The sequence below is a fragment of the Thunnus thynnus genome, chromosome 16, assembly GCF_963924715.1.
Source record: "Thunnus thynnus chromosome 16, fThuThy2.1, whole genome shotgun sequence".
In the NCBI taxonomy this organism is placed as follows: Eukaryota; Metazoa; Chordata; class Actinopteri; order Scombriformes; family Scombridae; genus Thunnus; species Thunnus thynnus.
Window position 1 is genome coordinate 13,410,915 of NC_089532.1, and position 60,948 is coordinate 13,471,862.

General features: G+C 38.5%; 1 protein-coding gene and 1 long non-coding RNA gene across 2 annotated transcripts; both read right to left on the reverse strand.

The window, feature by feature from the left end:
- Nucleotides 1-4,814: 4,814 nt before the first annotated feature.
- LOC137199580 (uncharacterized) lies at nt 4,815-7,208 on the reverse strand. The gene is made up of 3 exons (XR_010931808.1): nt 7,037-7,208; nt 6,659-6,819; nt 4,815-5,844 (listed from the first exon to the last, which is right to left on the reverse strand). It is a non-coding gene; the product is annotated as an uncharacterized lncRNA (long non-coding RNA).
- A 13,035-nt stretch (nt 7,209-20,243) lies between these two features.
- On the reverse strand, nt 20,244-52,707 carry LOC137200005 (uncharacterized protein C14orf132). Its single transcript, XM_067614668.1, has 2 exons — nt 51,998-52,707; nt 20,244-26,676 (listed from the first exon to the last, which is right to left on the reverse strand). Exons 1-2 carry the CDS (start codon nt 52,022-52,024, stop codon nt 26,440-26,442), a joined length of 264 nt encoding a protein of 87 aa, XP_067470769.1. The 5' UTR covers nt 52,025-52,707; the 3' UTR covers nt 20,244-26,439.
- Nucleotides 52,708-60,948: the final 8,241 nt, after the last annotated feature.

The window sequence follows — 60,948 nt, forward strand, 5'->3', positions numbered from 1 at the left end:
ATATTAATAACAACAATAACCACAGTCATAAATTAAATCCAAAGCAGTTTTCTTTAAAAAGTGCAAAATTGTATACACAGCAAGATGTTTTATATTGGACACAACCACAACCCATTAGTTCCTACCCTGAGAAAATTTCAGTACAGGGTCCCAAATCTTACTGTTCACACTCCCTCTGTCATCATTATAAAATCTCAGTCTGACTCTTAGCTTTTGTGAGATCACATAGCTATCCAATCTCAATTCCAATCTCTGTGCAGTGTTTTGCCAATTGATATGTCTTTTAACTCACTGATATGTCACGTGCCTTTGTGGATCATATTTCATTGTCTCACTAGTACCTCCACACAAAATACCCCCAATCAGACATGCATATTTTTAATGCAATGCTGTTTTCGTCCCTTTGCGTTGCAAGTTTGATGTGAAGATGTTCTTTTTTGTCCCTCATGAGTGTGTTTTTTTTCCTACAAGTATCTCTATCAACCATGCTACAGTATGTGACTGGTGATGGTAGCTGTTGTGACTAGTAGGCCTCTTCTGGCTTTGGCAAGACATTATTTTATGGGTAGGAAGGGTGAATGGGAAAGTTCTTAATTGGTTCACCGTCCATAGAAACAAAACAAACAATTCACCCTTTCGGCATCGTCTTGGGGTGGCATTCTCGACATCCATTATTGCTTTCCTGAAGTCCTGTTACTAATATAATAAGTTAGACCCTTCCACCAGAACCTGCAATTCCACCAGGTCCTGCAATGAATTTGCCTCCTTCTTCACTGACAAAATTCAGAAAATTAGACAAGCAGTAGTGCCTCCATATAACTTAGAGGACATTATATGACATCTGTAATCCTCCTCCTGCTGTCTTGATATTCTGCCAACAACCTTATTCAAAAATGTTTCAAATTGTATGGCCTCAGATCCTCTACAAATTGTCAACATGTCTCTTCTCTCAGGTGTCTTCCCACAGGCCCTGAAAACTGCCAACATCAAGCCACTCTTAAAAAAAAACAACTTAGACACCTCACTGATGAACAATTATAGGCGTATATCAAACGTCCTATTTTTAAGTAAAATCGTTGAAAAAGGGCTGAACAACTTGTTGGCCCTAAATAACTGTTTTGATGTCTTCCAATCAGGACTTTGACCACACCACAGCACTGAAACAGCTTTTGTTAAGGTCTTCAATGTCATTCACTTAAACACAGACAGTAGCAGAATTTCAGTCTTAGTTTTACTGGATCAGTGCTGCATTCGACATGGTTGACCACAACATATTACTAGACCAACTGGAAAACTGGGTGGGACTCTCTGGCACAGTACTAAATTGGTTTGAATCCTACTTAAAGGACAGGGACTACTTTGTGTGTATATGTAATTGCACATCTGAGCGGACAAAAATGACATGCGGAGTTCCCCATGCTCCATTCTAGGGCCAACATCTACATGCTCCCACTGGCTCAGATCATGGAAAACAACAAAATATGTTACCATAATTATGCAGACGACACACAAAATTACATAACCATATTACCAGGGGAGTATGGTCCAATACAAGCACTGAGTGAGTGCATTGAACAAATTAACAACTGGATGTGCCATAATTTTCTTCAATTAAACAAAGATAAAAGTAATTGTCTTTGGAGCCAAGGAAGAACAATTTAAAGTCAGCACTCAGCTTCAATCGATAATGTTAAAAACCACAAAACCAAGCCCGAAATCTTGGTGTTGTCATGGACACAGACTGGAAGTTCAACAGCCATGTTAGGACAATTACAAAGTCAGCCTACTATCAATTTAAGATTATATCAAGGATTAAAGGATTTATGTCTCAATGGGATATGAAAAAAGCAATTATCTTCAGTTGACTCGACTACTGTAACAATCTCTTTACAGGCCTCCCTAAGAAACTGATCAGAGAGCTGCAGTTGATTCAAAATGCTGCTGCTCAAGTCCTCACTAAGACCAAAAAAGTGGATCATATCACTCCAGTTCTCAGATCTTTACACTGGCTTCCTGTCTGTCAAATAACTGATTTTAAAATACTGCTGTTGGCTAATAAAGCACTGAATGGTTTAAGGCCAAAAATTTCTGATCTTCTGCTATGTTATGTCTGTCCCCAGAGTTTCTGGGGACAGAAAGCAGACTTGTAACACTAAACATGGAGAAGCAACTTTCAGTTTTTATGCACCACATATCTGGAATGAACTCCCAGAAAACTGCAGGACTGCTGCAACTCTCAGTTTTAAATCAAGGCTGAAGACTTTTCTGTTTGCCACTGCCTTTTCTTAAACCAAATTTGGGGCTTTGATTCATTTCTAACAATGCACTCTAACATTTATTCTTGTATTTTATCTTATTTAATTTTAGCTTGTTTTTATTTTCTGTTCTCTTAAAGGTCCAGTGTGTAGTCTTTAGTAACATCTAAAAGAACAGACTTGGTAAAAATTGAATAGATTATTTATAAGTACATCTTAATTAGTGTCTAATCAGCTGAAAATAATAATTGTTGTATTTTCATTATCAACATTATCATATAACAGCCCTTTATATCTACATGGGAGCAGGTCCCATGTATAAAGAGAACTGGATACAGCGTCGGAGGCGGGGCCCCGTTCATTCTTATGAAAGTTGCTCAGTGGCGCATGAAGCCAAAAAAAATCGACTTCCTGGTATGAAAGTACCCGGATCTTCCGCATTGTGCTGCCCATACAGCATGCACACCAGTGACTTTCGCTGGCCGAGTCAGCTACTTCCAGTTTAGCCCTCCGGCTAACTTGAATGGGGATAAAACAATTCAATCATGCGGCTCTTCTAGGCTTTTGAAATGTGATCAGACCAAATGGATTTAATTCTGATAGTGAGACAAGTCATTTCGCGGGGGTTGTGACGCTCAGAAAAATGTATCCGCCGATTTACAGACGTCTCTTTCACAATTTAAGTCTATGGGAAAAAGTCTTTTTGGGCCAGTGTGCATCACGTGACGTTGTAATCACACGGTTTGGCCGCTATGTTAAATTGGCTTCAAAGCCTGGCACTCTTCCTGTATCCAGTTCTCTTTATACATCCATGGCAGGTCCCCCTCCACGGTGGCCACCATGTTGCATCGCCATGTTTCTACAGTAACGCAGAACGGACAAACCTAACACTGGCTCCAGTGAGGGCCTTTCGTGTTTTAGATTCAGTGGGCGACTACCGGAAATGCACCGGTTTTAAAATGAAGAAGAACGGTCCAAACATTTTGTATTGTGAGAAGTTTTTGAAACCAAAATCTGATAAATGAAGGATCATAATTATTTAGAAAATCACAGGAGCGTGAATTGTCGTCGTCAAAGAAACGAAAACACATTGATTGATAACTAAGATATTTAGTGCTGGTGATGTGCTAGAGACAGTAAGTCAGAGTAATGAGTTAGTGTGAAAGATGAACTGAGGAAAAGTCTGCTCATCACCGAGTCAATACAGCCTGTGAATATATATTTACATTTTTCACAGTGCTCCATGATTTCATTGTTTGCTCCTAATTTGTCATTTAGGAGCACATGTACACATTGGGGGCAAAGTTAGCTTATAGTTCAACACAAGTAACGTTTTCCCCGTTTCAATGTTGAAAAACATGTAATTGCTACCAGAGTTTTAATTTTACATTTATCAGTCAGAAGTGGATTTTTTCTGTTATTTATTTTGGTATGTTTATCCAGGCCAGCCGAGGTTCCCAGCATCTTAGGATGTAACATAATGTATTACAAGGGTTTGTGACTTATTTTCTTAATGTTGCTGTTGTTTCTCCAGCTATGAGAGAGGTCCTGTAGCATCGATGCATGGTATAGCCTTTATCTTCATCCTAAAGTGACTGTGTAATAGGTCAGGGGTATTTCACCATGTGCCATTGATGGCTGGGAGTATGTTGGTTTTCATTACAACCAAAGACAACAAAAGTTGATTTTACTGAATAGCTACTTGTCTCTGACTGAAAGTGTGTTAATCAATTAAATAATCTGATCTAGTCTGTTGTTGGGATGAAAATCTGCATGGAATAAGGTTGAACAGTTTCTGGTGAGCACATTTGATAAATAGATAGATAGATAGATAGATAGATAGATAGATAGATAGATAGATAGATGATTTATAATAGTAAGTTCATTCATTTGTGCTGTTTTATTTTTCTCAGGCACCATGGGTTGGCATTATTCACCATGTCTGTGACATTCACACCCGCCATATCAGAAGTATTGCAGACCAGGAGAGGTCTAGGTAAGTGATACACATTTGTTTGCCTATGTAGCATATTAACTTACCCTGTAAGTCCTAGTCTTGGTTAAATAGCACTATTTTCACATGTACAACTGTATAAAATGTATGAAATAGTAAATTATCTCTATGTGTAATGGTACTGTCTTCCACAGAAGCAATTTTCCATGCAGCTGCTGCTCTACAGACAACTCCTGGAGCAGATGAGGAACAACAGTGCCAGTGAATCATGGGTGTTGTTCCTGCCATGAGAGCATCTTCATCCAGAGCAGTAAATTGAATACCTTTGGTGTGGTATCGGTCTGACCCTTGTCAGCTATTATATGTGCAGCAATTTGACTGCTGGAAGGTGATCGGATAAGTTTAATCACACTGCTTTTAGTGTTCAAACAGGCTAATGATTTGATAGATTATTCTGTCTTTATCAGAATCAACTCTGAAGAACACAGAATAAGCTGTCAATATGTTTGTGTTTGAACAGTAAAAGCTGCATGTTTATGTTATCCTTTTATTGTCCAGATTGAAAAGGATGTCCAAAAATGTTTCTGTTATTCTTAGTGTTGTTTTTATATTTTTATTTTGTGGTTCAAACTAGTGAATTACAGTTAACATAACCTGAAGTGGCAATGTAAATTAATCCATAACATGTACTACATTGCCCTGTTCTGAGGATCAGTGGTATTCCAACTTCACTACTGTTTTATGTTGCTTTCCAAATATAAATAATGACAATATAAATTAATGGTGGAAGTGGTAATGACAATATACTGACTGCAGGGAAATACTGTCAATGTATAAGTATATATTAATATGTTTATCATTGCAATTATCACAGCACATCTGATGAATATCTTTTATTTGGTAAACTTGCAAATTTAAGTTGAACAAATATGAATATATATAAAAAAAGTTTAATAATTATCCAGAAAATATATAAATATAGAAAATGTATAGAACAAGTATAAAATAAATAAAATATCAGAAATGTAACAAATAAATATGAGATGATTTGATGCCTTGATGATGAACAGGCAGGTGTGTGAGTACCTGAGACACTGTGTGGACGTTCCAGAGGACCTGGAGGGAAACTCAGAGGCCAGGTGTGAAACCAGCGTGATGTCTTTGGAAGACCAGGGAACTTGTCCCTGATCCTCCAAACACAGCAACTGGGGATGACAAGTCGGTTTCCCTGGCCTAAAGAGCCATGCTGTCAATAGATGAAATGTCTATAGGCAGCATAACGGTACTCCCGGTTGTCATCCCCAGGCTTCCTGGTTTGGCCAAATACCAAAATGTCCTCCCAGTACCGCCTGTGAATGCATAAAAAGCATTTTCAAGACAGAACTGGGAGAAGTGCGGTATCATTATCACACAATCTGCAGGGTACTGGCCACAGCATTTCCTCTCTTGGTCCGTAGGCATGTCTGTACAGTTACTACAAGTACACCATGGTACCCCTGGCACTCCAGCAAATGGTGGGACACCATGCCTGCACTGATGCATCATGAAGGCATCAAAAATGAACCCTGGCTGCCTCTGAAGCAGTTCACTGGTGAGCTGCCTGTGCTCCTCCAAGGTCATCTCCTCAAGAAGTTTCTGAAAAAATAAAACAGGAAAAACACAGATAAGGCTTTATAGGTTATAAGTTTCATAATATTTTGGAAATATGGTAATGGTGTGCGGAATATGGATTGTAGGCTGTCCGGTGTTCCCAAACATGTCTACAACAATAACATGATTTTTTAAAAAAGTCAAAATATTGCTGCTTGATACTGTTCCTATATAGTATTTATATAATCATTCAGTAGTGTTGCTGATGTTTTAAGTAGCCTCTTTTATACAGAGAACCCGCATTATAGCCATAAAGAGGATCCAAGGGGAGGACATTTCTCTTCATTTGATAACGTAAAAAGTAAAGTTAGACTTTTCTGTTGGCTTCCGACTCATTTTAAAAAGACGAGAGAAAGAGAGAGAGAGAGCAGCTGTGGTCAAGTGAGCTAGAGGGTGAATGAAGAGAGGGAGCGCTAGTAACGTTAGTGGGGAAGCTGGTGAACCAGATCGATAAACGTTATTTTCTGATTGTTTCACAGCAGCCAGTTTCTAAAGCACAAACACACTCACACACCTCTTCAACCCTGCAGCTGTGCGCTGCACTGCTTGATTTGGTCTGAATACGGGCTAAACAGAACAGCAAGGCGGATTACAGACGCAGTATTCCCGCCTTGAAAGGGCTGTGTAAAAGGGGCTACTGACTCACATTACACTGATAACACATCAAACTATACAGACTACAGTAATGTAAAGCACAGAGCTGCTATGTAAATACCACTTTGTGTTGTATTGGCATTTTTAATATCGTGCAGAATGGGTAGGAATATGATAAAATAATTGTATAAATAACCTCACAAACCTCAGTCGCTTCAGTCCCTTTGGAGGGTTTCCAGCCTCTTGCCCTGCTTCTGCGGTGCCGGTGTTTGCTCTCCTCCCTCGCCTGGCCCTGCCTGCAGCAGAACCGCTAACTCGCCCTCTTTCTCGCCCTCTTCCTCCTCCTCTAACCTCCAGTACTTGACTCTGCAAACGGATAATAAAATATGTAACGTTATCCTGCCAATGCTATCTCACTATCAATAATGCCTAACGTTAGAATAAAATAACATAAGTTTTGTTTAGCACGACATTGCTAATGTTAGCTTGTATTACCAAAACAATAAAACACTCGTAACTGCTATCTTACTTGTGAGCTATAACTTATAGTATTATAGACTAAATAATTAAATAACATCTTCACCTCATCGCTTGACTTGTTAGAAATGCTCGAAGTTGTTGTGGAAGATGACATCTTCAGCAAATAGCTTCTTGTCCTTGAAGGCCACTGTAGCTTCTGGAATCTCTCCAAAGTCTTAGGGAGGCGAGGGGTTAGCGGCGGAGTGCTTCAATCTAGAACCTCACCATTAGAGGCCGCTAAATACCACACATATTACACACTGGACCTTTAACGCTAACTATTTTTATTTGTATTAAAATGTCCTTTTATAATGTGTTTCTTTCGCACTTTATCTTAATGCTTTTAACGTTTTATGTAAAGCACTTTGAACTGCCTTGTTGTTGAAATGTGCTGTACAAATAAACTTGCCCTGACTTGCCCTGTTTGATGTCAATACTGACCCTCCAATCTCTTCCAACAATTCACCCTAATCTACCAAACTAAAATCTATTTTCATTTATCTCAGAGACAGCATTTGGATGAACACCGTGGCAGTTTGAGAGACATTAAGATCTCACAGTACAGCTAAATTGGGTGAGTGTACTCTAAACCAAAGGCCATTTTCAAGTTAGCATTGATTGGAATAGACAAAAGGCTTAAGGGCAGTCAATAATGTGTGAAAACCGATCTGGTGTGTCACATTCACATGATTAATGTGCAATAAATGCATCACAACGAGGAAGTCAGTGACCAGAATGGCACACTATAATAAGATTGTTGACTTCCTTGAAATAATGTTGCAATGATGCATTTCCCCACTTCCTGTTTGTCCTACATGCTCAGAGACATTCGAGAACCACTTCAAGATATTCTGTAAAGGATACATTAGAATTGTAACTGTTAATACACATGAATCATTCACTAAATATTCAAGAAAATCTTAGTAATAGTCTGAATGGCAGCCGTTGACCTCAGAGTGACCTCCAGCAGGTGGGAGCCAATCAGCATTCAGTCAGAATGTGCTGGCGCCGTTCTCTCACCCACCATTCATTTCCCATGAAATGGTATAGCAGGTTGTTTGTCATACAATCTAATAACATCCACGTAATGAAACTTCCTCATGTTGCAATGGATAGATTGTTTCTTCCTTTTCTCATCCACCCTCCCCTTGTTTCTTGAGATAAGAATCAAAAGCAGATGTCTTATCTGATGGATGTTTTTATTCATTTGTATGATTGAATGGTCTGTGTACCTCTGTTTAGTGCATTGTATTGACTCTGCTGTTAAAAAAAAACAAACTTGTGAAACCTTTCCATGACATTTTCTTAGAACCAAATGTATAGCAAGGGAAACGGGATACCAAACAATAGAACAAAAGTAGTTATGTAACACCAGCTTTTTTTATAAATAGCAGCAGTCTTCTAATAGCCAGGGCTGATCAAAATATTATTTTAAATATCAACATCATGCATTTTTCAGGTTTTGGATTGATATTGATTCAATGATAATCCTCCTGTTGCTCCTACATATTCAACTACAGTATGCTTGTTCTTATAGGTTTGTTTCTACCATTTGATAAAGTATTTGGTCTTCTGCCAACCTCTTACCAGACCTGTATGCATCTCTGGTCTGCTCTCTTACCATTAAGCATTGGTTTGCTCATCAGTTTCTTTCTTTTTATGTGTTTGTTTGTTTTCTTTTCTTTGCAGACCTACTGACTCTGTGTATTTTGACAAGACTTATTGTAACTTGAACGTAATGGCATGAACAACAGTTTTTATTTGTGGGTAGGGACTATTCTTGATGTCAACTGTAGCATATATCACTTTTAGGGACAGGAATAAATGTTTTTATGGGCCCTTCATTTCCAATTTCAAGAGCAATTGATCCATAATCTATATCACACATTTCTATAAACCCTAATCAATTAAGTATCTCACAACCACAAATTAACATGGAAAGCTTAATTGGTATTTTATGTAATCAAATATTGATTTTTGGTAGCGCTTTAAAAAAAATGACTGGAAGCATCATCAATGCAAGAAAACTACTATTTTCTTGCAGAATTTCTTCAGTCATTCTAACAGGCTTGATAAAAAGGCAAGACAGAATGAGGCAAAACGGGGAAAAAAGAAATGAAAAAGAACAACTGATCACTTAAAAGTACAAATACTGCACTTATCATAGCACCATGAAATTAATTGCACAAACTGTTTAATTAAAGATATGCACTCTCTCTTTGTAAGAAATGCCCCTCTGGTTTTATTTACTACTTTGTTTTTACAGAGTAATCTGCACTGTTGCTGCTCACAAATAACCCATGCTTTTAGTACATGCTCTCAACAGTTCTTGCCAACATTTCAGTAACAATAGTAAACTACTGCCAATTCAAACAGTGACTGTGCTGTAAAAACTTTTACTGTTTGTCATCTAACGTTGTGTGCATGTTCCACTTCCTGCTGCAGTGAATTATACTGTGCAAAACTAAATTTAAAATAAAATGGGACAGCTTGTCTCTGTTGTCTTGTGGACAGTTATGAAACAACTTTCTACAAAAGGTAAAAAGAAAAGAAAAAGTATGTTGACAGTAATAGGTTGACGGTAAGGTCTGTGGTTCATGTTAATAACCAAGACATTGTTTTTGGGAAGACAAGCAGCAGTTAGTTTTTCCAAATGTGATTTTCCAATAATCTGAGCACCACAAACAATTCTATTCACCTCTATGCGGTGGCGACAGAAGTCTAATCGGTGGTTATCTCAAAACCTCAGTAAATAAAATCTTAATTGTCAGCATGGCTATGGTATGAGGGAGAAAATATGTTGCGTTTTTTAGAGGGAATATGGCTGTTCAAAGTACTATGCCTTTGTCCAAACATAACATTTTCTAGACAGACTAACAGTGTTGTCACTTCAGGCTAATATAGGTGATTTAAACTCCTACCCTGGTCCAATCATTCATGTGTTTATAGATACACAATCTTTAAATCTATGATTCCTTGACATTACATAAACTGACTTTATAGTAATTTATTATAGCAAACTGAGAGATCCTTGAGTAATCATGAAAGCAGACTACAGCTCTGTCTGTTCCTGTTAGTTATTTCTCAGTGGTGTGTAATGGGGTATGTAACAAATGTCTGGACGAGGGGGCGGCAAGGCTCATGCTTCTCTTTGAAAATACTCAGCTCATTTCCTGTCTCCTCCTGCCCGTCCCTTAACGTTCTTTTCCAGGCTGCAAGCTTCATTACCCGGTGCTGATCCCACCCCCGTGCCTTCTTTCATAACTCACAGATTTGAGACAATGAGGCACGGCTCCTTGTTTAGTTTATATATTGCTTTCATAGCTGTCTGGTAGAATCAGGCCATCAAAGGGAGAGTGAGTGAGACCTCATAAGAGACGGAATCAAACAAACTCCAGGATTTGACACTGGGAGTAGCCACAGGCCTTGGCTCTTGCCTGAAACCACTAATGCAGCTTTGACGAGCACTGTGTGATACCACTAATGCAGCCAGCCATGGAACACAAATCCATTTCTTCAAAGTAACATTCAAGCCCTCCTTTTGATGCTGTGCGTCTTTCTTCACAAATGTTCCAGGCAGAAAACACACAGACCACCAAATAATGCTGTTTTTACTGTTATAGAAACAAGGGCTGTAATATGAGCTGTTTCTATACAACATGGTGATGCAGGTTTTGGAAAGGGATCTGTGTCTTCTGTTATATTTTCCTCTCTAATTTTCATGTATCATTTTCATCTTGCTTTCAAAGTTAGTCAACAGAAAATTAGCCAAACAGATGTGAAGCAATAAAAATAGGATTAGATTTAACATCCTTTTTTCATAAATATACCAGCAATCACAAGACACTATGCAATACTTTGAGTCAGCAAACAGTGGGCGGCTGCCATCCACGTGTCTGTTTAAATTTTAGCTTGTTTTCACTCTTTTTACACTTTACTTTGAACGTCAGAACGGAAAAATAATAATACTAGGTGCGTCAGGATATTTGCCATTTATGGTGAAATAAATGTGTTTATGTCTGCAGACCAGGCAGAAATGTTGCTTCCGTGGCTGTGGGTGTTTATAGTTTATAGTAGTATGTGAGATGTAAACTATGTGGGAGAAATCCACTAGATTGGGAATGAATATTTGATCTGCCGCTTGCAGAGTGTGTACGTAGGTGGTTATAACTCCAAATGATTTAACTGGACTATTTCTACATCAAATGATGGTCCACTTCTGTCAACATCTGCAAAATGCTATAAAGCAATAATATAATTTTATCAACTGTGGTTTGCATCAGACCACGTATGGTAAGTTTTTATATGCTGTAAAAACATCATGCAGCCTTTTAAGCAGTTCCTCTTTTTGAAAAACATCTGTAATTAAGTCCACATTGTATGACACAATGACACAGTGGAAAGTTTCTTATTCTGACTTTATGACATTTTCACAATAGAGATTTTACACTGTAAGGGAATCTATGATGGATGAAAATTAAAATGAAAACACACAGATATCAGGTCTTATCTTAGACAGTTGAGCCTTCTGCCTTTTTCACTCTGATGCAGACTGACAGACAACATGGCCAGTGTTAGCCTCAGAGGGACAAAAAGAGATGACTGCTTGTTTTACTGAATGACTTTTGACAACATGGTGATACGTACAGAGAGGATTGCTACTGTATATCTTTACTCTGCCTCCTGTATTTCACTGAACACAGAAACATCTCTTCTAACTGAAAAGGCCAAATCTTAACCTAATACCAAACAAAAAACAATGTGAATGTGACTGTTTTTCAAGGCTTTCACTCTTTTAACGTTCATATGAGAAATTAAGTTGCTTCTTATCCATGTAATGTAAATATTACTCACAATGATTAAACTATTAAGCAAATACAGTAAATCTTGTTGTCTTGGTACTGTGTGTAAATATATTTAGAACTACTGAAAACTGAAATCAAATTCCTTGTATGGTTAAATACATTTTGCCAGTAATGCCGATTCCAATTCTGAGTCTACAATATACAGTAATGCATCTACTTTATCTTCAATATCTTGGAACATCAATATAAAAATAATAAATACATATATACATATGTAGCCCTCTACTGGACATAAGATAAAGTGTTCTGTGTTGTGTTGGAAAATAAAAAGACAAAACACTAAAAGTGAGAGGACAGACACCCCTCTACTTTTGAAAATTGACATTGTACATTAGATCATGTATAGAAATACATTTAAACCTATTTTGTCCATATAGCTTTCATCAGATGATATTTATCTGAGGCTACAAAAAATATTGATTTGAGTATGTCCACATTGAGCATGTGAATTTAAGAATTTCTGACTAAAACAGAGTCTCATTTGACCTGTCTAAAATTTGATAATTCTGATAGACAAATCTACTGTAATTTGCCTTAAAGCCTCCAAGAAATACACTCAAGTGCTTTACCTGAGTATTTCCATTTTCTGCTATACTTAATAATAATAGTAGATAATATATTGTAATTTTTACTCCACTAAATTATTTGACAGCTATGGTAACTATAATTACTTTACAAATTTACATATAAAACATGTGATCACTTTATAAAATATAGTGCATTTCCACTCTGACATAGTTAAAATGAACTCCACTGCGACCAGCAACAACATTAAGATGCTGCTTATAACAAATCAATAATAATAATAATTTTAACATTAACAGGGGATAAAATACTTCCATACTTTTACTTAAGTGATATTTTGAACCCGAGATTTTTACTTTACTTTACATACCAACACTGCCTTTGACCTTACAGGTGTTGTCATCAATAACATGGTAGATATAAGAATAGCCACAAACAGAAAACAATCTCTCTGCTCCTTGACAAACTTGCCAATGTTTCTGAGTGAGCGAGAGATGACAAAGATCAGAATCGATCAGTCTCTGCTCTGCTCTGAGAGAACACCTGTCAACCATTCATCACAACCCAGACGAAAAGACAGAGGCTTCCACTGTTAATCCTGATCTTTCTCCTCCCCATTCTCCTGCATTTTTACTCTTCTCAGTCATCCTGTCATTTTCTGTCAGCCTGTGCATCCGTCTATCTGTCTCTCTACTTATCTTGCTCTCTGTTCAGTGTCTCCCCCATTAGCCCCCAGAGTGGTTTCCACTTTAATTTTGGCCAGCAACTGTGTGAGTGAGACTTAACTGTGTCTGCCAATGGACGTGTCAGGCAAATGGTGGTAGACTGCATGTTCTGCATGCTGATATCCAATCATATTCTGTGTAGTGACAGAACGGTGGCAGTGGTCCGCTGAGGGATTTGCATCTTATTCCCAGGACTCCTCCAGTACTTTCTGAGACTTCCATTCAATAGCACATCTGCTGAACTATATTCTATGATGAGGTTTCTGCGTCTTGGTCAAATGTCATATCTGCTCTGCGATTAATGATTGAAGAAGTTTGCCTGTGACTCGCAGGTGTTTCTCTGCATCCAACAGCACAAGAACAGCTGTGCCGGTTGTTTTTCCAGGTCAGATATGTTTTTCCTGTTTCACTGCCACCCTACACTGCCAGGCTGATACTGCCTTGTTAGGGACTGCATGAAAATTATTGAGGGGGTCTGGGGTGAAGGTCAGAATAGGGGAACAAATTGCAATCATATTTTTTGGGAGAACAGGGAACGGTCTTTGATTTAATTCACTTTTTTTTTTTTAATTTCAGATTTGTATTTTATTTTAGCCTTTCCTTGTGAGATTTATTACATAAAAAAGAAATTTAAAACATACATGGTGTATGCCATGGGTCATAAACATGCATTTTACAGTAAATAGAGCAAATAAAATGTTGAGTAAACACATTTTATGATGTGACAGTGCTATGGTTAACGCCAGATTAGGTTTAAGCAAAAAAAAAGTCAAGACATTTGGTTAGGTTGAGGACAAGATCATGGTTTGGGTTAAAATAAATACTTATAAGGTTAGGAAAACATTGTGGTTTGGGTTAATATTACTACTTCCTTAGCGTTAGGAGACCTTCGTTGTCATGGTCACAACAATAACCGTGTGGTTAAGGTTAGGGGATGATCGTGGTAATAGTTTTGAAAAGAACAGTGTTGACTCATGGTTGAAAATTGGAAACTCATGGTTGGAAGCGGGAAACAAAGTTATCTCCTTTGTTAAAACAACTTATTCTGCTGTTTCTTTTTCAGGATGAGGACAGATTCAGATTTATTTTCATTAGTCAGGGATTCAGGAAGTCAGGAAACAATCAAGCTTGCGCAAGACCTTAGTTTTATTTGGAGTGTGGGGAAGGATGGAAATATTGCAGTGCTCAAGTCACTTATGAGCCAGAGATGGTGCCGCTGTTACTCATTCTGTGGGTGTGGTAATATCTGTTCTTTTAGTGGCTTTTAAGAAATTTGTTAATGTATGCCATATGTATAGGAAACAAATATTCATGTCTGGCTAGCCGTCTCTTTATGTCATTATTGAGCAAGAGGAACAACAGACAGACATTACAAGATTTATATATTACATATTTATACAATGCCCAAAACCCCTAGAAATGCCTGAGGTTTTCTCTCCCTCCTTTCTTCAGGTTTTGGGGACTTTCCACTAGTGGGATCGAGTGCTGATTGAATCATGACTGACCCTCAGCAGCCTCCCATGCCATTCCATAATTTTGTTATAACTTTAATTAATGTGTGCCTGTTCTCTTAAGATATTAAGTGTTTAATTGGGGTATAGCATCTTAAATTCTTTATGCTTTATTACCTTGGGCTGTTTAGGAGCAGGAGGGTGCAGTGTTTTTTTCTAAGTCAAGAGTCAAGAGGGGGTTTTCAAAGAAAATACTGGGGAAGGCTTTGCTCTTAATCGGAAGTGAAACATAATTTTAATCTCCCCTCTTCACCCAAATAATTTTTGCACAGTCCCTAAAAAGTGTAAAGACTGTATCAATCTGTTCTCTGTCAACTTTCCTGATTTAAAAATAACAATTATAAGCTTAATACTTCAGAGATTTGGCACAGGGCACAGGTGGGCAGGGCTCTAGCCATCTTGTTTAAAGGGCAACTTCATTGTAAATTCCCTCCTTTTTCTACGGATGTTTTCTATATGAGATGACAGGCAGAGACAGAGACTTTGTCTGTCCTCCAGCGTCATAGAAGAGACTGAGAAAGAGAGAGAGAGAGAGATAGATAGATAGATAGAGGGAGAGAGAGAGAGAGAGAGAGAGAGAGAGACCCAGCCATCCACTGAACAGCGATACTAAATCAAAAGAATAGGGCTCCTGCCTTTTGGATGACAAGTGATCCTGAGCTCCCATCATGGAGTAACAATAATGAAGCATTTTCACTGAGGCTGCTGCAGCATCAGGGGGTGGTGAAGCCCCCCGAGATTGCATTAAAGACTCTCTGTTCCCTGTCACACTTGGAACGCTATTAACCATCTCATGTGATTGGAGGTAGAAAGGAGAGCTTAATGTAGAAATGGATTACATGTGACTTCTTTTGAATTTCACCTGCACTTTGTATCTTAACAAGCGAGACAGATGAATCAGTGGGAAAACTTTCAATTATGACTCTGATTTGGAGGGAAATTAACAAATTGAATCTTATCATAGATACATATCATCAGTTAACTACCCCCTGTCAATTGCAGGAAATTTAATGCTATCCCATCAAAAATGATTCTGCTTACAGGGCTTATCAACTTGTTTAATTGTTCTGATTAGCCAGAGCTGTAGGTGCAGCTCTGTGCACTCCTCATCAGATGATATTTTCTGGATTGACAAGGATCTGTGATGAGCATGAGAATAATGAGAGTAATGAGAGTGAGAAAGCATATGTTTGTGGGTGTATGCTTGTGTGAGAAAAAAAGTGAGATAGAAGAAGACCCAAGAAATAAATAAGCCAAATCGAGGGCCAGAAATGGCAGCCACGAGCCAAAAGTGCTGTCCAAATCCATTACAGCCTGCTGTTGCCATGGTAGCAGTCTACCTAAAATCGTTTTTTCATCAACCTTTCTTCCCTCTTATATGTTATCAAGAAGAAATCACACAGTGCCTGTTGGTGAAATCTCTGTAAAATCTCTGTTAGTGTTATGACAGCTGTCAGTTAATCACATAGTCATCAAACCAGAGAATAAATCTCCATCCTGCTTGTGTGCTCAAGCAGTCACCATCAAAAACATTCATCATTCCAGTGTCAGACTGTATTATAGACGACAGAAACGCAGCACAATTCATGATATGCTCTGACACCTTTTGCCATATCGATGCCTCTTTTAATCAACATAAGATTTCAACAAAAATGTTGTGGAGTCAGGCAGAGGCAGGCTGTGGAACTGACAAGAACAAGCACTCTTTCTTCTTCTGGGAACAGGAAACATTAGGTTGTTCCTTAGGTTATTGATTCCAATAACAACCTAATCATATAAGTCAGAAAAAACAAATTAACACTAACCTGCAGCAAGCTAATGCATCTCCATTATTCTTTCCCTATTGTGGACTACTGTCATGAGCTAATTCACCAAGGGACAACCATTAAACTTTTGACTTCAGCTCCTTGCTGCACAGCCAGGTCGATGTCCTGACTGCTGGTAACATCACTGTAATGACTTAGAAAAAACACTTTCTGATTTTCAAAGAAATAAGTTTTGTGTCTGATGTGTATGTTGGCCCTGAGTGCAAAACACAAAAACACAACATTTCAGAAAACACATTAACAAATCAGAAAAAAACAGTTTTAGAAAACACAGTAAAGGTGCAGTGTGTAGAATTTAGTGGCATCTAACAAAACGGACTTTGCAAAAATGGAATGTAATATTACATATTACATAAGTATGTTTTAATTAGTGTATAAAGTCATGAAAATAATAATTGTTGTCTTTTTGTTACCTTAGAATGAGCCCTTTGTATAGGGAGCGGGTCCTCTTCCACAGAGGCTGCCATGTTTCTACAGTAGCCCAGAACGGACAAATCAAACACTGGCTCTAGAGAGGGCCTTTCACATTTTTCATGGCCACAGTAGATTCTCGTACATGCTTGGAAGGGGAGGGTGACGGGAGGGGTATTTATTTGGTTGCAATCTGCAACCTCACCACTAGATGCCGCTAAATTCTACACACTGGACCTTTAACAAGTCAAAAAAACACAACAAAACAGAAAAGACAGCAACAAAACCAAAAATACATTAACAAATCAGAAAACACAACAACAAATCAGAAAACACAGCATTTCACAAAATGGAAAAGGTAGGGACAACAATTCTTGTATTAGATTGGACAGAACCCACGTCAAGTCAGAGTTCTTAGAAAATCAAGGTTTGGTCACACCCACAGATGTGCTGCCTGGCATTGCCTGGGCTTAAGATCTGTGGACTCTGTGAACACCTTTAAAAAGCATCACAAGACCCATTTGTTTAGATTTGACTTTGTATAATTTTACTATTTTCTTTCTAATTCTGTTTTTATTGTGCTTTATGTCTCTATGTATTTTTATGCTTTATTTCTTCTGTGGAGCACTTTGTGACGTCTCTGCTCTCGAAAGGTGCTATATAAATAAAGTTACTTACATCCTTGTCTTGCCCTCTAGACATCATTTGCTGTTTCCTGATACTCGCTTTGTAACTTCTCGGTAGTATCAATACACACATTTTAAGCTGAGTTTGAAAGAATGGAAGAAAAGAATGAAAAAATAATGGGATATTTCAACAGAGGGTATTCAAATTCTGTTATTCTCCATTTGCTCTCATATCACACATATCACAATGTCAAAATGTCTCTCTGAACCCTTGAACACTTGAAAGACATAGGACTGAAATATGTTTTCTGAAACATTGTTTTTTGATTTGTCAATGTGGTTCCTGAAACGTTGTTTTTTACATCCCAGGGCCACCATACAGGGGTTTGGTACAGTAGGTCACTGACAGGTGTTCAGTGCTTTAGCATACAATGTAGCAATCCAAAATTCAGGATAAGGATGTCTGGCCCAACTCCAGCTACTTCCACAGTGCATATAGAGGGGGGAAACCAGAACCAGAAACCAAATCTTAATTTAATATCAGACCTCTCAAGAGATACTGAGTTGAGTGATTGATAGCCCCAAACATTGGTCTAATACAAAGTGTAGCATACCATAACAGTATTGTGAGGAGCTGCAGGAATAAACATGTGAGAATGCTTATTTTTTTTGTATCAGCACAATCTTGGCTTTGATGGAGAAGTGAAGCTGTATTTTAGAGACGTCTAAAGGCTCCTGATGATACTGTACAGCTCCAGTATCACTCATTCCCTCACACGCCCACATACTAAGCACTGACACTTGTACACTGTAATAGATATCCTCTCCCACCTCTTCTCTTGCTGTTGCAACGCTTTCTCATAAATAACAGTTTGCTGTTATGGCCATATTTATGTGACACATTATATAGATGATAATGTACAGCCTTTGTTATGGCATGGGATAAGTATAGACACAGACTGTATGTTCTCCATGTGTCTCTGAACTGACAGCTTGACAAGATGTGTCTAAGCAGCTTGGCATACATTAACATACCCAGCACCTCATCACCAAGCTGTCACTCTCAACCGGACAGGCATCGGGCTGAAGTGTTACATCCTGTGAGACTGGAGGGGCAACACAGGAGGAGCGAGTCGACCTCTTCTTACATCCTCATGTATAACGCTTACTCTCCTCTCCTCATCTCATACTTTCAGACTGATTAATCTCATCCTGGCTTTAAATTAACCACATTATCTATTATTCACAGTCAAAGCCAGCCTCATCTTGCACAGACCATATAAATGAAGACTTAGCCTCTGTGGATTTCTTTCAAACCATCACCTCAAAGTCTAATAATTACCATGCATTAGCATAGATTAGCTCCAGCAAGGTCAATGGTTATCCATTTCATCTTGCTCTTTCTGAGGGATTTTTTTGAGGCTCCCATGCCTCTAGGAGTCGGTACCTGGGACTTTTTTTCTCCACAGTTGAGTCACTTGATAGGGTACAGAAGAAAAGCACAACAAGCAGCGATGTGAAGGTTGTTTGAAGATCATGTGCAGCCGACTTCACTTCTGCCTCCTCAGCTGAGAAGGATCAGAAAGGCCTGTGGCGAATTTGAAGGGAACTGATCCACATACTATCAAACCAAGCTGCCTTTTCAGTGGGGAAAGGGCTTATTCAGTCAGTCGTAAGGTGGCGCAAAGGTTGTGAAGTGCTGTTTCATGGAATTACGAATATGATCTCAACATGTTTTTGACATAACCTCTCCCCAGGGTGACAGGGATTTGCAACCACAGTCTTCTGTGAAGAAGCCATTCTGTATATAACAGTTACAGTAACAGATCTCAATAAATGTGTAAAATAAAACTTTTTACCTCAGTGAAAATGTTAGCTCACTTAACCTTAATGTTCTTTTTGGAGGTTCTGAAAACCCTGGTCCCTCTTTAACAGCTCAAAAATATACTTATCATCGTTTTATCACCTTGATAATTCACGACTTTCCGTATTTTGAGAGAATTGCTTGACCATTATTTTGAACTGATAACAGAAGTCAACTACAGAAAGTGAAGAATTACTCCTGTTTGGAGTTTCAGAGACATGAGTTGTAAAACATGTTTAGTACAACGGATTTTCATATGCATTATATCTGTGAGTGGTGCCCAGAAAAACCCAAATAAGTATATTGGAGTTATATAAAAGTTTGGTTTTACAAGAAGTTATACATCTCCAGGGTCTAATTTAAAGGGCCAATGTATCACCAGTACCCAAATATAAGTACAGACAGTACTACATAAATTACCATTTTTCTAAGTAGACAGGCCCATGTTACATTGTTTTAAGACTGTAAGTTGTGAGTGTTTTTTCGTTGTTAAGGTTTCCTTAACCTCCTGCACTGCCTGTTTGTTCACCAATATGGAGACAGAGAGGGAGAGACTTGGAGGGGTGCAAGGGTCCACAGAGAAGTGAATCCAGGTGGTTTTCGAAACAACCTGTGCCTGTGTCAAAATGACAGATGGCGCCATCTAAGTTTAGCATCAATCTCACCTGATGGCTCAGCGGTGACTGGTGATGTCTGCCAGGGGGTTGGCTTCAGCAGGAGGAGCAAAGCCAGGAGATTCAGGCAGAGAAAATATGGAGCTAAAGCACCTTCTCACATGACCAACCACTGTGTACAAAGCTGAAAGTTTGCATTTAGCCACCAAGGTTTCCAGTGTATCCTTCTTCACTGGACACTTAAGCTCTTGATGAAAAGTTGTGTGTTTATGTATGCATTGTTGGTCAACAGAGCAATACAGTATGCATTAATACAGAAACTTTAATAGTAGCATATATCTTTACAAAAGGAGCATTGTGTATGTGGTTTACAACATGTCTAAATATTTCTACATCAACCATATATTAAAAATAAGAGATTTTAAAAGTCCTTCTTTGAGCATGAATTACACTCATTACAACAGAGATTAGATTATCATGTGTCTAAAGTTCTCATTACATGACACAGTTGTTACAGTAAGTCAGTATTGTAATTTGCAGTGTATGAACATTTGAGTGGTGTTTTTACGAGACACTAGTATCTTTAAACCAAAAGTATATTGATATAATCTTCTTAATCCCAGAAGAGATCAAGACTTCTCTATCACTATTTCTCTCTCTCTGTCTAAAAATATGAGTCAGTCAGTTTGTCAGGTGAAGAAAAACCAGTTAAATTAAAGCTGCAAGCGGCGTTGGTCGGGACCTCGAACTCTGGTCCGTCGGGATCAGATCATTTTGCTTTTTAAAAATGAGGGATATTTCTTACAAGTGTGGTGTGCTTTTAGTTTGAAAGTTTGATTGACAGGATGAGAATTTTCTGCAGGGTGAGACATGTCTGTCTTGCTCAAACCTGTGTCATCAAAATTATGCAAGTTTTGGACCCATTCACTTGAATTTCAATTAGTAAATTGAAAACTCTTGATGAGTTTGTGTGTAAAACAAATTAGTTTCATAATTTTCATCAAGTTTATTTTTAGAAAAGGAAAGACTTTTAACCCACATGACCTGGTCAAAGTTTGATTGACATGTGTACTGTCAGGTGTGTAGAGACAATAAGTAACTGCAGCTGGACACAGAAAAATACTCATATATTTGAATGGAGAGTGTGAGCGAACCCACACCTTTTTGAACATTTACTGCTTCCACATAGTTTTAGATACAAACTTCATTTGAACTTTAAATGAGTCACAAGACTTTGACCTACAAAGCTTGAATTTACATGTTTTTTTCTATCTTTTATTGTTTTTGAGATTTTAGAGTGTGAGTTTTAAAGTCTTTTCTTGCTCCTCCTGTGATTTTATAATGAGTGTGTATTGTGGAATGTTCCACAGCACTGAGGGAGTGACATCACCAGGAGCAGTTGGAGAGGAGGATTTTAGAGTACGCTTTTTGTCAAATCTCCTCATAAATCCCATGGCCAAAGCTTACATTAAAAATCATATTTTTTGGTAGGACATTTTGTTGCGAATCCATTGATACAGGTTTGAAAGTGGTCAGACTTACAGTTTAGACATCAGAAGCCTCTGTTTCACACAAAGTTCATGCCCATAGATTGCCTTCCTATTGGTTTACATTGTAAGATGTGATGTGGTACTGCAAATTTCAGGGCTTATTAAATCCAAACCGTTCAAGTTATTACAAAGTTTTTAACAACTTTTTTTCAGCATAGTGTCATAAGTCACCTAAAGTTTGAAGCCGATACCATTAACGCCCTCGGAGGAGATAGCGTTTGTTCGGGGGCCAAAATTGGGGCAAAGACTTATTTTGAAAGGCTAATTGCGGATTTCCTGTTGGATTTAGGTCAGGGGCGACAGTGTATGATTTGTAGGTCTTGATGAGATGAATAATCGGGTTTTAGTTTGATCTCTCTACGACATTCCTACGGGCCGTGGAGGCCATTTTAGTTACATAGATGGCACTAGAGAGCACATTTTGGCACTTTGGGGATAATTTTTACATTTTATCAAATTTTTTACCAGACCTGATGTGCGTGCCTAATTTGGTGAGTTTTTAAGCATGTTTAGGGGGTCAAATTTAGGTGTGATGTCCCGTAATAATAAAGAAAGAAACACATGAAAAATTAAAGCTGCAAGCAGCGTTGAACAGGCCCTCGCGCCTCTGCGCACATCGAGCCGCGGCACAATCAAAGGGCTTCTGTGACAGGCATGTAGATGTCTTCAGGCCTGGGCTGTTTTCAGACAGTTCAAGAAGGAGATAAACATCACTTCCTTTGTCCACTATTTTGCCCGCTGTTGGGGCTGCTTTACTGAAATTTTTTAGGGGGCGCTATTCAGCCAGTTTGCATCACTGATGGAATATTGTCATGTACACGTGCTCAGGCTGGGAGTCTTATCAAACATGTAAAGTTTGGTGCAGACTGGAGCATTTACAATAAAGTTCTAGCAACTTCCTGTCATGGCGAAACATTAAATCTCAACAGTGTGAGGATGAGAATTTTCTGCAGGGTGAGACATGGCTGCCTTGCTCACACCTGTGTCATCAAAATCATGCAAGTTTTGCACCCATTCACTTGAATTTCAATTAGCAAATTGAAAACCTTTGATGAGTTTGTGTGTAAAACAAATTAATTTCTTAATTTTCATCAAGTCTATTTTTATGAAAGTAAAGACTTTTCACTAGGGATGCACAACATTGGATTTTTGCCAATATCCGATATGCTGATATTTCCAACTCATTGTGGCCGATTGCCGATGCCGATACCGATACCGATATATGCACATATTTTTACCAGCTGGCTGAGAAGGCTATTATGCATGCAAGCATAGATTATACTATGATCAAGAAAGATAATATATGAAGGAAGAACTTAGGAAGACTGGAGTTCAGTAGCTCAGTATTAAAACTTTAATGAACCTGCCAAGTGAGTGGAGCAGTAGAGTTTTCTTTGAGTTTATTAGACAGACAGGATAAATGTGTAGGATTTAATCTCTGGTCCACACTCCGGAGCAGAAGGTGGCGGTAATGCACATAATACGCTGGTTGCCAACCGCCGGCATAAACCAAAAAAATGAAGTTTTTTTTCCCCCAAACATAGTGGTACATCCTGGCAGCCGAACTGTTCCCTATCTGTACAGCTGAACACAGCAGCTTGTCTGCGGACTGTTTCACGCCGACGGTCCCGGTGTTTCCTCCGCAGGCTCCACTTTTCTCAGCTGCCCGACAGACCCGCTGCTTCTTCCCACTTTAACCTGAATAACTAACCGGGGCTCGGTGCTCTGGTTGGATCCACCTGGAGAGCCAGGGCTAACCTTAGCTGGGAGGCTAGCGGAGCGTTTGCCGCAGCATGACCGGAAAGAAGCATGACCAGTTAGCTTCCGCTAGCCTCTCAGCTAGACCCAGCTCTCTGTTTGGATCCAACCAGACCACCGATCCCCGGTTTGTTATTCAGGTTAAAGTGGGAAGAAGCAGCGGGTCTGTCAGCCAGCTGAGTGAAGTGAAACCTGCGGAAGAAACACCGGGACCATTAGAGTGAAACAGTCCGTAGAGGAGCTGCTGTGTTCAGCTGCACAGATAGGAAATCCCTCGGCTGACAGGATGTACCACTCTGGAAAAATATTTTACTCTCCTCTTTTTGGTTTATAACAGCGGTTGGCAACCAGCATATATTTGCATTACTGCCACCCTCCGCTTCGGGCTGTGAACCAATGATTAAATCCTACACATTATTCCTGTCTGTCTAATATACTACAAAACAAAACTGTTGCTCCGCCCTCTTGGCAGGTCCATTAAAATTTTAATGCTGTGCTCCAGAACTCCAGTCTCCTTGAGTTCTTCCCTCATATAGGCTATAGTCTTTCTTGATCATTAGTACAATGTGGTGCAGTCCAAGGGCTTCAATCACAGGCATGTAGATGTTTTCAGACCTGGGCTGACAGGTCTTACTTTACCCATCCCCCCCTCCCATTCTTTCTCTCTCCCTCTCAGTTGGAGAGGAGAATGTCACTCTTCTTGTGAAATATCCTCATAAATCCCATGACTTTGGCCAAATCCTACATTAAAAATCACATTTTTTTGAAGGAAATTTCGTTGCGAATCCATTGATACAGGTTTCAAAGTGGTCAGACTTATAGTTTAGACATCAGAACCATTTGTTTGACACAAAGTCCATGCCTAGAGATTGCCTCCCCATTGGTTTACATTGTAAGGTGTGATGTGGCACTACAACTTTCAGGGCTTATTATATCTAAACCGTTCAAGTTATTACAAAGTTTTTAATAACTTTTGTTCAGCATAGTGTCATAAGTCATGTATTCAAGTGTGAAGCCGATACCATTAATGCCCTAGGAGGAGATAGCATTTCTTGGGGATCCAAAATTGGCACAAAGTCATACTTTGATGGGCATATTGCGGACTTCCTGGTGGATTTAGGCCAGGGGTGTAGCATATGATTTGTAGGTCTTGATGAGACGAATAATTGAGTTTTGGTTCGATCTCTCTATGACATTCCTACGGGCCATGGCAGCCATATTAGATAAATAGGTGGCGCTCTCGAGCACATTTTGGCACTTTGGGGTTTACGTTTTATCAAATTTTTCACCAGACCTGATGTGCGTGCCAAATTTGGTGAGTTTTTGAGTATGTTTAGGGGGTCAAATTTAGGGTTGAAGTGGCGGATTAATAAAGAAAGAATAATAAGAAAGAAACAAACACGAAATACAATAGGGTCTTCGCCCTTTGGGTTCAGGCCCTAAATAATAAGATAGAAATAAACACATAAAATACAATAGGGCAAAGTCAGCAATAGGCTTGCTGACTTTGAAATTACGTTTGGAAAAAAAACCCAACATTAATCCACTTTGCCTTTGTTGCTCGCCGTCTTAAGAACAGGAATAAAACTGTGAGCAAAACACAAACATCAATTAGTGGACTCAGCTGTAATATTTGTGTAAATGCAGCGTGATGCACAGTACTGTATGTTTGCTGTGTTTTTCTTCCAGTGTGTGTGATCACTGAATGCTCGGAATAAAAAGCATACATTGTGTCTTTGGCTGCAGGTTAATGCTTGATTAAAATTATTGTTCCCAATTAGGAGAAGGATTAGTCGCCATGGAGACAGCTGCCCTCACATTCAAGAGTAACAAGAAACTAATTTACTGAACAGTGACAAATCAAGAGTTGAAGCTTGATATATAACAACATTTCATCACTTCCCCACTCACATTTAACACAAAGTTAAACAGAGATTTGGACAATATTGGATTACTACCAGTACCAGTCAAAAGTTTGGACACACTTTCTCATTCATGTGAATGGGAAGGTGTGTCCAAACCTTTGACTGGTATTGTACATTTACCATTTTATACCAGCTTCTGACAGCATTCATGCTGAGTGATGAAGAAAAGCATTTCTCAATCTGTACTTCCTTTAAGAATTTTCCTTTAATAAACAACTACAAAAATAATTAGGTGCAATAAGCAAAGTAGGCTACGTCATCTTGCGATTCAATTTGTGCTTCTAATTCTATTTTGTTAACATCTGATGATATATCTTAACATAAATGAACAAACCATGACAATACAATTAGATTTCATTATAATCCCTGGTAGATATTACTGTCGGTATTTGACAAAAACACCATTCATTTCAAAGGGGCTGACTTAGTTTAACACAAAGTCTAATCATAAGGTCATTCTATCATTTTTATGAGATTTTCAGTGTGCAGCAAAGGAAGCTCAGTCAGTGTCATATTCTCTGTTTCCTGCCAGTAAAATTGTTAAAAAAAACAAAAAAAAACAACATCTGATCAGTGTCCACACTATGTTTCATCCAGAAATTAGTCCTTAAATGAGCTCTCACGTCCTGGGCCTCAGGGCTGCCTGACATGAAAATAATCCCAGTGCTTTCTAAATGTTTTAACATTCACCATCTCTGTTCAGTCACTTAATTAAACAGCACTGCCCTAAATTACTTGGCAGCAATCTGGTGAATGTTTAAAATGGCCTGGATTGACCTGACTCTTAAACCCCATTTAATCTCTATTTTCATCTCTGCATTACAAGTGAGGGTGTTGTCTGAGGAGAAACACGGAAACAAACTTAAGCTGAAAAAAAAGAAGTTCCTTTGATTCTTGGTTGACAGAGCAGATCTGTTGTTTCTGTTTTTAACTAAAGAGCTGTTACACACAAAAGCTTCCTCTCAAACTTTCTGTTGTAGAATCCAAAATCACTTGGTGCCGACAACTGCAGCCAAGTCACAGTTTTTCCTTCTGATGAAGAAATATAGTACTCTATATGTCATTGTCTAGTATCACGACTTCCACACCCTCGGGAGCCAAAACTGATCCAAAAGCCGAGCGAGAGAGAGACAGAGAAAGAGAGAGAGAGACATAGAGAGGGAGTATATGTTTCTGTCTACAAAGCATGGCTTTACTTGGGGGTCCAGAGATCCAGAAAAAGCAGGACGTGTGCGTGTGTGTGTTTGTCTCCGTAAGCATATGTTCATCAGAAAGTGCAGGCGTAGACAATGCCCACCACAACAATGTTTCCAATAGTGGCGATGATGGCGATCCAGAGCCAGATGGCATCACTGGACATGGACTGCGACTCATCCTGCTGGCCGTGTACCGATGCAGCCGAGGCAGCAGCGTGGACACTGGCCGAGGAGTTGAAGAGCGAGTGCTCGCCGCTGTAGTCGTCATTGGGCGAGGAGTCCATGAAAGCTCCCGTCATAACTGGGATCTAGAGAGGAGAAAAAATATATATATTTCAAGAGAGAAAATATATTTCACATCGTGATTGAATCAGGTTTTGCTTTTCCTATCACTGGCTTCTGTACTAGCTTAAACATGCATTACATAATATATGGCATGTAACATGTTAGCAAACAGTTTCTTATAACAGACAAGGAGAAGTAGCTCATTCATTTGAAGTTATGTTTCTGGCCACCTGTAAGTGTAACACAAGTCCAATATTCACTCTTCCTTTTTGTTTCCCACCAACTCCTGAGAGAAATATGTGGCTCTTTAGCAGCAAGATGCTCCACTATGTTCAACAGCTAGTCACTAACTTTGTTGGTCTGTTAGGTGACATGACAGTTGCGTGCTATGGCTGAAAATGACACTGATGAGAGTAGTGAGCTGAAGTTGCTGGCAGTAAATCCAAAACAATGAGCTGAAAGATGATAGCCTGTACAGTTCCATAAAGCTGAGGAGAAATGAAGAGTAGGGCGATAATTCTTTGTTGGTTCATCACTTTGAGCAACACCTTTCACATGTAGTCCATTGTAGTTGATGTTAATGTAAAAATATTAATTACAGAAGCTTTAAAATGTGTCTTGGGGAATTTTCTTGTAAACAAACAGCAATTTACATTTAGTGTTAATCACCAAAATGTGTTGTGTATCTCTGAGGTTTAACAAACATGTTGAATGCATTTCCGTCCTCATAAAATATTTGCAAAGATGATTTTTTAAAACTATTATAAATACTGCATTGTTTATGTCTAAGTATAGCAGCTAGCAATCTCTTTTATCTTTGGTTTTGCAAGCACATTGCTATGCTTCTTTACATGTTACTGTACGGTAAAATGGTAGCAGGAATGTGTATTGTGTTCCCCACAAGCGTGCACCATTGTGTCCTACAATACAAACAAAAAAGCAGGGAACCACTCATAAAGCCATTGCTCCATATTGCCTCTAGTGGTCAAAAACTCCACACAGTACCTTCAGGTATTGCTTTTCATTTGGGAAGTAGAGTGTGACTGTTTTTGACAGCATTGGTTTGCTAAAAAAGCAACAATTTACATTCCTGGTGCATTGAGTGAAACCACCAAGCACAATCTTGCCTTTCCTGACAATCACAACATACCATATTTGTTGCTTTTGGTCATACATTTGCAAGTCTGAGTGCTATATTAAAAGAAATGAGAGGTAATGGCATCACGATATCATTAGTAAATTGTTACAAGGTTTCCCACACAGGCATGCTGGGTCCCACTCTGTCTCACACATTGTTGAGTGTGTATGTGTGTGTGTGTGTGTGTGTGTGTGTATCTTTGCATGTGTGTGTATTTAGGAAGTAGTGCTTGATTAACATGGAATTAATATTTCAGATGTAGCAAGTGAAAATGATTTATTGCTTTGGACAATCAGAGCCCTGTAAAGGTTTGCCATTAGAGCAGAGGCAACTCAATGCTCTTGTGTGTTTGTGTGTGTGTGTGTCTCCATAGCAGGGTGTATGATTGAGAAATGCACGAGAGACCCGTACCATACTCAGACTGGAAAACAGACTCTGCTGAAGATGTTGAAAAACAATGCTAAAAATACCTTGGAGGGATGTTGAGCATTCACATACACAGAAATTCTCTCTTGCTTGCTCATTTGCTCACCTTCGCTCTCTCTCACACTCCCACTCGCTCGCCCTCTCTCTCATGTACACACAGGCTAATGCACAAAGACATTAACACACACACACACACACACATGTACACACACACACACACATATTTAAGGTCTTCCCTCGCACAGGGGGGAAACACTGTTTAGAAAGCATTCTGCTGCTCTCCGTTCATTGGCCCCTGGTGGTGAATAATGACATGACACATCCTGTGAAGCGCCTGCTGTTCACATGAGCATGATGGAGGCAGACAGGCATGTATGAAGTCCAGCAACCTGGGTCTCCCAGCCCCCCACTCACTGTCACTATAACTGCTGATTCCTTCTACTACAGCATCACTATATGTACCTTTCATCCTTTATAATATTTATTCCTCTATCAGGAGCAGATCCCAGCTCATAAAACATACCTGTAAGCTGGAGTGTAAACATACATCTCACTGATATACTATGTTATTTAAACATCATCACCCTGTCAAGAAGAATCATTTAAATCCTGAGGCAAATGTATGTGGAGTAACCTTAAAAAGGGAGTCAACCATGCAAAAGTAAAAAATAAAATAAATGTTGCTTTCGATTGTCAACAGCACTATGTCTACAAATGTGTCCCTAAATATATTTAGTATAGTCTGTGATTGATGTGAGATTGAAGATGAAGTCCATTCCATGTTTTATTGCTTTTTATACAATTATTTAAGGGCTGCATTTTTCAGTAAAATTTTTCTTCATTTCTTCAGGACAGGAAAAGTTCTTTGTTGCCCTGCATTGTAATGTTATATGTAAGATGTTACGTTCTTGTCTGACAGATATTTCACCACTGCAGTGGTATTTTTGGTGTCCTAGAAGTCCATGTGGGCCTGTATGTGAATGAGACAATACATAATTTAACTAACATGAGGGGAAAAAAGCTAAATAACAGGAACAAAATATTCATATTTAATATTACCTTCAGTTCTAAACTCCTGTAGAAAAAAGTCATAGAGCAAAGTCTTCAGATGTTGACAGTAATACCATTTTGTCTCTTTGTTGATCTTAATGTGGAACTTGGGTGCAAAAATCAGTTTTGTTATTTGAATCTCAGCAGTATTTTTTTGCTCTAACTTTGACTTTGCAGGAGCTCCTCTGACCACTTTCATCAACATGCTGATTTGATTTTGTCTTTTTTCTTTAAAAAAAAAACAAAAAACAAACACAATGTTGAAAACCTCATACAGCATTCAAAACCGCATCTCGCTTAATCTAACGTCGGATGATAACGGAAGCTCTCAACCCTGTCTGCATTCTTTATATTTATGTTTTATTTATAAGAAACTCATTGTCCACAGGAGTGAGCTGTTTGCATAAATGGGGAAGTGTACCGAATAAAATGAAGCAGATACTGGGAGTGTGTGCAAAAATATTCCAGTAGTAGGCCTGAATCTAAATATTTGATTGCCCAGGTTTACTATTTTTGGCAGAGATGCTGTGCCTACATGTTCATAGGTGTTTCGATTACACGTCAGCGTATCATCATTTTTCATGGGACTGTTTCTCTATCTATTCTCCAAGACCACAATTCCCATGTGAATCATGCACATGAGATTAGAGCAGTAAGCGGTTAAGCACTAATGGAAGAGGGAAATAGAGACCTCGAGAAGGAGCATCCCAAAGCATCTGAGCACTTAAGTGGGCAATGAGGGTCATCCCCTAAGCATTGCTGCCAGGAAACCCATGCTTGTTGACATATATGGATGAACAACTTCACTAATAACGTCATACTGCTGACCAAAGTTTCCTGGAAACGTACACATTCACCTCTCCAGCACAGTGGTAAACTACCAGCTAAATGGCTTCAACAAGCATATCCAGACAGAAAGTGCGATACTAAATTTCAGGAAGTGTGTTAGAATCAGAAGAACACATCTTAAACGCTAAATTCTTAAAGAAGAAATGTGAAAGTGGTCTCATTTCCCATCTAGTCTTATGAAATTGTTTAGATTAGGTAAACTGGTTCACACTCAGGGTAAGAAATAGTTTTTTGAGGTTTACATTTACTTTCTCTATAATTTTGTAATAGAGGAGGAGTAACAAACACAGGACCCTTGCTTCTCAGTGTGCAGGGTCCTGAAGGTATCAACAGAAAAGTTTTTTGCTTGTTACTTGTCTGTATTGCAAAACAAGATATAGCAAATTTGAAATTCAAGAGATTTTAATTCTGCATGCTAACCAATTTAACTTAAAAAGGGAAATTCCGGTTTATTTCAACCTATTTGGCCATTGTGGCTCTGATGCTAACTTTGCTCTTGCCAGCTCAGTTACAGATTCAAAACAATGTGTATTGGGGGAAGCTGCTGAGCTTCCTACAGCTTTCTAAATGAGCGTGATTTTTAAATGAATTGTTTCCAATGTTTCTCTATGAGTCAGAGCAAAAGTAAACACAGAAACTAGCCACCTGTAGAAGCCATTATGGTTAACCACATAGGGATCTACATCTGGGGCAACTTGCCGGCTAACCTAACCACCCTGCAGAGTGGGACCTGCCAGACTCTGAAAATCCAGAAGTATCCATAGATGTGAGTGATCCCAGCGACGCAACTAACGTTTGCAGCGCTTATCAACGTTGTCATCCGAATGGTTAGCTCTCCATACAGTAAGAAAAAAACCCATTTACATCACATAACATTATGCGAGGTATTACAATATGCAAGTCTCTAGTTATCAACAGCCTCACACGTAAACAAGTTTCCCCGGATATACTTTAGATCCCTATGCAGTTTGCCATAATGGCTGCTACAAGATTCATGTAAAAATCATGCTCATTTGGAAACCTGTAGGAGGCTCGGTCAGCTTGCCCAGAAAAACGTTTTTTGTGCGAATCCTTCTTTCCCAGAATCTTAACGGATCTGGTGAGAGCAAAGTTAGCATGACCCATAGAGCCACAATGGCCACATATATGGAAAATACATCAGGTTGAAATAAACTGGAATTTCCCTTTAATCTTTGCCTTGCTTTTTTGTGAACTAAACCTTTAAAAGTATCAATTGATGGTTACATATTCAATTTCTGAAGTGGATTTGATATTTTAAACGATGAGCAAAATGAATGTGATTAAAGCTAAACAACTGTTTCACTCTGCTGTGTGATATTATCCGGAAAATAACTTCCTTCCAATAAACAAAACAAGAGGAATCTCCTGACTTTGCATATTCCACGCCTGCTTGGTTCTGAGTGATGGCGAGACCTGTGCAGCACTCCTCTCAGAAAAACCCTGATCGATGGTAGATGATACAGCGTAGTTCCCTTCACTGTACGTTTCCACCTGCGCTGCTCCCACAGCTTTGATTTATTCGTCCCAGCTGTTCCTAGAGCTGTGCCATCCTACACGGATGATCACAGTAATTGCGAAATAGAATGGACTGTAATTACCTCCTGTGGGATGTAGCCACCACCAATAAGCGCTCAGTGAAATGGCTTTGGAGCAAACAAGCAAAACCCAAATGAATGTTATTGGATAGAGAGGGAAACCAAAACATACCGAACCACAAAAGGCTCTCAAGCATGAGCATTTGAACAGAATCAGACAGAACAAGTCGTTTTTCTGCACTCAGCGATAATATGAGGTCACTCTCAAAACAAAGTCGATACTTGTGTCCTTGTGGAGAACAAACTTTGTGGTCTATTGATGAGAACAAACAGGCACAGAGACAGACCCCTGTGGTGTAAACAATGGACTTTGTGCTTGGCATCTCACACACTGTCAATGAAAACACACAGCTGTTGATTTTCTCAACTGTCACAAACTTCTCTGCTCTGTTAACTGCAAGACTGCCCGGACGGTTACCATTCTCACAATGCATCTTGGGGCTTCAAGTTTGTCAGTTTGCAAGTTTTCCATCTGTCCTCACAGTCTTTTGTTTATAAATCATACTAACGAGTCTTTGCAGCATTGCACAACAGTAATAATAACTGTCAGTTTGGCTGTTTTGGCTTCTTTGTCAGTGCTTTCCAAATGAGCTGTCTAGTGAGCTCGATGGTATCATGGACTGGGAAGGGAACTATAGCTCATGCATGCTAAAAAAAACAAACATTTTTGAGCACCCTTTGATTTTTTTTTTTTTTTTTCTGAACTACAACAGAATTTCAAAGATTTTTTTAATTGTCAAGTCAAATCAATTTTATTTGTATAGCCCAATATCACAAATCACAAATTTGCCTCAGGGGGCTTTGACATCTGCACAGCAATACAACATCCTCTGTCCTTAGACCCTCAATTCAAATAAGGAAAAACTCCCTAAAAATCCCTTTAACAGGGGAATAAAATGGAAGAAACCTCAGGAAGAGCAACAGAGGAGGGATCCCTCTCCCAGGACGGACAGATGTGATGCTGTTTTCTATTTATCTATTGCACTAAAAAGGGATTATTTAAGGCAAATGATTCCCAATAGAAGCAAAATATTGTATTACTCACATCTTTATTGGTGTGATCACGATTACAATCCTTATCATGGTAACACTGAAGGGCCTCTGTTGTGTTATACCTTGCTTTTTTTTTGCTTTCATTATTGCCCTGCACACCCACACGAGTGTTTTCAGTTGGCTAATTATCAATCAATCACACTTTATTTGTATAGTACCTTTAATACAGGTTAGTGCCATTAGCGCTTTACAGATGACTGACAAGCTGATAACAAGGCAGTACAAATGTGAACAGTAAAACAATTAGAGACTAATGCACATGGGAAATTAAGATGATGAAAATGTAATAAAACCAATAAAATAGATTAATTTTTTACTTTTCTATTTCTCAGGTTGATGTTTGTGTGGATCCAGGGCATTACATAATGTCACCAAAATCTGTGCACCAATAAATGATAAAGAAGTCATTGGTCTGAGCCTAATAGAAGTAACATAACTAAGGAGAAAGTGAAGTGGTTGTCAGTCAAACACAGTCTGTCCTGTACTTGCCCACACAGTCTTGAGAAGAGAACTAATCAGGCAATATAAGTGAAAATACCTGTGTAGGTGTGCGATAGGTGTTGAGGCTTAGTATTTTGATGACATTACGTGACAACTGGGTGACAAACACAGTACATTTGCACAACAGTCACACTCATCTGGGATTTTAAAAGATGCCTGTATCATGGCACACATCACCCTTAAAAACTCATCTTCAACCAAACAGAGCTTTTGTCTGTCAGCTGAAAGCAGTGAACAGCGGCTCATCTAGCAGCGTCTATTAAAACGCACACACACACACAGATGTGACTTGTTTCTTTAATGAGTTCATGCCTCAATTCTCAATCACCACCCTGCCTGCCACAGGTGTGTATCGCCATATAGATTAAAACATCAAATCAAGCTTGCGTGTGCATGCATCGAAAATACTGCATTTACTGCATGACAATCACAACAAGTTCAATGGGTAAAAAACTTACAACAGCTAAGCCATGGAAATCTCAATGATATAACAATAATAATAATAATATCTAAATAATATCTAAAAAAGAAATCTATGTGCCTGAGTGTTTACCTGGCACTTGGCTCAAGTGTGTAGAGAAAATATCTTATACCTGTTAACCCCAAAATGGTGCAGTATCACAAAATATGTTATATTTAATTAATGTGTAGACTTGGTTTTTTTTTTTGCTTTTTGAAAAATTGATGCATACCACACTCGGCTGGTGTCTACCTTACTACTTGGTGTGCATACACCTGGGTTATGTTCAAAATCACTCCTGCATCAACTCATTTACTACTCTCTAAAATGGAGACTTAGTAGTTTACTGTGTAGTGAGCAATAAATGGAGATTTTGGCCATTATGAATCATTGTTATTTTACATTAAAACTGACTAGTTATTTTACACATTGCACTGTGGGTTTGTTAGCAAAGTAGTATTCATGATTTTTTCATTTTTGGGGGCACTATATAAAGTGTACATCTCACACTCAGCATTCAGACACTCAAATAAAATGGCAAACAGTAAATATAGTGCACTATAGGGAGTGATTGCACATTGTAAAAAAGTGTCACAGAAGGGTTAGACAAACTTACAAAACCAAACATTATTCTTAAGCTACTTCTCCCGATTAACAAAGTTGCAAATTCAGCTACTTTTGGTTGAAAAAAAAAAAAGTAAAAAACACTTTCTTCTTACTACATCTTCTCCTGAAACATCAAACCTCTTTTTGTAACGTTACAACTTTTGGGTTTAATTATCATGTAATTTTGATTCCCCTGCTTAGTTTTACCTTTTTAGTGAAGGAAAATTCCACACCTTCTATCTTACATAAGTTTTAATTGTACATAACCCTAAATTTCCCACAGGGGAATAACAAATAATGTCACTTTTTTGACAGGGTGTGTTATCTAAAACATACTGCACATGTAGTACAGGACACCATAGATCAGGGAAATAAATAAAATGGGATCATTGTATTGAAAAAAGTCAGAGGAGTAATCTCTGCTGTGTGAAAGTATCAGAAAGCAGAGTAGCCTTCTGCACAACAGCAGCCACTTGTGAAAACAATAGATTTGCTCTGTGCCATACTATAATGTAGCATATTGGCCTGTAGTCTTGCCATAAATCTGGAGGGAGATTTACGGAGGTTTTAAGGAAGCTTGTTCACCCGCACAGAAGTGGTGAGACCTCTAGTTTCAAGCCTGGTTCCTGCTTTTCAGATTTACAGCTCTGCTTTCATTGATTTCCCCTGTCTCAGCAGCCCAGCAGCATTTTTTAATAAATCTTACAACTCAATAGAACAAGTGTAGTCCAAGTGATCCTCACTTGACACCTTGGTTCAATCTGTCAGCTCAATGGAAATTCTGCAGCACAGGAGAAAGTTTATTACTTTTTTTGATACTGTGAATGATAAATGTATCGCCTTCATGTTTTTTTCCTTAATGCTGTATTTGACTTTGTTGTACATAAATAAGGCATGACCTGCACTCATAGCAGTACGAACACTACAAGTAAAAGAGTAAAGACTTATCTTGATGAGAGAGGAAATAAGGAATGTTCACAAATATATATATATGCTGCTAATTTGCAGTTGCATGATGCCTTGAATTACTGTGTGAAACTAAATAAATCAGTTATGAAACATTAAAATCCACCAGAAACAAAAAGGGATTTGTTATTCCTGCCAGATGAAAACTGAGATGCAGTGCCAGATGATCACACGTACAAGAATTTGAAACGATGAGAAAGAGAGAAAGAGAGACAACAGGACAGAGGCTGTGTGCATGTGAGTGTGTCTGACATCCAGGAAGCTCTCAATATTAAATTCTCCCAACAGTGTCTGACTCCTGACATGTGTAGCTGTATGTCTGAGTCTGCAGTGCATTGGTCTGTGACTCCCTATGCTGGAAAGACTCAGTCCACACAGGAATAAAGACAGAAATCCTAACATGACAACTGCCAGTGGCGCCTAAAACAAAGCACAGAGGAGGATAAGAAGTAACTGGAACGTTAAAAGACTTCTGATGTGAAGTCAGGATTTACTTCTTTAATCTTCCAGATACTGCACTGACTGAACTTGCCTTTGCTCCCCTAAACAAGGAACTAAAAATCTCAGCAATATTAAATCTTTTCCACAAGAATACAGTCTTACTATTTAGATGATTATTGTGGCAAATACATCCCTAGGCTTTAAGATTACGCTGCAGAAATTCTATTCATGGTTTATTTATTATTATTGACACAGCACACTTATACTCTTAAAATCAATTATTTAGTTTTTTCAGTGTGCTATCCAAAAAGTCTTAAAAAACCTGCGTCTTACATTTCTCAGCCTCATGTGTGTCTGTGTGATTGTATGATGACAGTTTTTTTGTGACAGTTTTTTATTTCAGTTCAGCAGGAGAAAAATGCAGGACAGTGAGTGACTACATTTAATGTTGGTGCTAAAAAACCTGAAATGTAAAGGACAGTAATTTATGCTGTTTATCATTTGGTTACCTACTTAATACATGCATATACATATCAAGAAGTGATATATAACACATTTTTTGGTGGCTTTATTAGTAAAAGAAACTTATATCAGAGGTTAATTAATCATAAAAATGCTCATCTAACATTACCAAAACCCAGCACTAAAATACATTTCTTTTTTATTTTGGCACTTCTGAACTTGATTAATCAATTATTCACATCATCATCATATTGAGATGGTTCTCAAAATTTACAGAAAACTGCTTTTTCCCCAATGCCAAAGGTCATTAATCATTCATTGGAGCAGATATTTTAAATATTCATAAACTGGATTATGTGCAGCATGTGTTTTATGGTACAGATTACACCAAAGAACACGTCATGCCTATAGCAACGGAGATTTCTCGCTGTAGAATATCGCACACCACGTCAAAATCTCCATGCAGAGCCTCCTCATGTATTTTACATTGTGAGCAATTTCAATTGAAACACACCCAGTGGAGTCACGTGCCACCTTGTTCATGTTTAGAGTCAGTGGCTGCTGCTGCTACATGCAGCTAAGATGGGCCCCAGTGGAGGGACTCTCAAATGGGCTCCTGCTTGTGCCAGTACACACACAAACAATTATGTAAGTAAACTGACTTTTTACATGGAAGAGATTTTTACTTGTCAGCAGGAGAGGCACAGGTGTAACGGATAACATTAACGATGGCTCAGCTCCATTTGGGATTCTACAAACAACACTAAGCTAGAGCTGGAAAACCTAAAGGGAATGCAGCCATCATAAAGTCATCTACACCTGTACTTTTCCTGCTATGACATGTCAAACGTCTGCTGTGGAAAAGGTTGATTTTAACGAGCCTGTGGACAACGTCACCTGCAGGTCATCAGGAGGATTCAGCTCACATGCGCTGATTGCCTGTTACACAATATAAGCTGCTAGCAGACAGTTGGTTTCTGTTCCTTCTCTAGTTTCCACCTTTTTGGCTCTGTGGTATATGGGTTGTTTGAAGTCATGTCTCACTATTTCTTGGAGGCCACATTGATATTTTCAATTTGCTTGTTTTGTCTGATTAACTGTCCAAAACCCTTCAGATATTCAATTCACTGTTATATATGACAAAGAACAGCAAATGGACTCATGAGAAAGTGTTTTTGCTTGAAAATCATTAAAACAATTATTTGATTATCAAAATAGTTGCTGATTAATTTTCTTTCAATCAGCTAATCATTTAATTGATCTGTTTCTTTTAATTAAGTAAAACTCTCCTGTTTTTAAGTTAAAACTCATGAATAGTCTTTGCCCATTTTTTTTAGTTAATTGATAAAATATTAAATATGGTATATAAAAGGAAGAAACCAGGAATTGCATCACAAGAACATAAAGTAGTCTTTGCTGTTTGTTGGTTCTTGTGCATGCACACAAGGATGCACATGCATGAGCACTGATGGTTTCATACTTCATTCCACTGATGAACAGGTGGCAACAGTGCACAAACAAAAATAGCAATACATGAATGCAGTGTGCTTTATCTTGCCAAAGTTGCTTCCTTAGCATTGCTAGCAAGGGGACTTAATTCTATTAGCACATATTGTCAAAATCTAAAAATAAAATTATAGTGTGTAATAAATCAAGTTAGTTAAGTTTATTTGTAGAGCACAATATCATACAGAAGCAATTCAAAGTGCTTTACAGAGTGATAAAAACAGTAAAACTGTCAAATTTGGGTAGGACATAGATACAGGCAGCTGGCAGACTAGTGTTATGTAATAAGATTGTGATTGAAGATACAGTATTTGGGGAGCTTTTCCTAAGGTGTGTGCATGTGTGTCTCTGTGTGTGTGTCAGAAAGCTGTCTTAGAGGGGAAAAAAATGGCCACATTTTTGGTGTATCTGTTGCTGGCGTCAGCCGCTCCTACGGCTCCATCCATGCCTGCTCATTCACTGTGCAATACAGAGAAATTTCAGGAGAAGAGATGGAAGCCCTTAATTGAATCTCCACTCATGTAAGACTTAGATCAGGGTGCGGTAGGGCGAGGGGGGGGGGGGTGTCCCTGCTTTGCACCCACTCTTAATATACAGAGCAAGCAGAAAGACCCCAATCCCCTTTGATCTCTGAAGTGCAAAGAGGAGGGCAATGAAATTGCCTTCACCAATATCTAAGAGATGACGAGTAGCTTTTCCTCAGGGCCACTCTATAGCTCTGTGATTCATGATGCCACTCTGTCCTGCTCATGTGTATACATTCTTTAGACCGCTGCCATTTGTAAATAATCATTAGCAGAGATAATGATCATGACAAATGGTGATGTCGTGCAAATCGCTCCTAGGTGCAGCCATTCTGGAGATGAAAAGCTCTCATTTAAGCTAAACCATCAACTAAATCTCTCATTTTTGCTATTAAACCATCACATTTTTATAATTTCAATTCTGGATTAACATTGATCAACACTAATGGAATGGATAAAGATCATCAATTAAAACAGTTTTCAAATCTGTGTCGCTTGCAGATGCATATTTCCAACAGCATCAAAAGCAAGCTGCAGCACAGGGAGAGGCTGCCTGCTTGAGGGGACTAATCCACTGTTACAGTTACAGAGGCAGAGGAGGAATATATCTACTGTAACAGTGCTTTATAGTGCTAATACTGATATGTGCTCTGCAGACTATTTTCAGCATCTCATTGATATACACTTCCTTTGGTTTGGAGTTGGCAAAGAAGACCAGCTACTGTTGGAAGGTATCAATTACATTTAGCTCTGTTAGTGTAAACACAATGTTGGTAAAGAGCTAAAAGTAAAATTTATGTCTTGCTAAATAGTGGATCACAATACACAGGGAAAAGTATCTACAATATTAACAAAATGGTAGCAAGAAACCTGCAGGTTGCCTTGACATCAGCTTCTTCAAACTCACTTAATCTTCGTCACTTATTCCACTTACTCTTTCAAACAAATTCCAAACCCTACAAGACTGAGAAGCCAAAACCTCCAGGTAATGGTTCAGCACTGGATGCCAGACCCCACTATACCATCTCTTTTAGCTCTCACTGCTCTGACCTTGTCATCATTGGTCTCAAATCTTTTCCCTCCTGGCTCCCCGAGGCTGCAATGACTTCAGAACAGCAGAGTCACTCCTCATCAGAGTTTTCATGTACGATGATGAAAACCCACCACCTCTAGAAGTATAGCACCTCATGTCACCCTCTCCCCTCTGAATAATATCCAGTATCAAATCTACTCACTGTTCTTGTTCTCAAATCCCTTTTTGGCTCTTATTTTTTTATTTTTCATATCACTCATTTTACTGTTAATAGATGTTACTTGCACCTACCTATGGGTTGCATGTAATGTGTGATCACGCTTCTACAGCTAGCAATTTTAAATCACTCCGCATAACAGGATCTGCTACATCTTAATCAGCTTCTTTCAACTGGATCATTTGTATTCACATATCTCTGCTGCTCTGTCCTTTAATATTCTGTCTCACTTATTTCTGTATTCCAGAGCTAAAGTACTCTGCATTCCTTGCAAACCATGATATGTTTACATTTGCATTTATACAAAGCATCTGGCACATGTCCTTATCCAGAGCCACTTACAGCGTTTTGTCTTACTGTGGGATGACTCCACTGGGAAATGTAACTGAACGGTAGCATGAGTTGGTCAGAGACGATAGCCAGATGGAAGGAATTTCTCTTGCTCTCAATTGCACATACATATGTAGGTAAACATTCACACAAGAACGCACAAACGGTATGCAGACATAAATAACATGATTGCTCCTCCGCTCTGTGCAAATATTTGAAATTGTTTATTGAAGATATAGTTGGACAACCAGAAGTCGGAAAAACACAAACTTTGATGCAAGAATAAATTATGCAGCAAACTTCTCCCACTAACTTCTTTTTAACGGTTATAATTATGTGTGTGTGTGTGGAATATACTATATCACCAGAGTAGATGTGAGTAGTATTAATCAGGGTCCTATCTCACTTTCTGATCAACCAATCAAATCTTTGCTGACTTTCTCATTGTGCACAGTGCGTGCCGACTTGCTCTGCAGCCCTCAGCCAGCTCTGCAAACCCTTCTGAACCACCACTGTTACTGTCAAGTATAAATTAAGCATTAAACATTGCAATTCCTCAGAGCCTCCATTCGTGTATTGTTTGTTTTTTTTCTAACTCTATTTTTACATATAAAGAGCCCTTACAATTATTTTCCCCTTGTTCTGTGTGTCTCTTGTGTAATAGCCTGCCTGCTGCTGTCACACTGTCTCATGGAGAAACATAATTAATTGTCCCCTCCTGTTAAAGATAAGAAGTTGTGGGAAAAAGGAGACTAAATTAAGTATAGCCTACTTAAAAGTCAGTATCGCATGCTAAAAACTGCTTGATTTTTTTTTTTTTTTTTTCCCCACATAATGCGATGCTGAAATGAATGAGAGGCAGTAGTAGAGGTGAGACAGTTCAAGAACGATCTTGGAAAACAAACAAAAGTATTCAATCTCTGGAAAAAACATTTGCAAATTTGTAGCTTTTTCTGTCAGGGTATATGACATATGTTCCTGCTTGTATGCAACAAAAAGGTCCAAGATTCTTGTGTACAAACGGCATAAACAGTATGCTATGATAATTAGTATTTAGTAGACTGTATATAGTTATTGAACTGAGACACAGCACCGGTCATCTCTGTGGTGTTTATGTTTTCTGGGTTTCACTGTACCATTGTAACATCACCGATGTGTCCAGGTGCATCACAAGGTGATGTATGTCACAATTACCTGATTTAATATACTGTGGTGAAACAGCTGGAGGATCTTGTAGTATGTATTTTTCACACACCGAAACTAACCTAAAATATATAATTCAATTACTGACAGAGGATGTTCTCACCACCACCTACATGGCTAACAAAAAATCATGTTTGTTGAGGCCATGATGGACTCTTCTGTTTCTACAATATGTGTAAACTGCCAACAGCATAACAAAGCAACAGCTGTAAAATTAAATTAGTATGTCACTGCTGCTACACTACAGCGTATACTGCTGCAGGTTGGCGTCAGCATTTGTGAATGGTTACTGTACATATCTCCTGTGGGAAGGAAGATAAGGCGGGTGGGGGTGTTATGGATTTGTCACGCGTATGCCATGTTGGCCTAGTTACTGTACAGTGTTTCAGATACTGTAACAGTTCAGCAGTACTCTCTCACTCTGCATGCCCTCAATCTTGAATTAATATAAATGTTACAGTATGTGTCTGTGCATGCGTTTGTGTAACTGTGTGTATGAGGCGTCAAGAAAAGACATGTTTGTTTGTGGATATTGTAATCAAACACATGTACACAACAGCCAAATCATATGTGAATTATTCCATTGCAAATAAAAATGATGATGAAGAAAACACACACACAGTTGCATTTGAAGGCTTTGGATTTATTATTCTGGGCCTTCTGTCCATGAATCACTGCTCAATAAATAGATTTCAGTGTCTTTCACACTCCGAGATGGATATATGTGACAGGGAGTGATGAGGTTGTTGAAAGAATACAGAGGCTTGTCTTTGAATGTGTGTGGCAGCATCACATAAAACCAAACAAGACTCTGGGGTGTGAAATTAATATATTAAAGTGTGTACACACTCTTTGATTAGTAATTGCAGCAATAAACGATATCATTGCATCTAAAAGATACAAGGGCTTGAATGGGGTTTTTTTTTTACACATGGATGGGTAAATAGTAATCCCACAGAGCTTCGACCCTTTGCGGGCTGTGTAATGCTTACAGAGTAGCTGTTAGCCCAAATGGACGTACGTACTTCATACCAAAATGTTGTATTGCACTACAAGTTGCAACATGGAGAAAGCTTAAAATACTGTAATGTTAAGTCCCCTGTAATAGCTCAGGGGTAGAAGCGTGAAATACAGCAGCAACAGAGAGACATAATGATACAAGACAGACAGATCCACATTGCATATACTGGTGCAATAGGACTGAAACAGTGAGCACAACGTTATGGTATTTAGCTCAAACACATCACAGCAATCTGCAAAGAAAAGCTTCAAGCTTTAGCTGTGAATTGATTCACAACTCTGTGTAGGCGTCATAAAAAATTCAACATTTTAAGAAAAATCAAAGTTAGTGTACTTCACCACCACTCATGCATACCAGCGGGCATTCCAAATGATTTCCATATGTAATACAACTGGCTGTACTGTAAGTGCCTGATTCATCATCTGGACATAAAAGTTGCATGCACCCGAAATGAGAAGGTCACAGTCAGATTTGCTTTATATAAAACATCATAAGAGCTGTGGAGCATTAACTGAGACCTGACGAAAACAGTTGCTATAAATCTGATGATGTAAAATATCAAGTAGCTACGCGCATACAACAATAGCAACACACTATTGTTCAATGGAGAGGAGGGATGTAAATTACCTTTTGAGAAGCACATCAGCAGGGAAATTGAAACTAGTCCATTTGTAGCCTAAATGATTAGATGCATATGACACAAATGAGCTATCAGACTTGAGTTCTAATAGAGGAAACATTTCACATAATCCAGGATTGTATTGATACAGTTGTCAGGGGGTTGTAACTACATGCTGAGACTGTCACTGAAACCTTAAATGCTGCATTGAACTAAGGACAGATTTCTCTCTTAGGGCAACAGTATTTCTTGGGCAGTAAAGGTATATATGTGCAATATAACCTCAGCTCCTTTTGCAGATTGAACAAGTGTTGAGGGAGAGGGAAAAAAAGAAAGACCTGTCTGCCCACTATCAGTGGCTTCAGGGCAGCTTTTCTCTGAACAAACCCAAGGTCAGACTCAAAGAGCGAGCCCCAGTGAAACAGATCAAATCAAAAGCAGGTTTTGCTGTTGGTATTCTTATAATGGCTTTGTTTGAAGTCACCAGGTTTTTAAACCCCCTAAAGAGTTGAAAAGTGACACATAAATTGTGTTTGCATGAAATCCTTTTGTCCAAAAGCGAAATACAATCAAAAAATAATCAAATCTAAAATTATGTCTGTAAGAAATTGTATTCAAACCAGCAACAAATAATTCCTCCATCACACTTTCTGTTTGGACTCACTTGGGTAATTTACTGAAATTGCACCCAGGGATGAAAACATTTTAATCGACCTCTTTCGGCAAACTAGAAAAGCTATGCTGGAGACTCACGACATAACACACTTCTATAGTTTTATTTCTTTATGTTTAGCATACTAATGATTCCAAAAAAATGCATAATGATCTCGATAAATTACAGCAACCGCGGTGTTGTTTAACTACAATCATAATTCATCTCTGTTTCTTCCTCAAATAGTGTGTAATCAGCTGCTACCATTCAGCATTTCTCCAGGCTTCACCAAAGAAAAGCAGCCATCAACTGTTTAACATGTTTCCACCTGTGTTTCCTTTTCATCAAAAGAATTGCTCATAAGCTGAATTCACATTTGCATTTAACATGTGCTTTAATGGCAGAAACGTCAGCGTGGAGATTTTTCACAATGAGCAGGATGCAGCAGTAATCATCATAGTTTTACCCCAAATCATAGCTCTATTTTATTCTGAGACATATCAATACAAGGGATGAAGCTGCTTTGAAATTATCTTAGGATGGGTGGAGAATAGATTATTTATATAGGAATACATAATTCATACTCGCTGAATATCAGAGGCACAGTTATATAGGAAGCATCATGCAGTTAGGGGGTTAGGTCTATCAGGGAATGACGTTATTACTTCATACTTCTCTCTTACAGCCCATTAAGTCTCCCTTTCATTCTCCCCAGGACTTCTTTCAATATGCAATTACTCATTTCAGGTGCAAAACAGCTGGGAGATGTTTGTGTCTGCATTGCAAGTATGTAAGATAAAATAGCATAGAGACACTGGGAAATTACTGTATGAACTACAGTATAATGTGGCAGCCGAGTTGCATTATTTTCATCAATCACTGGGTTTTGTCAACCTCTCCAGTGTTGCCCAGTAACAGACTTTGCTAAGTCCCGCCCCTTAGTTACTGTTGCTATCTGTCAATGTGGCAGATTTGCCATTCAAAAATGTTGGTAATTTTAGAAACAATGGGTCCTTGATTTCAGACAGAAATAGACAAAACCAGGCTCATTTCTAGCCAGCAGCCGTCGGTTTTTATTTTGCTGTCTCTAGCAGATTTATCTGCTGTAGCTAGCTAGCTAGCTAATTAAGACAGATTTTTCTTTCATGATTGGTTGACAACTGTCCTGATTCTTTTTTTAATGAGAATATTTGAAAAGGTGTCTTTAATTATGCACTTGATGGCTACATACAGTGCATGATATTATTAGCCGCATGTCCCAGATGAAAAGTCACAGCATCATCACCAGTGTATGACCACATAGAAGACATGGAAATGAAGAAACAAGTTGTTGTGGTTTTGAAGAGTAAAGCAAGTTAGTCCTATAAGTATGAGAAGGAAAAATGCAAGATCAGGCTGCTAAATTTGTTTGGCTTCTACTGTAGCTTACAAACTTATTTCTATTTTCAAACCTGTATTTTTTTACTTTTAATGTTTCAAGAAAATAGGCTACTGACGTTTGCCAAAAATAACTTGGATTGGCTGGGGATTTCGCAGTGTAAATGTCCCCAAAGCCTCTGCAGAGTGGGGATATACTCCACAGTGGATGTTCTAGCCATCAATGGAACTTTTTAAATGTAACCTGTAACCCCACAAAATAATATAGTATGAAACCCAACCCTAACCCTCTAGACTTGGAAGTAATGCTGGGTTGCTGCTTCTGTAGCTGTTTGTTGTCGTCGTTGTTGTTATTTTTATTAATTGTAAGCTAGTTAACCAGACATGCTAACATTTGCGGTTTACCTCAGAAGACAAACACTGTTTAAACCATTCTTTACATTTTGGATTGATATTTTGGTTTTTGGAGAGGGTAAAAAAAAGAAACTACCTCCCAGACTCTTTATATAATCCAAAGCCTGACAGCAGTTGCTAAGCTTTGATTGAACATTTGCTGTTCAGGAAAGGGGTTTAGCAAACACTCAATTTGACTGCAAGATTGTTTGGCACCTGCTCCAGGAGTGATCAGTGACAAGTAGACCTTTCCTCATGGTTAGTCAATTGTTCCCATAAAGAGCATAAAGATTTCTTGCTTTTACAGGAAGAGACTGAACCTTGCGGCTGCCCATTTAACTCGACCACCTGCAGCGGCAGCAAGGCTGTCCACCATCAGTAACAGCCAGGAAACACAAACCGTTATTTTTTAATGAGTGTTTTGTTTGATTATGGGTGCGACGACATAAAAATCACTCAGCCAAAGCAAACCTCCTACCAAAATGGAGCACATTGTGTTTGTTCTGAATGCTCCTGCCTCCTGTGTATTCTCTGTTCTTTCAACATGATCCTGAGAATAAACTATGAAGTGGCCCTGCTGTGAAGAGCCTGACCTCTCCTTCAACCTCATCTGTTAATGGAGATGTGTCGAGCAGGGTTACACCTTAAAGTTTTCGGTATGTTTTCCTCATTAACAGCGTCTACTTTTTGATATTGCTTGCTGTCCATCTGCAGCCTATAAATGTCCTCGAATGTCACTGCTAGCTGTGTGAAGTCACTATTTGTGAAGTCATTATTGTACACACAAAGATAAACACACAAAACTAATTTAATCATGGTTTGATTGTTAACATTTTTCTGTCAATATTATTTTGATTTGTTTTTTTTTTTCATTTTGAAAGAACAAGCCAAATTTGCAGGTAAAAGCACAAAGTACGAAAGACGCTGGAATGAAAAGGCTTCAAGTCCTCAAATGACTCTTCTTAGAAAGCTGCTAAAAATAGAAAATAGAACTAAGAAAGACAGATTGACTTGCTTTTCATCTACTGTATTTAAAACATTGATTTTTCTTGTGTATACAGCTCCTTCTAATTGGTTTGAGGTGATTATTCTCTCTGTGTTTACAACATCACAGGATCACTGAGTAGCAGCAGACTGAAATTTGGGGCTGTTGCAAGTTTTCTCTATCTCAAGACTACAGCTTTGTATTAAAAAAAAAGCAACTGCTGAAAAAGCAGACAAAAGACCTGGGGGGAAATGAACTTCTCGAGATGAAAAGGCTGGTGTACCATTATTACATTCTTCAAATAAGCCTCCACTATAGAGACCATGAGACTTATTTTTTAAAGGGGACAGTCTGTGTGTGAAGAATGCACAGTGAGATAATTGTTTTTATGTAATTGAGAACAAAGATGGTCTTGATATAGGCCTTATGGTGGCTGCTCTTTTGAAAAGGGTATCTAATAGGAAAATAATCCCATCTGTGAACTCTTCAACTCGCATTTCCATATCTGGCTTCACATCAGGGGAGGTGCACAAACAAATCTTTCCATTCAGTCTGTCTTCCCTCATACGTCACTTATATTACATGTTTATTTGGTTCAAATGTTTTATTTTGACCATCTGCACTCCTTAATAAAGACAAAGTTCATAATTCTAAGATTAAGGGAACAAAAACATTTTTGCTGTACATGTAACCTGACAGAAGCATGTGGAGCTGACTGTATTATGTTTCAACAATTTGCCACAGAAACATCTACTAACCTTAAATCAATCTATCATCTATTTAAATTGTACTGACTCTGTAACTTATCGTATAGTCCTATTGTTTGGCACCAAAGTAACCCAAAGAGTATTTGCCAATGCTGTCTGAATCTGGTCTGAGGAGCCTGTTGCTATGGGTAAATACAGATGGCTCTGTTTATGTTGAGGCTGTCAGCCACTCCCTCCATCCTCATCCTTTCACTCTTGTCTGCTCTCTGTAACATGAGGAGAGATGGACAACCCTGTCGGGTAGAATGGCTCACAGCCACATCTTCACTGAATAAGTGAATGAGTAATGATAGATGTTGATGGCCTGTCATGAAAAGACAAAACATCTGAGGTGAGATTATAGAAACAGACCAACATTGCCCTTTAAGTGTCCAGTGATGTAAGTAATGACAACATTTTAAAGTAAAGGGAATAAACATATAGAGTGCTGGACTAACATTCATCCGGTGCCTTTATTCTTAAATGTGGGGATCAATGTTGCCTTAAGTACATTCTTAAAAGAGGCCTGTGTGTGTGTGCACGTGCAAAAATGAGTAAAAGGCAGAGGCCAGTGGGTCATCGTGTACTGGATAGACAGAGCCTTAAGGGTTTTGCTGCTCTGTGTGGTTGATCCGTCAGCTGAAGCAAGTCTGAGACTGGCAAAATGCCCAGGATGGCTCTGGAGCATGTCTACAACACATCAACTCACCATCAGTTAGTAACCAGAGAAGACTCATTTTAATGCCTTAGCATCTGCCATTTTAATTATTTCTACAGTCACAGCCTGCACAAGGTACAAAGATGTACATGATTAACCATCACATTAGTTGGTCTGAACACTGAAACATTTCTCAATTCAGTCTATTTGAAAATATAAAGAACAAATTGCCTCATTGCCCTCAACTTAGTATTCAAAAGCTTCACTGTGATTGTCACCTATTAATCCATGTTTTGTAATGCTTGAGGATGCCACCACTTTCAACCTAATGAAGTATGCCCTTTTCATTTCTAACCAGTGAGGCATCGCTGCCAAATGCAAATCATTCACCAAACACAAAAGCACACACGTTGTTCTGCAGAGAGCTATTTAGCATGTTTCTGTGATATCGTACAAAAACATTTCAACAAAAAAGGAGGAGGGACAAATACAGTGAAACAATGCCCCTTTATGTTACCAGCCTAAACTGGTATTCTGTATAATAATTATACAGACAAAGCATTTCCTTGTCTTGCTGGATAAGCTTTTGCTAAATGCAAATCTTAGTTTAGGACATTCTGAAAGATTTACATTGTTAATGAGTTTCATGTGTTCTCACAATATACAGTATTAAAGACATCCTCCCAACTCCTCATTCTTCATCCTATCCAACAGGGAGGAAATCACTAACTAGCTCCACTGAGTTGGAGTTCTTTAAAAACTTTCTCTGTCTTTAGGAGAGAACATTATGGCAGCATCCGTCATCTTTTTAGAGACAAAGTGATGGCAAAGGTCCAATGATTTGCAGACAGCAGAGCTACACCGAGATGGATGGGCAAAAAATCATCCATTGTGAAGTCAGTCGTCAGAACTCTAGGGACATTTGCCTGACTTCATTCACAGTCACCATTACAGAGTGACTCAGGGCACTGAAACAAATTTCACCTCAGTAAAATCAGATTTAGAAATTAGTCATTACCTATCTAAAAAAAAACTTGCATTCCTGAGAAGATGCGTAAATGCTGGGAAAATGCAGGGAATAAGTATAAGGTATGAGGTCGCGGGGAACTGGAAGTAAAACAGAGCCTTATTTAACCCAGGTTATGACTTGCACCAACAAGGAAATTACTACATTGTTGTCAACCTCATCTTTCACCAGATCTGTTAAAGGGGACATATCATGCTTTTGTAATTTTCTGTTATACATCTGAAATAGCAGTATAAAAATATGTTAAACATAGTCAAAGGTTCACAACTTGAGTTGAACGTATATAAACATGCTCAATGAAAGTCAAAAGCCAGGGCTTCAACCTGCTCTGAACGCTTTGTTTGCAATGTTACCTCTACTTCCTCCTTGTGATGACATCAAATTGTTTGTGCATGACCACAAACGGCCGTGTATTCCTAAAGTTGTTGCTAAGATTGTTTTATGGGTTGTTCGCATTGACCACTCGCATATGGGCTCAAACATGTATAAATGTTTATGAGAAGTTTCTATTTCAACTAAAGAACTACTACTGTTTTGTTAGCTCGGAGGCTCAGGAGAGGGGCCTTAAAGAGACAGGAGCTAAAACAGCTTGTTTCAAACAGAGGCTGAAATGAGGGGCTGCATAAAGGGCCAGTATAAGTTAAATAAGGGCTTTTCCAGTAGAGCACCAGACTATAAATATAGACCTGGAAATGTGCACGATAAATTGTCGATAAATCGACGTCCCCCTTAACATTACTTTGCAACTGGCAGTTGGTTTAAGTTGAGTGTTCTGTTGCTAATAGCAACCCCTGGAGAGCCGAAGTCATGAGCTAGCCTCTGTAACTCATCTGTCTTCCTAGGAAAAACGTTAAACAAATGTTTTGTGAGCACACAAAAAACTACATCTTCCATTAAAATTTACGAGCACGAATACTCAAGTAATTGGAATTTGGTTTCCTTCATATTCATAAAACTCACCAACACAATCTTCTGATGTTTTTTCAGCTTTTAGCTGTAATGTCTGCTGTCTAAGAATATCCATACCCATGACTTGCCCAGGGTCTCAGCATGTCTGTCAAGCAGTGACATTTAACCCCTGATGGTCTAAGGCTCAAAGAGGCCATGTAAATGCAGAAATATTGAATAGACAACAATATTAGATTGTGGGTTTTTTTTTTCAATCACCATTCTTGTTGAATCATGTGGAGTAAACAATATGAGATACTGTTGAGAAAGGCTGAAGGCTGTATTTTTAATTATTTACATTATAACTAATGTCAATGGAATTTTGAATGAGGTTTTCTTACTTTCACTTGGACAATTTATAGCAGTTTAACTGACATTGTTACATTCAGCCTTTTGTCACATCTGTGACCAACCAAATATTGACAGGCATCTTTTATCTATTCCCCAAAGGCCCTTGTTGGAGTATTATCTGTAGGTTTTTTTTTTTATTATAACTGTTTTGTGATTGTTGATCTGTAATTTGGTAAGAATTGTATTTTTCTGCAAACAGTTGACAGCTAAGTTAGCCATTATAATACTGTAGCTATCTGAGGCTAATAGGCTGTTGATTTACTGTTTGGGTAACTTATGTATTCATGTGAATGGCAAATGGACTGCATCTATATAATGCCTTTCTAGTCTTCCAACCACTCAAAGCACTTTACACTACATGCCAACGTTCATGCACACACACACACATTCATACACTGATGGCAGAGGCTGCCATTGCAAGGTGCCAACCTGCTCATCAAGAGGAGTTTCTAATCATTCACACACACTTTCACACACCGATGGCACAGCCTTCAGGAGCAATTTGGGGTTCAGTATCTTGTCCAAGGACACTTTAACATGCGTACTGGAGGAGCTGGGGATTGAACCGCCAATCTTGCGATTAATGGACGACCTGCTCTACCTCTCAGCCACAGCCAAGTTTAATCTGGTGGATGCTGATGTTACATGTATATTTACTAGATTAATTATTGTGTTGTGTCAATTTTTGCACTGGTGATACTTTGTAACTAATTGGACAGTTAGTCTATACTAATATCAATATAAATCCAGAGTCCTTGTTACTGTATTAATTGATTTTTTTTCTTTTACAACAAATATGATCTCTTGCTTGTATGGGGTATCTCACTTCTTCTGATCTATAATCCCTATTGTTAAATTTGTTGTCCAGTACAGTTTTCACAGTCTCACAACTGCTTCCAGTAAAGCCAACTGCTGTCCTCCAGCTTTATTGGCAGTGTGTATATCTTTTATATAGCTGTGCACCTACACACATAGCGAAGGCAGAAGAAATATACTACATAGGCACAAAAGTCCCCACTGCTCCAGCTAAGTGGTTTCAAACACTGTGGCATCCAACCATTCCCAGTTGTGAATATGAGTAACTCCTCACGACTCGCAGGATTCTGCCTCTTTCACCACGCTGTTATCAGCTGCTGTAATTGTTAAGTTTTTTAAGAAAGACGTGAGCAGATTGACAACATTTCTTGTCAATATAAGGTGAATAAATGGACTGATTTTGATTAGTTACTTACTAAAAGTTTGCACAATAAGATAATGAGTAATGCTGACATTGTTGATGATCAGTTTCATCCTCGTCACTGTTACAGTATCATTCAATCAAGTCATATTGAACAAAAAAACTGTATTCTCAGATGGGGCCACGCTCCAATGCATTTCTATTTAGGGGTCCTTAACTTAATACGATTTGGGAGCCCTTGGCTTAGTCTGGCCTGCAAAACGGTAATTTGGCAGCAGAGATAATGCCATGAATGCTCTAAAAGCAGCTGCACAGAAAATGCCAAAGTAGATGGCACCAGACAAACCATAAGAAGCCAGACACTGAGAGAGGGGAGGGCAGGAAGGATACAACATTTGCACATGTCCACAACAGATGCACAATATCACATGTTGTTCGCTGTGAAGCTAAAATCAATTGAGTGTAACATATTAAAAAAATATATTGTTATGCAAATCACTAGAGAATGCACATATGCCACAAGGTCTTTGGTAGTGGCATTTATTGGGGTAAACACATACACTAAATTCAATTATGAGGGGAATAATAGGAAATGCATGCTGTGCAGTTAAAGTTATGCTTCCTTTTATGAATCACTATCTTTGCTCTAGATTCTAACTCTAAATCTGTAATCAATTTTGTTTTGGTAATTATAAGCTCATTAGCAATAATAATGCACGTGAAAACTGTTCACCAAAATATTGACAATAGGAACAAAAAGTACCAAGAGTGCAGGCTACCTCAACTCCGTTTAAGTCCCTTTAGCGATATTATGGGAATATGCATTGATTTTCCAGATAGGGAAACTAAAGATATGATACTAATTATCTTGATAAATAGATATGAATTGTCAAAGCTCACATGAACTTGTTGACCTGCCACGCCCATGAAATCAATTGACAAAATGTCTAAATAAAAAAGTTCAGAAGAGCCAAAAATTTGTGCGCAATTTGGAGGAAAAATGACTTACCTGCGCAGCCATGAATGACAGATCCATACTGTTGCTCCCTTCAAGCCAAGGCACTCAGTGTAAGATGCAAACCTGCGTGTTTCCTTCTCTTATTCCCCGATAGAGCATTTGCCTGTCCTTTTGATTTGACTCGGCATCCACGGGCTCTGCAAGTTGTCGGACTTCACGTGAAGAACATGTCGAAGATGACGAATGAAAATAAAACGAAGGAGGAGGAGAAAATGAAGGGAAATGACAGAGGAGGCAAAGAAGCGCAGCAGAAGGAGAAATGACGAGATGAGGATGCAGGAGACGGCATGAGAGAGGCAGTGGAGGAGGCTGTGGAGCTGGATTGTCACATATTACGAAGTCCCCTCTCTCTCTTTCTCACTCACTCACTCACTCACTCACTGTCTTTCTTTTTCTTTCTGTGCCCACCTCTCTATCTTTGCCTTTTCCTGGATTTTTTTCTGCTTCTTTGTTGCTGTCTCTTTGTGCCTGATCCTCTCTTTCTGTGCCTCCTTTTATTTTCTTCTTCATTTTCTTTTCATTCTCGTTTTTCTTTCCTCCAAATGAGAGTGACAAATGCACACATTGCCGTGCATCAGTTGCCTTCTGATTTCAGTTTAATTTGATTTTGATTATGTTAAGTGGCCACAACAGTTCCTAATTAAGATGCATCTTAATGCTGCTGCAGACAATTATATCCTAGACTATTATGTGCTTCTAGTTTTGTGGCAACAGATTGTGTTAACAAGGTGAGGACAGTGACCTCAACTCCTTTCAACATCTTTGGGATGAACTGGAATGCAGCCAGACCTCATCCCAACATCAGTGCTTGACCTCATTATGCTCTTTTGGCTGAATGGGAACAAATTAGTGCAGCAAGGTTCCAAAACCTTGTGGAAAACCTCTCCTATATATACTGTAGAAGTGTAGAGGCTGTGATAAGGAATGATAACAACCACATATGGCTGTAATCTTCAGGTGTCCACATACTTTTGACCAAGTAGTGTCACACGCAGAATACTTGCATCTCAAAAGTCAGTCACGAACACAACAGGTGTGTGAGTGTTCGCAGGTAAAATGAATGCATGGATGATGAGCTCAAACCGTCGTCATGTGCACTTAACTCGCCCAATCCGAAGCTCCATTGAAAACTCGCGGCCTAAAACTAATGACACATTCTTGAATTATCTCGGCCGGCAGAATAAAGGATGCTGCTATTATTCAGTGGAGAGTCTCTTCAAAAAAGCCAATTAACAAGCTCCACTTACAGTTTGAAGAGTGATTAATTTAATCGTGACCTAGCCTTCACTGTGAATACTTAAATTCATTCCTTGGTTGAGTAACACCAGGCTCCACATACAAAGCAGCTTCACAGAGCTCAATAGTGGGCTATTGGGCAGACTGCACTTATTCTTATTACAATATTCTTTGTCTTAGTCAAGTATCACAATATTTTGATTTTTCCAGGATCTCTTTGTTTACTTCTAATTTTTCTAATTCTAATTAACAAACACAAATGATAAAGCCTTTTAGAATGAAATATATGAGAAACTGGTTCATATTTTGTAGGATAAAGCATATTTGAGAGCAAGTTTGATTACTTTGTCCTTGGAGTTTGGTGGGAAATATTGATGGGTTCTTGCTAGCTAAGCTGGATCCCCAGTTGTGTTTTTGATAGTTTACCATAACCTCTGCCATGCAGGGGATGAAGCAGATATCCGAGATCAGCAGTTCAGACTCCATCCTTCTGTCGTTTTTTTTTTTTTTTTTTTTTTTCTTGCTGAGCAGGCAAACATTACATCCAGTTCAGTCTTCCAATGTTGGGGATTTCACTCCACTCCAGTTCCACTTACAGTTTTTAAGGAGAACTAATATAACAGTTTCTTTATTAACATCCTGATTATGAATGTCTCATTCAGATCGTAAAGGACACTTTGTACTATGTGCAGGCATTACACTGTTAAGGCCACTGTAATGTCAATATTAACAACACATACACAGAGTTGATGTCTGATTTTGTCTTTTTTTTTGTCAGTATATTTATGTTGAATTTAAATTTAATGTGATATTTGTGGGTTTTTTTTGGCATATTTAAATCATTAAATTACTGTAATGCCTGTGAGTGACACTTCCACAGTTAACATGCTTATTTTTTTGCTTTTAAGCACTCAATTACCATAAATTAGCCTGTAGGTTCTCTGTTTTTCAACCAAGAATTTATTAAAATTATTGTTTTCCACCACTTAAAAGCATAGCATAACCTCAATAAATCCACCACTCTGCTGAAGTGATTAAACAGTCAAATGAAGAAATTGCTGAGGCCTTCAAAAATAAGGATAAAACTCTTTTTCACAAACAGGAAGTCATACATACATACATACAAACATACATACATACAGACATACATACATACATACATACATACATACATACATACATACATCTATATGTTCTGCCAATGAAAAGAGGCTTGTATTCCAGGTTTTATTGGCTGTGTCTACCGCACATCTGTGTTGACAGCAGCCAGTTGTGCAAAATTCAATTCAAGTCAATTACACTTAATAGACAACATGTTTTGTGTTTCTTTTCAACTGAACTGTGCACTTCCACTTGCTTGAAAATAAGATTTACTTTTTTTTTAGTGATTTCCCCACTGAACAGTGGTTTAGAAGCTGCAACAGAGTGATACATTTGTCAAAATGTGTGCTATACACAGTAAAGAATGATGGGAAATGACATTTTAATAAGGCCTGGGCTGACAACAGTAAACCTGTGACATCTATACTGCAGGTTTCCACAAGAAAAGAATTCCAAATATTGAATTTTTCAGCAATATTGTGTCACTCTGAGGGCTGTAATATTTCTTAAAAGCAGACAGTGGAACACTTTGCTCCGAGTTACTCAGTGATCCAGTTAGCAATGCAGCATATCAACATTTCCCCACAGACGCTCTGATTTATTAGTTGCAACATCTAAACTCTGATCTTGGGTTTGAGTTTAGGGACAAAATTACTCTTAAAATTGGATTGATTAAAGATCCAGTGCTGGTGTCACGCATTGTGGCATTAGAGTGATGTTTTTTAAGTCACTACTTGAACACTGATCATTGAGCCTAATTGTACTCTGGCAAGAGTACTTGGAAGTAAAATCAGGTGGTCCAAATACAATTTACCAGTAAAGCTTCTTTCCTTCATTTTCTGTGGAAATGGTATGTTGTTGTTTTTCTTTTTTGAAAACTTAAATAATAATATTGGAGCAAAAGAATCATCTATTCAAACCGATTAGCACTTTAATAACTCTGTAGATAACTATATGTGACATGTAAATTTTTTTTTACCAAGTATTATCCTAGGATAAAGTAATCAAGAGTAAATTCATAAATTATTGAAGAGTCACAATATTAAGAGATCCTAATGTTACTCCTAATGTCACAAGAATTAAATACTAAACAGGTGAGAGGTTATGCCAAACTTGTATAGATTTTAGACTTGATATGAGTAAACCTTTTTCTTGTAATACACATAAAATTACAACAAAATATTAAAAGTTTTTTCTTGGGATATTATGACTTCATTCTCAAAATCTTGTCATATAACCTGTCAACACTATACTTTTAACCACTGTCTGAAAGGTGAAATCTGTTGAACTGTTATATCTATCTGTACAGTAACATGGTAAAACACACAAACATTTCCCGTACTGTGCTACTCTGAAATATGGATCAGGTGTCTCACCTGTTGACATTGCCAATGCAGTCGAATTTATTACACCAATACATTTTTAACATGTGTTGATGTTACCTGGTAAGTTGACATTTTCACTGCACATCTACCGACAACAAAAAAAAGGCTTCAACAACATCTTTACAAACACAACACTAGAGTAGAAAACAGCCGCTTAAACAGCACCTAAAATTCAATTTAGTCTTATCTCTGTGCTTCTCCTAAACATCATCTGTTCTGCAACCACTTTCATGTTGTTGTGGACATGCCACTGGGCATTCGCTGGCCCCGATTTACAGCAGTATAATCCAGGTAAAAATAGATTATTAACAAGCATCAAACTGGATCTTGTCATGTTACAATATTCCAGGTTGATGGTAATGAGTTGGAATAATGTCATGCCACCTACTAGGCTGCCCTGCTTAACATTTATGGATGCCTGTGGTGTGACTGATGTGGTCTGTCACCTAGGCACATATATCCCAGAATCCACATGTTTGTATTTGTGTGATTTTTATGTATTTATGTGTACTGCATGTGTGCGTGCAAGGGTGGATTCTTTGGAGATCGGTCATGGTCTTTGATTATTCCTAAATATCTTTAGTCTTGGGGGTCTTTTGCTGTCATTTTGGCCATGACTGCTGCATGTCAGAACCTATGAATAACATTAGTGCTGTTGAAAGTCTATATGTAATCAATCAAAATGCAATGAATCAAGCATCAAACAAGGGGATTTTGAACCAAAACCATCAGGGAAACAATACATAATGAGTACGATCCCCACATCCATCCTTCCCACACACACACACACACACTATTTATTATTTGTCAAAGAAGATATGAGTAAATTCACGCTACTCCTCCCACACAATAGCAAACACATAATGTCACATGGATGCTCACACATACACACACACACACACACACACATACCTGTTCATGTGCTGTATAAGCTCTTTTCTAAGCTTTGTGCACTCAGTGTACAGTATGTCTTAGTTTGCTCCTTCTCAACTGATGCATAGCCAACAAGGCAGGTGATTCATAATTAATGCTCGGCTGAATATATTGAAATTCATCATGTGTGTGTTTGACCATGGGTAACCCACAGGGATGCAGTCTTAACATTGCTTTACACACCATGGTTCTCTCCACATTTCTCACAAGAGCCATCTGCGACTTCATATTCCAGACATCCACTGAAGTTCCTGTCTCCGTTTTTGAAATTGATACCTTATAAAGTGGTTTCTTTGCTTTTCATCTATCATCAAGGTGACTGACTTTTTTTGGTTTAACTCTCAGCCAAGTCTGGCTTTTCTTTTTTTTTCTTCTTTTTTTTCATCAACCGACAATATGGATGGAGGAGCCGTCTTGATAAGCCTCTCTGTGCATCTGCGCGCCACATTTGCTCTGGCTAAATTAATGCATTTCAACCATATCACAGTCCAAAATTGCAATGGCCTCCCTGGCTTTGTTTCTCCGGCAGCAGCTGTTATTGGACAGTCAGATGTGGTAAATTCACAGGCCGTGGCCACATTTCTCAGTGTCTACAGGTGAAAGAGAGAGTGTATGTGTGTGTGTGTGTGTGTGTGTGTGTGTGTGTGTGTGTGTGCATGCACTCATGCATATATTCTGTGTGTTTACACAAGGAAGCAAGAGCATACTGTATTTGTACAGTATGTGTATAATGCATGTGGTTACACAGTTTACATAGAATGTATATAAAGATGGACATAGCGAGGTGTGACATTACCCATTGGTTTACATTGGAGCTGGTTTGAAGCATAGAGTTGCTGCTTATGGTCATCACCATCTTTTCTGTTTGGAACCAGGACCTTCCAAAAAAGGAGTGCGCTCCACTACCTTGAAACATAAAAAATAACAAACGCTAACATGCTTGGAACACAAAGCAGTGCATAAATCTTGCATGACAGCATCCTGTGAAGGTGAATGCTGTCACAGTGTCTTTTTTGGTTCTGCCACTGGGGGAGGCCAAAATTTATAATTTTCAAATTGTACACATAGTGGATCTAACTGTGTGTTTTGTTAATTACTGTACTTCTTCATCTGAGTTATGTTTTATATTATGTAATCTAATCCAAAAGATTGCTCAAAGTCACAGAAGCTTAGTTTCATTGCTACATTTCAAGCAAATGTGAGCATAAGAAATCCTTTGTCAGGATTTTGTACTGTCATGACAAAAGAGAGGGAGACGCAGGTAGAAAGCAAAAAACAAAATACATTTATTTTAACAAAAGACTCTAGTGTAACAAAAACCCACAATGAGACATTGAATTCAGTATAGTCAGTAGTGAAGGTATGAGTGACTGAGTCAGATGTGTGGTGTTTAAAAAATGACGCTGACTCTTGAACAACTTGAACAAGATTGGGCACTAAGCCAATAATAGATCTAAAGCTACCTCAACAATACTAATTGGTTTCTTACCTTTTAAAAGCACAATGTAGGAGCCTCCTCCAATGTTCCAGTATCCCTAGGTGCCAGATTCCCACGTCAAAAGCTAGTATACCTAAGAAGCAATTTTTATGGGGCCAGGAGGAGGCAAAAAAAGATAACCTAGGAGAGGAACACACAATTAAACGTCATTACAGTTCAGGAGCTCTGGACAGCACATCTGCCATCAAGCTGTCAGTCCCTTTAACACAATGAATATCTAGACAGTAAGACTGCAAGAACAATAACCACCTAGTCTCTGGTTCAGACACTGTGACAAGTTCAAGAGGGGTGGTGGATCATGGTCATTGTAAATCACAACGGGTACTACTGCAACAAACATACACATCAAAACATTTCAAAGCCTGTGTTAAAGCAACAACTGCTCGTTTTCACCTGAACATTCTTAATTTTGTTATCCAGACTGAAGATACCTGCAAGTACTTTCAGGCTGTATGTATAATCCTAGAGATGCAGAAAACAGACAATCCTTCTGCCCCTTTCCCACTTTGAAAGAAAATGAATCTGTGTAATACCATGAGCCAAACGTCTTGTGTGCAGCGGCTGCTTTGTTGTGCTTTAATGCTACCAGGCAACTTCTCAGGCATTGAGAAGATTACCAGTCACATCAAAAGCCCCAACTGCCAATCTCGACCTGACGAGAACAGCAGAGTTTCTCCCTTTCACTTAAAAGGATTCCTAAAGGAAATCCTTTAACTTCCCATGCTCATGTGTGATCGGAATACATACACATGTAACATACAGTAATAGAACACTTTTTTAAGTTTGTTTTTTTTTTTTTTCCCAAATTGGCATGTGTATTTCAGTTGCTAGAGCAAAAAGTTGTGTTTGTGGCCACCATCTATATAACATTCAGTATATTATATATGTAATATATAATATTTATGCCACAGGCCAATACACATCCAAGTCCACTGTGTGTGTAGTACTTAAGTGTGTGCATGTGAGTGTGTGTACACTTCAGATGGAGAAGAAAGCCGCGCATGGTTTGACCTCTGACCGTTTTATCCTTCAGCTCTCATTGCATCAGTCCTGCCAGAAACACTCCACTTTGCTGCAGCAACAACATCAAGGTCCCGCATGTATAACCGTGGCCTCTGACCTCTCACACATGCACACGCACACACACACACACACACACACACTAATAACTAATATTTACTGCAACAGAACATGGTGGTTATTTCTCTTATTATGTGCAGTCTGTATTTACCCTGGGTGAGTGTAGTGAAACGAGCATCTAGAGAATTATTTAACAGAGTCCTCTTGACCTATCGAAGTGCGCAGACTCCGTCATTTTGTCTTTTAACTTCCTTTCTTCACCGGAAGTGTAGATATGTTGCGTTGTGTACATTGACCACTGCTGCTTGTGGTCACCTTGTGCCTACATTTAAGCAAATATCTGACCTGTTTTTATAAATAAAGTACAGCATTAATATCGATAAAATATGTAATATTTCATAGTCAGGTTTGTATTGATAAATCACAAAACAGACTATTATTTTAAAAAATTGATCTGGTTTAGTGACTGTGAAGAATGCAAATAATGGTAATAACTAAATAATCTGTATCATTGTATTGATACGTTCAGTTATCATCTTCATCATCTTAACCGAAGTTCAGAGACAAAACTGGGCGGGCTATAAGGTCAATACTACATGCTGTATCATAAAATGTAAAAAAAATAAATAAATAAAAAATCACCATAACATCAGTAAGAAACTTAAGATCTCAAATGCGGTTGGTGCATGTTTTTGGATCAGTAGAATTCATCCTTTATTTGTGCTTGTGACTGTTATGGCTATAGTATATCATAAACAATATATAGCATAATAAATACATGCGAGTAACGTGCAGGGAAGATTCCTGCCATTTCCCTTGGCCTTTCCCAAGGCTTTAAAGCTGGAGTTGTTCCCCAAGATGCTGTGCTGTCTATTCCTCCTAAAGTGTTGGAATGTGCCAAATGCAGAGGATACATTTCTGCAAGGGGTTCAATAAAGTGTGACTGACCATAAATGCCTGGATAATAATATTTATTGTAAAAGCGATAACACACAACATGTACAATTGCCTACTGCCAATACTTCATACACAATGTTTAGGTTAAGTCTTCATTTGGATCAATATGATTTTTGGGGCCATTCTGTTTACTTCTGCTTCCTTTTCCCCTGAAGTAATATTTAATACAGCCTGAAATGTATCAGCTTCATTTAATGCAAGGCTTATGACATCCTCACCCGGGGGGCAATCCATGTGACACAGCAAAACTCACTTATTTTATTTATTTTTGGACCTGGCTCTCTTCCTACATCCTCTATGTGCTCTCACCCATCCTAAATTAATGTAAATGAACTGCTCCTCCCAAAATCTACCCGTATGATCACCTGATTAATTTTGGGTATGTCTGCCTGGGATATTCATTTTAGCCCGAGGCTCAACCCTGCCCTCCACTTGAAATAAAATTGACTTTCAAATGCGTTCGTCTCTGTGGTAATATATTCAAGCTGAAGTGGACCAAAAGAAATTTTAAAAAGCTAACTTTTGCAACAAGTTTGGGTGCATCCACACACACACTATCTCATGCCTGAATGCCACGGCACGCTGCCACTCAGCTGGGCCACTTTCCAGTGTGTGTATTTGACTTTTAGCAGCAAATGCTGGGCAAACTGCCCTGACATTTTGTGGTATTCCCTCCCTCTGTGGATGTCGTACGTGTGTTCAGAATCTTTTAGTGTGAAATGACAACACTGAGCACTGGGCAACTGACGCAC

What these genes read in the sequence shown, in the direction of transcription:
- LOC137200005 (XM_067614668.1), bottom strand. Translation starts at nt 52,024, where the DNA reads ATGGATCTGTCATTCATGGCTGCGCAG. An exon ending in TGTCATTCATGGCTGCGCAG is followed by an intron (nt 26,677 to 51,997) that starts GTAAGTCATTTT and finishes TCTCCTCTCTAG; the next exon opens with ATCCCAGTTATGACGGGAGC.